At 41.2% G+C, this 71,422-nt stretch overlaps 5 protein-coding genes across 8 annotated transcripts in view; 1 reads left to right on the forward strand and 4 right to left on the reverse strand.

The window, feature by feature from the left end:
* trpv6 (transient receptor potential cation channel, subfamily V, member 6) overlaps positions 1-3,274 on the reverse strand; it is a 10,311-nt gene extending 7,037 nt beyond the window's left edge. The window contains exons 1-9 of the mRNA XM_058648466.1: positions 3,027-3,274; positions 2,682-2,829; positions 2,487-2,584; positions 2,280-2,402; positions 1,459-1,599; positions 950-1,048; positions 474-649; positions 218-364; positions 21-100 (exon numbers count right to left, since the gene is read on the reverse strand). Coding sequence (XP_058504449.1) covers positions 21-100; positions 218-364; positions 474-649; positions 950-1,048; positions 1,459-1,599; positions 2,280-2,402; positions 2,487-2,584; positions 2,682-2,812 — 995 coding nt within the window. The 5' untranslated portion in view covers positions 2,813-2,829; positions 3,027-3,274. The remainder of the gene's footprint in view (positions 1-20; positions 101-217; positions 365-473; positions 650-949; positions 1,049-1,458; positions 1,600-2,279; positions 2,403-2,486; positions 2,585-2,681; positions 2,830-3,026) is intronic.
* A 4,479-nt stretch (positions 3,275-7,753) lies between these two features.
* ephb6 (eph receptor B6) lies at positions 7,754-46,091 on the reverse strand. Its single transcript, XM_058648461.1, has 19 exons — positions 45,956-46,091; positions 36,291-36,355; positions 28,549-28,821; positions 26,171-26,340; positions 25,793-26,088; positions 16,285-16,440; positions 14,676-14,947; positions 14,165-14,246; positions 13,487-13,611; positions 13,250-13,412; positions 12,617-12,731; positions 12,458-12,513; positions 11,961-12,077; positions 11,628-11,875; positions 11,319-11,537; positions 11,079-11,228; positions 9,986-10,170; positions 9,713-9,871; positions 7,754-9,132 (listed from the first exon to the last, which is right to left on the reverse strand). The coding sequence occupies exons 1-19, from the start codon at positions 46,011-46,013 to the stop codon at positions 9,027-9,029; spliced, it is 3,015 nt and encodes a 1,004-aa protein (XP_058504444.1). The 5' UTR covers positions 46,014-46,091; the 3' UTR covers positions 7,754-9,026.
* Positions 46,092-47,857: 1,766 nt separating this feature from the next.
* On the reverse strand, positions 47,858-57,818 carry slc2a3b (solute carrier family 2 member 3b). Of its 2 annotated transcripts, none has more exons than XM_058648468.1 (11): positions 57,258-57,818; positions 56,682-56,785; positions 53,718-53,819; positions 53,359-53,519; positions 52,912-53,152; positions 52,008-52,170; positions 51,594-51,781; positions 50,565-50,669; positions 50,365-50,466; positions 50,054-50,257; positions 47,858-49,963 (listed from the first exon to the last, which is right to left on the reverse strand). In XM_058648468.1, exons 2-11 carry the CDS (start codon positions 56,703-56,705, stop codon positions 49,706-49,708), a joined length of 1,548 nt encoding a protein of 515 aa, XP_058504451.1. In that variant the 5' UTR covers positions 56,706-56,785; positions 57,258-57,818; the 3' UTR covers positions 47,858-49,705. The 2 variants fall into 2 exon arrangements, with proteins under 2 accessions (XP_058504451.1, XP_058504452.1); XM_058648469.1 differs by lacking the exon at positions 57,258-57,818 and adding an exon at positions 56,879-56,963.
* A 4,158-nt stretch (positions 57,819-61,976) lies between these two features.
* Positions 61,977-65,829, reverse strand: LOC131471754 (cytochrome c oxidase subunit 6B1). Its single transcript, XM_058648480.1, has 4 exons — positions 65,721-65,829; positions 65,143-65,283; positions 64,024-64,124; positions 61,977-62,276 (listed from the first exon to the last, which is right to left on the reverse strand). Exons 2-4 carry the CDS (start codon positions 65,246-65,248, stop codon positions 62,223-62,225), a joined length of 261 nt encoding a protein of 86 aa, XP_058504463.1. The 5' UTR covers positions 65,249-65,283; positions 65,721-65,829; the 3' UTR covers positions 61,977-62,222.
* A 1,069-nt stretch (positions 65,830-66,898) lies between these two features.
* Positions 66,899-71,422, forward strand: part of rasip1 (Ras interacting protein 1) — a 10,400-nt gene continuing 5,876 nt past the window's right edge. The window contains exons 1-8 of one of the 3 annotated variants that reach the window (XM_058648462.1): positions 66,899-67,156; positions 67,886-68,007; positions 68,314-68,765; positions 68,942-69,190; positions 69,262-69,503; positions 69,589-69,753; positions 70,850-71,054; positions 71,213-71,422. The exon at positions 71,213-71,422 is cut by the window's right edge and continues 89 nt beyond it. In XM_058648462.1, the coding sequence (XP_058504445.1) occupies positions 67,886-68,007; positions 68,314-68,765; positions 68,942-69,190; positions 69,262-69,503; positions 69,589-69,753; positions 70,850-71,054; positions 71,213-71,422 (1,645 nt within the window). In that variant the 5' untranslated portion in view covers positions 66,899-67,156. Of the gene's footprint in view, positions 67,157-67,570; positions 67,680-67,885; positions 68,008-68,313; positions 68,766-68,941; positions 69,191-69,261; positions 69,504-69,588; positions 69,754-70,849; positions 71,055-71,212 lie in introns of those variants that run through there. The other 2 variants (XM_058648464.1, XM_058648463.1) reach the window with 2 other exon arrangements.

Genomic DNA, 71,422 nt, shown 5'->3' on the forward strand with positions numbered 1-71,422 from the left:
TTATAATTAATTCACTTTACCTGAAGTAGTGTTTTCCATACAGGTTCCACTTCAGACTGACCAGCTGTCTCACAGGTGTCACCTCCAGTATCCTTCTTGCCTGGAAAACACAAATAATTGATGCCATATTTTTCTTGCCATTAGGTCAAATGAATTTCTTACAAGACAGATTTAAAATTTTCCCCAAATACTGAACATCTGATAGAGTCTGACAAACCTCTCTCTGCGGACTGCCCACAATAAGCTCCAGTACTGACATATTGTCGGCCCATGAGTCAATCTCTGTCAGGTCATACAGGCTGGAGGTCAAAGGGCCCAGACTCCACTGAATGACACGTCTTTTATTAACCAGGTGCTGGAACGCCTGAGAGAGACAGAAGGAATCACAGCAGTGAGGATAGAATAGCGACATAATCTGCTTCACCTCTCCACGCTGGCTTTTCACCCACTGAGCCCTCACACGCTTCTCTCACCACAACATTTCCCTCTTTGGCTGCCAGTTTAAAAGGTGTGAGGCCTCGGTAGTTGGACACCATGTCGAGTGGCACTGGCTGGTCCAACTCCACATCATGTGCCATGATCAGGTCAATGGCCTGGCATGCAATCATCTTGTTAGGCTGCAGAACCAAAATGTGAATCACTGTGTTGCCTAAGGGGAAGAAAGAGAGGAATAATAATCAATATTTAAAGCAGTTACACAAACATCAGATGAATTTGTTTTTTGTCTTTTGTCTTCTCCCTCTCTGGGGGTCACCACAGCAAATGATCCACATATTAGGGACAAGGAGTGCTGGAGGTGACCCCCCTGTGGCTGGGGTCAATTTAAAGTGTCCAATTAACAATGAGCAATGGGCAGCAACCCAGGTCTCTTCCCCTATAGGCTGCCCTAATATCAAATGAAATACCACGGCATTTATTCCATCTTTGCTATTTGGTTTTTATTTTATACCCCGATAATCCTGCACCCTGGTGCTGGCCCCTGCTTCGATGACCATGGAGATAATGTCCTCATTCCCAGCACATGCAGCGAACGACAGGATGTGTTCACCTGATGACCAAATATAAATATACATATATTAAAAAATACTCATCATGTAAAAAGGGACAGATAGAGTAATATTGAGAGCTTCACATCAGTTTTCAGGTGTAATGTATCACGGTTAGCTCACTGCTAATTTATTAACTGCTAATTTCAAATGCCCGTCCCTGTAAACCCTGTAAACCATAATCACAAAGTTAAAACACAGCCTGCAGGTATACACACACACAAATAGCACACATACATATTTACCCTCCCCCACCCTTGACATGATTGATTGTTTTGATTTTATACGACTAAGTTATACATTGAGGGTTGATTGTTTTGCTAAAGAACAGCTGTGTGATTGTTTGCTGACCCACTCGACCACCTAAACACTCGCCACGACACTCACTTCAGGCTCACTAATACTAACTCACCATAGTATATGAGTCCTCCTATCCTCTTCCTGAAGTACAAGCCAGTGACTCGTGGGGTGACCACATCACCGCCTCGACTAATGAGATGATGGACCAGATTTGTGTTCTGATTCACCACAGCGATGTGGAGAGGAGTGACACCTGAGGGAGAGCACAGACACTGTGTCAGGGAAGATAACACTCCACTCAGTGTGACTTTTGCAAAAATAAAAGCTCAAAGTGGCTTATCGTGCAGACAAGGAAGAATTGATTTAACCACATAACTCTGAAGCATAAACCAATGAAGAAGAAGGAGGAAATGAGCCTAAGAGTGAAATAATATAGAGTGTTTACATCCTTTCTTGTATATGAAGGCCACAGTAGTTCCCTAACATGCTTGGGAAAGGGTGGGGTCTGTTTGTTGCACTCTGCAGTCTCAACATTACAGTAGCTATCACTAATTATTACACACTGGACCTTTAAATAGCTCTAGACAGTTATCACTGACCAAAAGTGTTTGCTCTGTGACTTAGGTGTGAGTCTGAAAGTGAATCCTTTCCAGTATCACGGCACTTCAAAAGCCAGGATTCCACTCTCTGCTTGTGAGGTGAATCCATTTGTCCATTTGAATAAATTCCACTCCTCACCATGTTTGTTACTTCTTAGACAACCTTTTCTGGCGGAAACACTGATCTTATTAGGACCACAAGTCCTCATGGTGACCACATCCTGGTTAGGTTAAGGTTAGGGATAACACTTTACAGATGTTTAGCCTGTCCAAATGAACGGAAGTCAAAGAGGTGTGGTGGAGGGAGAGAGAGGGAGAGAGTTTCTATGCCAACCTTGGAAAAGTTCAGAGGTCATGGGCTCATTGATGAGTTCAGGAGCTCCTTCCATCAGAGCTACAGCAGCCTCCATGTTGTCATTCATCACAGCGACATGAAGCGCCGTCTCCCCAAGAGCCCCTGAATGAGAGGAGCACGGCTTCACAACACATGACTGACACAATGAAGAAGACAATGATGCTGAGCTTCACGCTTCAGTCTCACCTCTCTCAAAGATGTTAGTGGCTGAAAAGCTGAGCAGCTTCGTGATGCAGCCCGCACTGTTCTTTTTAGCCGCATAGAAGAGAGGAATGTCATTTATGCTGAGGGGAGAAGGAGAGAAACGTTACACCTGCATGTCCTCAGCTTTGACACGATCTGCTTGATCCTTAGAAGCGGTATCTCAGATGAGGCTCTTACTTTTTGGTGTGGAGCAGAAAGGTCTCATCCAGCATCTCGTTCCATCCTTTCTTGTTCTGAAGGCGGAACCTCAACTGATTCCACCAGTGGTTGAGCTCGCTCGGAGCAGATCTGGCCAGAGTCGGAGACATTGACCCCTGATGTTTTACTGCAAGAAAAGAAAAAGGTGGAAGAACATTCATTATAGTGGAATAATTATAAAGAAAGAAATAATGACAAGAAGACAACGAATCATTGTATAACCTCATGATTATCATATTAGACATGTATTTTGGCATATTATTCACTTTCTACATAAAATCGAATAAAACAATGTATAGAAAAAAGGACTTTTCTCAGTCTTACCCTTAAACAGTAAACGTGCAGCTGCTCAAAGTCTCCGTCATAACACTGTCCACAGAGGAAGCACCACCTGTAAAATGTACCTGAGGAGAAGTGAAATCCCTTTGACATGACCATTATATATAACCCAGCCACGAGGGAGGAGACATGGAGGGGCTGAGTATGAATGGGTGGAGAGGGAGGATGAGTGAACAGCAGACAGGTAAGACAGTGAGAGTGAGGCAGTAATGAGCAGCTACACTTTCACCACACATGAGGAATCCCACAGGGAAAGTTGTGCTTCAAGGTTCAACTTGCTGCGCAACGAGGAAGTCCCTTATCATGCTGATCTGAAATTCTCAGCGTGATTTGGCCACCTTAAATCTGAAGTGTCAGTGGTCCAGTCCCTAATGCCAGAATGTCTGTGCTATCACCAGGCCTGTCTGCATTCCTCCACCTGCTTCCACCAAAACCTGCATGGCCACTATGAAGATTTTTGCAACTACATGACAGTCAGCACATAGCCATCCATGAACCATTCAGGAAACCTGTTTGGCGATTGCAAGCACGTATGTCTGAATACTGCTCTGAGATTTAAGCCACATGACCCTGCATGAAACTCTCTTCTTTTATTGTTTTACATGTCAAAACTCTCCAAGTGAATCTGGGCTTATTTGTTGGAGATGACGTCTGATTTTTTCCAACATGTTGCATCTTGCGCGCAGTGAAAACTACTGCCATTCACAATGATTTAACTTGTTGAGCACCATTGATGTGTCAACAGGGACGATCACAAACACGGTAATTGCCACATAACAAAGACTTTAATGATCATTCGGTGGTTGGCAACATCATGTCACTTTCCTCCGGAGGATGGAAAGCGAAGCTAAAGGTACATTTTGTTCGGTTCATTTATCCTTTTTCATGTGGAAAAAGTTGAAGATGCTTACACAGAGTCACAGCTTTGTTTTCCACCTGGCGAAACTATTTGTAAACTGCTGATTCAGTCACCTTTTAAAATATTTGTGCTCATCCTCGTTGTAGCGTACAGGTATTTTGCTGCACCATTTTTAGATCATGACTAACTGGCCGGTCAACCGCAGGATAAACAGGGTTTAGGAAGACTCTATAGGAGGCCCTGGTCATGGCTGCAGATGTGGCCGTCATTTAGTATTGTGGAGATAATAGTTGTTTACCAGACTGACTGCACCATCTTTAAGTAGTGTCTTACAGACCAGTGGTTTCCAGTCTGCTAATGTCTTTATAAAGGAACAATAACACGCCGTAAAAACAAAATGTTGCGGTTTGCGTGTCCAGTGTTTCTGAAACACATGTACCTGCATCTCTTCACAACACTGTGCTAATAGATGTCAGGACTCCACGGCAAACAATTATTACATTAATGACACATGAGGACACACAGTGACTCCACACAACAGAACTCAGTGATCATCATGAGGACAAAAGCATCATGTTCAGGAGGAAACAACAGTGGCCATCTTTTGTTTTTAACAAGCTGCTTCACTTCAGTTTGAGTTACAGTCAAGAAATTTTAAATTACGTTGTTTTTCTTATGTCAGTTTTTTTATTGGCACCTCTACAGTGATATCAAATAACAGATTCTGTGTCACAACATCTTCTATTATCTCCTACCAAACACAAACACAAATGGAAAATTCCTTTTTCCTAATCAAATTTCCACAGGCAATGTTTTGAGTAGTTCAGCATGAGTTATTTTGAACGACCAATATCCTGTTGTATTAGGTAAACTTATCTACTATACTCAAGGCTTTATGTGGATATTTCAATTTTTCAGACACTATATACTTCTACATTTTACTTCCCAGAGGGAAACATTTCACTTTTTACTCTCTGTTTATTTTACTGAACCTTTATTTTACCAGGATAATCCCATTGAGATTGCAAATCTATTTACCAGGGCCATCCTGGCTGGAGAGGCAGCAGCAACAAACACACACATATCAACAAGGACAACTCATCCAAATTTGAATAAAACAACACATTAGAGACCAATGATTTAGAGTATAAATCCTACAGAATGATTTTTAAAACGATAATCCAGATTTTTGAGTTTCTTCTAATCTGAAGGAGCACAGTAGTGGAATGGCTTTTTTCCCCCCACATTCTGTTCACACACTGGGGACGGAAAGTGTGAAAAAGTCCTGGGAGCGCAATCCGTAGTGTCCATCAGTTGTTTTTTTGGTGAAAATATGCACATAGACAATGAAGAAGCAGACTGACAGACCGTAACCCTTGTATCTGACATCCACAGTTATTGGCTGTGCACACAAAATATTACGTTTTAAATAAAGACTTATCTCGATTTTCGAGTCATATTTTGCTGGAATTGAGTAGTGACCTCAATTGTATTGCATTGCACTGACAATACTTTATTGTCTTATTGTCTACTTTTTAATATGTAAATTGTACATTATTTTCCTTGGATAAATATTTTCAAACACAAAATAAAAAGTAATTGTAGTCCTTAAAGTATTGGAAATAAAACTTCTTATTATCCACATTGTCTTATTTTGCAGCACTATTATATACAATATTATGTTTGATGATTTAAACATTAATATATAAGCAGCATTTCACTGTCGCTGGTTTAGGTGGAGCTCTTTTAAGCTCCTGTATGTACTGTTTATAATCTTAAATGATTACAGTACATAGTATTTTAAACGTGTAACCTTGTGCGTCCTGCACTCTCGCAGTGTCAGCAGTGACATTGGCCCATGTGAGGGTCAGTCACTTCACTGTAGCCTGATATTCAAATGTGAGAGTTAGTGTGAGCACTTGCAATCAGCACAGATCTGCTCTGATATCAGCGGCTCATGCGGGAAACCAGCCTCTGTTTCTGGACGGATGCTGATCCCAGCTGATCTAAAACTCTGATTTGACTTAAACCTGCTGATCTGTGGAACATGTAAAGATCTCTCTTCTTTTTTTTTATTGCAGTGAAGGTGATATTACATCATCAAGGTGAATGCATTTTCATTTATTTTGTAGCTGCATTAAATTGCTGTACAAGCAAAAAGCTTCTCATTTACTGTATGACACTTAATAAAATAGAGAATAAGGGAAAAGATATGACGGCTGAACTAAAATTGCGCATGACTAATTTAAGGCAGAGGATAAATCCTTAGCTATACGATTATGTAAATCGTATTTACATACGATTAATGTAATTAATTTACATACATTTTTATTCTTACCACTTTCTCATGTCCGATACCAATATCACAAACTTGAGTATCTGCCGATACTGATATTAGTCCGCTACAGTCATTTTCAACCTTTCAAACCATGAAGCACTTTATAGTTTGGCTTACTTGAAGCACTTACTCACTTCTTGTTTGTACCCAAATGTTGAAATGCACTTTTGTAAGTCGCTTTAGATGAAAGCGTCTGCTAAATGACATGTAATGTAATGAAGCTATGTGTGCCATTTCAAGCTATTTCAAAGACATCATTCAACAACTGTGTAACAAATATTCTTCTCCCATAACACAGAACTAACCAGCCCACAACATTACTCAGCTCAAATGATTTTGCTGATGTTTAATTAATTAACAAGTTAATTAATAATTTTTACAGTCTGTGCATAGTGAATAGGATTTTGGGATTGTATCGGATTTTATATTATTATCTCTCCGATGTCCGATCCAGTATCAGACCGATACCGAGTATCATATCTGCTCATCCATAATTATTATTTGGAAGATAACAGATAATAGATAGTGAGCAAAGCATGTACAAACACTAGTGCAAACACTCGTCATATGGGGATCCACATTTATTTTTAAATGGCAATAAAATTGTGACCAATTCCCAATACAAACTGTAATGAAAAGATGAAGTTTCTAATTATTTTTATTGCAATTTCTGTATCACTTAATATTACTTTGACTTGGTAAAGCAGCCGTGTCTAAGAGATATTATTTCTCTTAGACATTATTTCATGAAATTGAACATTTGTTGGTTGAACCAAACATATCTTTTGCCAAATCAAAATAGATTTGCTCAACTTTCAGTACTTTCTTTGTTTTTGTTTAAATTGTTGTGTGCGAGGGTCACATGGTGTCGTAGTGGTAAGAACTGTTGCCTTACAGCAAAATGACCTGGGTTCATGACCCTGTCCAACAGAGTGCGTGCTTATTAACATGTTAACATGTTCTCCCCGTGGGCGCGTGGGGTTTCTCCGGCTTCTCTGGTTCCCTCCCACAGAGGTTGCTGGACCTGCGGTGCACTGTGATTTTCACACTGATTTAATGAATGATGTGAGTTTTTTTGTTACTATCTATTGGTTCTGTAAATGGAGACTGCAGATTGAAACAAATGGTGGACTCCACTCATCACCATGTGCACCATGTACATATCAGAAAGGATTCATAAACTTTCACTGTCCACTCCTTCCTCTTTGTTGCTTTGTGCATCAGGTATTTGTTGTTTGTTTGTGTTGTGACACAGCCTCGGGTCGGTTTGTCCATTAGCGCTCCTGGAGAAACATAGCTGCACAAGACGGTGTCCTCTGTAAAGCAAGGCCAATGCCTAAAGCACATATAAAAGGTATGGCTTCCATGCAATTTCTTTTAGTAAATGATTATACAATAACAATAAATGCTTAATAGAAGAACATTCAGTTTCTGCCAATAAACCCTGGTTTTTATTTTTGTTCATTGGCAGCTAAAACACATCTGTACTGATTAGGAAAGATCACAGTAAACATCTGTTTTTAAATAAAATCATATCATTTAATTTACAATTTTTCACAATTTTGGAATAGTGAACACTCGCACCTAATAATGTGTGTAGCCTGACACACACACACACACACACATACACATACACATACACGCAAGCACACGCACATGCACACACACACACACACACACACACAGCCTCATATACAGCACGTACAGGTGACAGGCACACAGGTACGCACTTACAAAGCCTTTCACCTCCTCCCTCTTAAGTGTAAATCAGTTAAGGTTTTGTTCAACTTTCCCATTTCACACAATCACAACGCTTCAATGACTAAGTGTCTTAACTCTATCCATTAAAGAAAAAGACGTGAAGTGTGAAATGTACACGTGTAGGTGAGCGCTGTTCAGTTCTGTCCTCATCACAGATGGACTCAGTGTTTGCAGCTCTGAGGTGGTGCTTTTTAGCGTTTGACAGAATATGAGAGGCCCAACAGTGAGAAAGAGTCATACAAACAGGGCTGCTCTCAAAGCGTGGATATGTCCTTTAAAACGGAGGAAAACAACTATTTGTGGTGGATTTTGTTTCCCACATTTCACGGCAGTGATTCGTATTTACAAACCTCAGGGTTTGAGGTGCTGATTTTGAACTGGGGGCTTATTAAGCTTCTGAGGCGAACCATAGGCTGTTAGGTAGTACACTGTTTTCTGCTTTGAGCATTTGGCTTTTTAAGTTAGACTGGACATAATAACACTTTACAAACAGCTTAAAAAGTATAGAAAAAGGCTTTGATTGTCTTCACGCAATTCTTTGTGAGGAGAAATCTCCATAAGTTTTTTGACAAAATATAGATTTACACCTTACTCAACCTATAAGGGTTGGGTAAATCGGGAGGTTTGAGGGAGGGGCAGTTGGAGAAGGTGAGAGGTAGGACTGCAGATGGGTGAGGAGGGAAGGCAGACAACAGCAATGTGAAATCTTTAGTGAAAAACATTTAAGGAACCTTTAAAATCCTTGTTCTCCATAACAACTCCCTGATCTCACTTTGACCCGGACTCCAGCCGCTATAGTGCATTTCTCTTCTTTCATTTGTCTTAAGTGACAGGCAGGAAAAGCCTGATCCTCTTTTTCACCCCCTCTGGTTGTAGTGTCAGGTTAATCAGAATATTCAGCCGCAGAAGAAAGAGTTTTTGATTTCGTTTGGGCTTAAAATTTGCTCACTGGACATGAACACATCGCAGAAACCAGACACAAGAAGCAGAGGATTGTCCATGGCACGGGCTGTTCTGTGGTCGGATTTCACACCTCCACCTGCCCCTGTGTCAGATAAGCCCTGAGCTGCTGGGCCGCACTGACGATCTTCCTCTGGTGTCCCAGCAGGTTCACCCCGAGATGCTGGACATCGCTGAAGGAGAAAGCAGACGAATTGAGGGGAGATTAGTTGAACAATGAGACTTCACAGGACAATACTGGTGGATCTATAGTCCAAACATATTTTTACTAATAGTCATGTTAATCCTTCTTCTTAAGGCCAGGTCATTCTTTCAACACCCGAATGTCCAGCACACCTATGCAGTTTGAGCCTGCATGGACAGAGGATGCTCCCTGTTGCAGTGCAGTTATTAGTACACTGTTGATTTGGTCAAAACAGAAAATAAAGAAGATGGTAACCATGGAAACTTCCTTGAATTTTAGCAAGGACCTCCGCGGTAACCCACACATGTAAAACTGAGCAGTCAAGGACTACAGAAAGTGAATGTGAGGTTGAGCACACATGGAACGCTAGACTGACACAGACCATTGTTTATAACTGGAACCACAGGCAGCTCTGCATGAAGGCGGAGCTCGGTAAGTATGACCTGGCCCTTAAATCAGCAGTGTACTGTAGCCTTTTGCCTATTATCCATTTACGCTGTAGGAAAAGTGCCACATACAAAGAGCAGTAACTTCAGACTGTAACTGTAACAACCAACTACTATACTCACTCCATCGTGAGCTTGCTGACTCTGTCTAAAGTGTCCAGGTGTGCCCGATCAAACTCGTCCTGATATCTCTCCATTCTCAACGCCTTCAGCCAATCACTGACTGTCGCCACGGATGTTAAGTCTGTGGGGGTGGGGCTGAGCAACGTCTGAGAACAGCTTCTGTAAGGTGGGGAAATGTCAATAATGAGACATGAGAATCTACAAAAACAGCAGATTGTGTGTCACCTGCTGTCCCTGATTTGTTTGTTAGTTTGCCAGAAGCCGCCGTCTCACCGGGTTGGCTCCACTTTCAGGGAGGCAGGGTGCCTGATGAGTCGATCCAAGGAGGACAGGAGGGTGTTGAAGCTTGGACGGTCCCCTCGATCTGCCTGCCAGCACTGAAGCATCAGGGAGTGGAGGGCAGGGGGGCAGCTATGAGGAGCGGGCAGACGAAACTGGTCCGCCACTGCCTTCATCACCTGTGAAGAGAAAGAACGCGAGAGACTTCAGGCAGAATGTTTGTGTAATTACTTTACATAAAAGGTCACAGACCACTGGGTCTGTGAGAGTGAAAATTATGCAAATTCCCCCTGCCTGGCATTTTAAACGTGTCTGTGGAATAACAAAGTGAGGGCAGTGATAAAAATAAATCCACTTAAAGGGATAGTTCACATATATTGGCTTCCAGTGGGGACACAATGAAAAACTGATTTGACCCACTGAACAAAAGGCTGAATAAATTCGATGCCTGCTGAAGTCTGTGTTATCTAACAATACGTTTGATGCTTTATCTGTCACCATTTTCCAACTGGAACGTAAAGCATGTGGACACACGGTGTTACATCATTTGGAAGCCACACTTTCTGTGAGGGCACACATTCATGTTTCAGGCCATTCTCCTGATGATGGCAGTAAGTTGGCGGCGTGTACGTTGACGTTAGAGCCAACTAATATGTGTCAGTACTTCTTTTACTCAGTTCTTTTACACGTATGATGAATTCTGCCCTTCATGCTTGGTTGTCTATATCGAGGTGTGAGAGTGTATCTGGGTGGGTTGGGCATTTATTTTGTAAAGCTCTTTGTGTTGTGTTTTATCTGAATGATTGATTGATTGATTGATTGATTGATTGAGTACTTCATACAACTATTACTTTAAGTAGTTGTATTTGATTTTTACACACGGCTACTTTTGACTAGCTGGTCCATGTTTTAAAAAATGAACTTCTGACTTAAATATTACTTTATACCACATTGCTAATGACAATACTTCTGACACATAATTACCTATGTGTTAGAACAGATCAGAGTGTGGTTGACCTTGTGTGATAGTGGAGCCTTTGAGTGCATGTACATCATTCATAAATTATGACTTCCTCTCATCACTCACTTCTTGATTGCTCATATCCCAGTACGGGCGCTCTCCATATGACATCACTTCCCACATAAGTATGCCGAAGCTCCAGACATCGCTAGCTGAGCTGAACTTGCGATGCTGAAAAGCCTCTGGTGCCGTCCACCTCACAGGAACCTTAGTGCCCTGATGGAGGACAATGAACGAATGAATGATGCAGTGAAATCAGTGACCAAAGAGAATGGAAAAAAGTAAATAGTCCATCCCAGAACGTACCAGTGAAGCAGTGTATGTCGGTATGTTGTGGTCCAGGCCCCTCATGAGTCGGGACAGGCCAAAGTCAGACACTTTACAGACCAGGTTTGAGTTCACCAAGATGTTTCTGGCTGCCATGTCTCGATGAACAAAGTTCCTTTCAGAGAGGTAACACATGCCTGCACCGACGCCTCTGAGCATCCCGACCAGCTGGAGGATGCTGAACTGACCCTCATTCTCCTGAATCATTGAACATGCAGAAACAAGAGTCAAATTGCACATTATAACATGCAATAGATGAGGAATGTTGACCGCGTGTTGTTTTCTCACCCTCAGGAACGCGTCCAGGGGCCCGTTCTCCATAAACTCAGTTATGATCCTCTCCGGCGGGCTGTGAGTGACCACGCCCTCAAGCTTCAGCACATTGGGGTGGTCAAACTGTCCGAGGACGCCCGCTTCACTGAGGAACAACCCCCTCTCCCTGTCAGATGCCCCCCATCGAAGAGTCTTCACTGCTACCAGCACCTCCCTGCGACCCAGTGGACGGTAACGGCCTCGAGAAACCTCCCCAAACTGAGCTGGTGTAGAGAAGCAGGTACAAAAAGATTACACTGTGTCAAAAGACACTTCAAAAAGAGTTAAAAGAAAGAGTGTCAGACCTACCTGGACCTATCACCTCCTCAATCTTGAGGTGGTTGGGATCAATCTCACGGGCAAACTCTTTGACAGCCTCACTGGGGTCTTCATAAGTGGATGGGTCCACGTAATACTTTACTCCTCCTGGAAATAAAAGGCTTTTTCATCTCCTTCATTAACAACATACAACATTTATTATACATTGTATACTCTTTGTTCAGTGAATGCACCATCAAATGTTCACTGTTCAGATTATCAGAGATTAGATTAGAGTAGATTAGTCTTCTTAAAAAACAAGGCATGTTTCATTCAGTCAGAATAATGTTGTAAAATAGAGATTAGCTTCTGCTGGAAAAAGACTTTATGACACATCATAAAATATTTGGTTAAAGGAACAAATGAAACCCAAACTTGGTTAGTCATACAGCTTAGTTATGCCCTGTCGCTTAATCATTAATCATTTCTTACTTTCTTAACATTAATGATTCATTCGACTAATACATGAAATATTCCCATGCTCTCACCTCGGTTACTGATGTATCTCTGCAGCCTGTCACTGTACGGGCTCTCTCTCCTTTTACTGTCGCAAATTAAAATAAATGTATGAATATGAGCAGAATATTAAAAACCTCTGTATCCAATAAAGCTAACATCATTACATCATCGCTGTTCTTATTACTTACCTACGAAATACCACCACAACCACGATGGCTGCCACAACAAGAAGAAATGCTGCCCCACCCATGACTGACCCAACCAGCAGAGGGAGCCGATTCTGGATCTGGTGAGAATGTTCCTCTTCAGGGAGAGAAAGTGAGAATGCTATCAGCTGAAATATGTTATTTTGTTGTTCATTCTTATTTTTCTTCTTATATTTGCTTAAAAAAACCTTATATATAGAACAGTTGATCCAATACTCAGTGTCAGTATGGGACAAATACAGGTCAAAACCACTGGATCAGACACAGGATGAAGAAAAATTAAAATCTGACAAGATTACTCTAAACCCTAAACTCTAAATATCACATAAATGGTGCAACAAGCACATTCTGTAATGAGAGATGTTCCAGAACACGAGAACTGCACGCGTTGGTCAAGCTGCAGTAATCATGTCAGTTGTCTCGAGTATAATTTCATTTCTGAATAAAAGTTAAATTGTTTTGTTGTAGGCTAAATTTGGTTATGACTATAGGTTAATATAAGCATCGGCACAAATGTGTCTTCAAGAGCTTAGCTGTTGAAATGTGTTGTTTGTCAATCAATTTCAGTGATGCTGAACTGAAACACATTTCACTAGAGTTAAACGAGTGTAGTACCCAGAGGCAGAGTGGTGAAGTAGATGGTGTTGCTGTAGGGGCCGTAGCCTCGTTCATTTCGGGCTCTGATCTGGAAGCCGTAGATGGAGCCGGGAATCAGAGAGTTGATGGTGACAGTGTTGGTCTCAGTGTACACGCTCACTGCACTGTCCACATCTGAACCCTGAGGGACAGAGGAGAAGGAAGTGTGGTGACTCCTGCTGGACTGAGTTCCTGTGTGCAGCTGCTGGGATTTACCTTGTCATAGTATCTGAGTTGGTACTGCATGATGTCGCCATTCGGTCGATCTGGCTGAGGCCACGATAGAGTGATGGAGTCTGGGGCTCGGCTCAGCTGGTGCATCATGGGAACTGAACTTGGAACTGTGGGGGGGGGCAAAATATACCACTTTTTTTTCTTTTAAATATATATAATTTTCCAAGTGACAGCAACCACATGGGGGCAGCATTACAAAGTCTATTTACAGTGCATTTATATGTAGTGGGAGCAGTGACAATTTTTCAGGATTGCTTTAATTTAACTGGAATTAAAATGATATAAGTTGATTATTCAGATATTAGGTTCTAATCTGTCTTAATAAATAAGAAATACATTCAAGGAAAATTGGTGTTGGTGAAAATTGGCTTCACAAGGCTCCATTTTCCTTCACTCATGTCTCTTTCTGTCCATCTTTTGTCTTCCCGCTTCTCCTTTATCCCTCTCCTCCACCACAGTGACCATAACAGGATCTGACAGGATATTTTAACCTTGAGCAACTCCTCTCCACAAAACATGAGCAGAAAAGATGGAGCAAATGGGGACAGGGAAAGGGAGAGATGGAGAGAGAGAGAGAGAGAGAGAGAGAGAGAGGGGGAGATAAACCGCACACAAACATCATCATCCTCTTTCATCTCATCTTTGTTGTCTTGTCCTCACCTGACTGGCTTGTAGTGAAATTGATGCTTGTGTATCGAGGTGAAAAAGGACTCAACGCTGACACCTCATTCATGGCTTGCACCTGTTGATAAGAAGAACACACGGATGTGACATAAAAAGCTTTTGCCTATTATTTACGCCTCACTGTTTGAGAGGTGAAGCCTGACACATGCAGCTGTGTCACTCAAACAACGCCAGTAATATTCAACCATAATGAATAAGAAATAAGCAATAATTTAGTTGAGCTACACTTTGTTCAAATGTAATGCAATGTAATACATTAATACACACGTTTGTATTTGCTGATGTGGCCCTTATAATCCAGCATGGAGGACCTGTCACCTCCCCATATCCAAGGTAATGTTTCCGGATTCACAGATGTGGAAACATTTATTTAGCCCAAACTTTTGCCACTAATCTTATTGCAAATCAACATTCATGGAGAAAGTAGCGGAATATTTCCTGTGTGAAATGACAACAAAAAATGGTTTACGTCTTTTACAGTCAGTACCTGTATGAGATAAGTGACTCGGGTCAGCAGGTTGTTGAGAGTGACCTTGGTTTGTTTCAGGTTGGTCTGTGAGGGACTGAAAGTGACGCCCTCCCCACACCAAGAGCACGACGCTGGGTTGGTGAAGGTGGGTGAGGGGCAGATGCGGCAAACCAACCCGTACCACACTTCGTTGCGGCCTCCCATGTCCAACGGAGGGCGCCACCTTATGGACACTCCGCCATCGTCACTCTCATACTCCCAGGACAGAGAGACTGGAGCAGATGGAGGAGCTGAGGAGAAAACAGAGAGAGAGAGAGAGAGAGAAAGAGAGAGTGGGAGAGGTTTGACGAGCTTAATGTAAGCAGCTGACATTTTAATGGAACTATCTGCTAAAACATTTATGATATAAAAGAAGCTGCGTGCTGGCAAAGACATTTAATTTAGTAAAACCATTGCAGAGGATGTCATAAATGTGGCAATTTAAACGTCCATTGTAACATCTAGGGTTGATTGGCAGAAATTTAATATAGTATCCCTAAGTACATTTTTATTAGTCTATAATCTTTAAAGCATAACTTTACGCCTTGATCTGAGGCAAACTCTGCACAGTTTGAAAAATGCCAAGAAGTGGGCGAGAGCTGTGAGTGAGGAGGTGGTGAAAGAGGGATGATGGAGCCCTGCAGGGGGCGTGGTCACCTGTGCATCGTAGAGGCCTTTAGCTTCATTCATAGGTGTTTTAAGTGTGATGCCGTTCTTTCCAATAAAAGTCGCTAAAAGAGTGACGACTCCAGTCGCAGCAGCGCTGCCTGGAAGGGTGTTTGCGGTGCCACATCACAAACCCTGCTGCTGTATTTCAGTTCAGTGACTGTGTCAGATGGAGTCTGTGCTCCAGTCATGCAGGAAATACTGAACTCATCTTTTCACTGAAGTGATTCCAATCATTTAGTACACTGAAAACAACTGCTTTACAAGTCACTAGTCACCAGTTTTTGTGTGTAGCGTGTAAAATGAAGTCACGGCACTTTCATGCAGCCGTGCTGTGATGACCCTGACCACGTTGAGGAGGTACTATATTGTAATGGAAAACCAACCAAACCGTGTAGAGTCGAGCCATGCTGAGGCACATCGAGACCATGTAGTGGAAAAGCGGCAATATTTTTAACCCAATTTGCAAAATTTTAATACTTAACACTACACTGCCAAGATTGGACCTGGATCAATAAATACCATTTCTAGATATCCATTGGTATCTATACTCCTTGTATTTAATCTGAAAAATGTGGTTTAGGGGTATAGTAATGCTTTAAAATGTAGATTCTTTGGGTTTAACAGCCTTGCAATAAGAGTTTCATGCATATTTTAGGTAAGGGCCTTGCTTTATGGAGCCTGTCATATTGCGCTGTCATGTTTCTACAGCAGTCAACATGGACAAACCAGCCAGAGTGGTTGCAACGCATTTTGTGTTTTGAAGCGGAACCTCACTACGTAAATAAAGACCAACATAATGTCTGATGTGTGAAGGCTACCTAATTTCAGGTACATGTCAAAGACACCACTGATGCCACTTCAACACGTCCCAAAAATCCAAGCATAAACAAAACAAAGCAAATAATCACACAAAGCTCACTTGTGCAGGCAGAGGAGTTGGCATCATTGGCAGCCCGATAAAAGCCACTGCGACATTCACACACACTCGATCCCTTCTGGCTGGTTCTGCTGTTGGAGGGACACATCAAGCATGGAGCCGAGCCCATAATGGTCTTGAAGTAGCCCACAGGACAGGCTGCAGAGACACATGAGGAGAAACAAAGAATTATGCTCAATTAAATAAAGTGATCACTAGTGAGTGAGTGGTCCAGTACTGCACCATGTCGGAGTCAGCAGAGCTTCACAGTCATAAAACACGGTCCATCTAAAAACACACACACACACACACACACGTGTGTCACATCTACCTAATGCTATTTTCAAAGACGATTGGATTAAAAAAGTGTCATAAAAAGAATCAAAACAAAAGACTGAATCACTACTGTATCCACTACTCTGGTTTGTTCTGACATATCACAGCAGACGCAGTAAAAGCTCAACAACAAGGGAGTAAGTTGAGTTTGAGAAGAGATTGTAACTAGTCAGCTGTTCGGATTTAGATACATATAGATCTGTTGGTAAAGACATGTAAAAATGAACGGTGTGTAAAGAAGAAAAGGTTCAAAATCAATGAAGAGGAAACACAATAAGAACGTCACTAAAAAGGCCCAACAAATGTCCCTCATTATCCTTCATATAATTACAATTCCACCAATCTCTTAATCTCAGACACAAATAAATCTTTCTCATGGGATTGAACTGAATGGCAAAAATAATAATAATCATATATATATAAATAACAGTCATTTACAGTAAACAGACAATCATTGACTGTGCGTTTAGTGTTTACAGAGGAAATGGCTCACATTAGCAAATATAGAGCAGCAACACTGCCAGTCGTCACACACACACGAATGCAAATTGAAAATTACCAAAATGCTACCATTAGTACCTTGCAAAAATAGCCCTATTTGTTTTCTTGGCAACAGAAAGATGAGAACATAAATACCACTCTCACATGTGACACTACCAACAGCAGCCAGGATTCTTAACATAGCGTAGAACAATAAATGGAAACAGGTGGAAATTGAAACTAGTTTAGCCATAACCCATTATAATAACCCATTAAAATAATGTTAGGAATGAGCATTTAAACATGACTTGGGTACATTTTGTCACCTTATGTTTAATGGTAACTTCAGTTTCTGGCTGTATAACTTCTTTTTAACCACATGAATCAAACCCTCTATCACTGTCTGAGTCATTATCATAATTATGGTCAATTATTTGAGCAAGAAAGTTCACTGTTGAGAATAATAACCTAAACTCTGAGGTCTGCTTTCTAGGCTTTAAACAAGCATTTTAATGTTGTCATCTGGAGCAATAAAAAAGAAAACCTATGAGATGAATGTCACTGTTATATTGTTTTTTCTCATGTTCATGAAGGTTTAATTAAAAAAGTGTCTCCTCACTATGTTGAAAAGATACAGCCAATTTCACGATACATCAAAGAAGCACTGTTCTTCAAAAGAAAAAAAGATAACAACACACATCTTTATCGCCAATTTTCACAGAATTGTGAGTCGTTGAGTGGATTAGGGACAATATGAACACAGAGAAGATGATTAACACTGACTGAAGAGCACAAAACTACTAACACCTCCAAGTTCAGTGATACATCACTGCTTCATGATCATCAGAGCATCAGCAAACCTCACTGCATCAGACTCAATATAAGCTGTGTGTTACCAAACATCTCAGTTTCAACAAAATCAGATCAATCCATCCAGAACCGACACTCACACACACACTCACACACACACACACTCACACACACACACAATGTCATATGAACCTGCAGGCTGTTATCCTGAACTGATGTGCTTTACCAAAGAAAAGCTGTGAAATGTGCCAATTGTTAATGTCAACAGCAGGACGGCAGAGCATGAAGGTCAAAGTGACACACACTTCACTTCATCCTGTCACCTGCGAGAGCCTCAAGTTCCTGTCCTGAGCAGAACGATGAGAAAATTGTGAGTCGTTGCCTCTGGGTCTGAGTCTGCTGCCATTTTCACACTGTGTGTTTAAAGCAGTGTCAACCGAAGGTTGCATTGTTCAAAATCCGGTCCCCTTGTCTGCAAGCTAAATGTGTAGAATATGTATGTTCTATGTGCAAATGGCACACCTGATGAGTGCTCTCTCTGAGGTGGAGGATGAGAGAAGATGTGTGTCTTCGTTCTTTGTGGTCAAGGAGTGAACCCATGACTTTATTTATATATACAGTCCTGTCAAGGATTAAATTTCACCTGCCGAGAATGTGTGGAATGAATGCATCTCGGTTAGGGCGGCGTGAGAGGATGAAATAAGAAAGCGAGATGGGAAAGATGGAAAGAATACACAGGTAAAAGGCTTTTTGTGTTCTTACTTGTATCCCAGAGTGGACTTTCCTTTCAAACAAGTGTGAAGTGGTGGAAAAAAAGGAGACAGACAGTAAGAAGTAAGAAAGCCAGAGATCAGAGGGAGAATAAACTAGATAAAGAATATGAAGACGGATGCAAGATGAACAAAGAGATTATGTAAAGGAGTGCAATACGATGGGTAAAACAGAGAACAAAGCAAAGGTAGAGAAGGGAAATATTCACCTTCCTCCATCTTTAATGACAGGGCTGCACATTATCAGAGGTGTTCTCTTACAGCTCTGACACGAAACAAGACTTTACTGCAGTCTCTTAATGCTTCTTTTACGAGCTAAGGCAACAACTTAACCCCCCCCTTGTCATCCTCTCATCTTCATAACCCTGATTAAAGCGGCCATGAGAGCACAAGCCTCGGTGTTCCTGCTTCATCTACAGTACGACTCTAGATTCATTCAAGTACAGGTAGTTACAGAGCAGTTTAGTGACAAAAACATTTTATATGCTACCAATGTTTACTGTATAAATTTGCCTCCCACTGTACAACAGAGAGGACAAAGTATTTAATGAAGATCTAGTTCTTGTGACATCAATTTAAGATTGAGTCTCCACAGTTATTTACAGTGTTAAATAACAAAGTCAGACCAAAGCTTAATTAGAAATAAACACTTCAGCACACATTAGGGTGACATTAGTGTATTAACATCTGCCTACAACATTTTTGGGGAAAATGTATTTGACATAATGCATCTAATAGGCAGGGCTTGGTCGTAACATTCTATCTATATTATCATTATGTATCTATATTATCATTATGTATCTATATAGTCATTATGTATCTATATTATCATTATGTATCTATATAGTCATTATATATCTATATTATCATTATGTATCTATATAGTCATTATGTATCTATATTATCATTATGTATCTATATAGTCATTATGTATCTATATTATCATTATGTATCTATATAGTCATTATGTATCTATATTATCATTATATATCTATATAGCCATTATGTATCTATATTATCATTATGTATCTATATAGTCATTATGTATCTATATTATCATTATGTATCTATATAGTCATTATATATCTATATTATCATTATGTATCTATATAGTCATTATGTATCTATATTATCATTATGTATCTATATAGTCATTATGTATCTATATTATCATTATGTATCTATATAGTCATTATGTATCTATATTATCATTATATATCTATATAGTCATTATGTATCTATATTATCATTATGTATCTATATAGTCATTATATATCTATATTATCATTATGTATCTATATAGTCATTATGTATCTATATTATCATTATGTATCTATATAGTCATTATGTATCTATATAGTCATTATGTATCTATATTATCATTATGTATCTATATAGTCATTATGTATCTATATTGTCATTATGTATCTATATAGTCATTATGTATCTATATTATCATTATGTATCTATATTATCATTATGTATCTATATAGTCATTATGTATCTATATAGTCATTATGTATCTATATAGTCATTATGTATCTATATAGTCATTATGTATCTATATTATCATTATGTATCTATATAGTCATTATGTATCTATATAGTCATTATGTATCTATATAGCCATTATGTATCTATATAGTCATTATGTATCTATATAGCCATTATGTATCTATATAGTCATTATGCACAATGTGCACAGATGTGAGTGACGCATGTTCAGAGGAGCTGTTTATTACTGAAGAAAAGATATAAGAATACAACTATTCCAACATGACCTTGATCACTGTTTATATAAAGTCTGATGAGAAGTGTCGTTTTTAGCAATGACACTTGAAACTAGATAATAATATTAATTATGCCAGGAGTTAGACAAAGGTTACACTATCTACATTAAACTGTTAGTGAGAAATAAACCAGTACAACTGAAAACAAAAATGAATTTTTCTAGAGGAAAAAGGAAAAAAGAAGACAGCGATGTGGTGAGTAATTTGAGGTTAACTGTATGTAGATCACTGACCCAATTTTCCTCTTTCTCTCCTTCTCTCCCTCTTTCATGCACTCATTCTCTCTTTTGGCTCCCAGCATAATCTCTCTCTAACTCTCTCTCTCTCTCTCTCTCTCTCTCTCTCTCTCTCCCTCTCTCTCACTCTCTCTCTCAGATGCACACATAAGCACAGATGTGACCTCACAACAGACGAGGTGGACACACACAAGGTTCAAGCTGTAAATGCTTTTTCTATTTTTCATTTTACCAGCATTGTGTGATAAAGCACAGCCTGGAAACAGGCCGACACTGCATTACATGTGCTCTAATATTTTTTATATATATATATATATATATATATATATATATATATATATATATATATATATATATATATATACATATATATATATATATATATGTATACATAATATAATGGATGACGCAATTTAAACGGTGACAAAGATAATACATAGTTATTTCCTTTAAAGACATTTATATGAGACAAATCTCTGGTGTTTACAAAAATGTTAAACCTTTAATGTAGTAGAACAGATTCAGAGACGTTTAAGAGGAAAATATTTTGACCAGCAAGGGTTTTCATCATCCGTGAAATCAAAACTACAATATGGGGCAATTTGGATGCTTAAATAACCCTTTTCCCTACAATTAAGTCATAGAATGCGAGTTATTCTAATTATAATTGGAGGGGTACTTGTATGTGTGTATAAATGCTGTTTTTCCTTCCCATGGATGTTTGACTCAGACCTCGCATAATTAAACTTAAAAAGAGATTTTGTGATTTTCAGTGTGTGGACAGCCTATTTTTTCCTCTCGTAAGCTGATTTTGTCCTGCACCTTCACACCTGAGGTTTGATGAGCACATCCTTCACCTTTTTCAGGACAAAATGACGTCATCATCATGACACTGACAGCAGGTTCAAATCAAACTCTAGGTGCCATGATGACAATTATCATTTCCTCAGTTGTTCCTGTGAATTTTGTGAGGTGATGTGATGGATTTCAGGCTTAAATGTTGTAATGTGGAACAATAGCTTTGTTGTTTTTATGTCTGTTCAATACTCTCATCATTGGCATCTGGTTAGAATGATGTGACTGACATTAAGTTTATCCTTGACACTGAACACTAAATCTGTTCAATGTGTTTTTTGAAAAGTGCATAGACTTTTTGCGGGTTTTCTGGACGCGTTCCAGTGAAATAATCATACTGTCATACTTGTTATTACAGCTAAAACAACACATCTAACGGTGGCCTAAGACATTTGCACATCACTGTACTCTCATTAAAGTCTTAAATATCACGAGAGAAAAAAAGTCTCTTACATTTTTGTTTAGTCAAGCTCCACACGTGTACTCGGGGAACTGGGACTCATGACACCAGTATTCCCAGAAACGCAGGGTTGAAAAACCTCACGGCAAAAACAAAGCGGACTCTTTCATGACTTGCTGCGTCATAAACAGAAACTGTAATGTAATGCAGATCAGATTCGTTTGTCATCACTGCCCGACTGTGCCTCTGCAGCGAGGTCCGGCTGAAAATCAATACTGTATAATAAACACCGTTTTGATATTAGCCTGGCCTTTATTAATACAGATTTGAATGTATTTGAAATGTCATCGGTGAAAATAAGTAAAGAACTGGGACATATCATGGTGGGTGAATATTATGAAAGAAAAAAAGAAAAAAGAGAAAGAGATTAATACATGATTCAAAGGAAACTATTCATGCCGTTTGGAGAAAAGTGCCTTTTAGGCATAGAGTCAAGTCAACCATCACACTTAAAAACAATATCACACTTGCATTTGTACTTCATTTCCTCCCCAAATGTTCTTGTTTTGCACAATAATGTGCCTTGAGTCAGTCCGTGGAAGTGTGTGTGTGTGCTGAGAGTGAGCACTCTGGCTGACAAATCACAACAATCTGACATGTTAAAGATTACACTGTCAGAACACAGTCACGTACCACACACACGCACACACACACGCACACACACACACACACACACACACACACACACACAAAAACTACAGACACGAGTCCAAATTAACCCAAAGTCTGTTTGGGCTCTCTTCACTAATCCGTGTCCCAAATCCTCTACAGTGGCTTAATATTTAAGAGGAATCAATCAGAGGGATGAGGCCTGTCTGAGGCTGACGTATGGCCGGGTCAGACCGGCTAACAGAACTCAAAGGTCTGGTTCATGTTTGGCTGAACAGGTGTAATTGTGTCTCATGCTCAGCCATGTTTCTGCCTGTGCTCTTCCGCCTCACCATTCCCCATCTGCGATGCAAATGTCAAAAGAGAAAAACATTTTTCTGTAGTTTGGCAAGAAAATAAATCACTGCCATGGTTTTGTGAGTCTGAATGGCCCTGCAGATTTCTCAAAAAGCTGGAAATGATCACCCTAAAGTAGAATGTCCTTTTAGAATTGCTTGAGATAAACGCCATTATGAATAATTGAGTAATAATCTTTTTAATGCGTCTGTGCCAAAAGCTTTTCAAGCAGTGCAGAGTCTGACTTCACAGGAAAATGTCATCACACTTAGGATAGAGAAACGTGTTCTTCTCAATTGTGGAAATATCTAATGACTCATTTTCAGTTTGAGACACAGAGAAAGTCTAATCTTAAGTTTTATCTGTAAGTGGAAGAAAAACTGGGAGTGAAAAACAAAGATTATGTTGTTATTACACGTTTACTCAACATACTCACTCTACCTATTTATCATTAGCACATTTTGGGGGGTTTTTAAATGTCCTTCAGGCTCAATCCAAACTAGAACAAAATGTACAACTGATAATAATGACAAAAGTTTGGTGCTCCACTTTCTAACCAGAACAAAGAACGGCTACTGTTAATAATCCTTGACGACTGCATTGCCAGTTAACCATCTGCCTCTTTTCTCTTTATGACCAGGGAGCCACAGTGGACAACAATGTAATGAGGCCAATCCAAATCATTATTCAGTGAAGTGATCAACAAAACCTAATCAAACGAAGGCTGGAACAAAAAGCCGGAGCAGCGTGGGCAGAAATGTGTTATATCATTCAGACACAGTCAGTGCAAAGCCTGTGCTGCAGCAGCTAAGCAGTTTCGACGGGTGATTTGTCAGTAAATATCAATCAAGTGCAGACAAACACAAGTGTTTTTTTTTTTTTTTTTACAGATGTAAAGCAAAAGAGCATGAACACGTTTCACAGCTGAGTTGGCAGAATTAGAGGACTAATTGTCCTGGAGATGGTTAGAATTTGAGGGCCCACGTGTGAGGGAACCACTGAAAACTGTGGCTGACTCCAGCGGTCTACTGTAGTTGTGGGTTGTTCAGTCTTCAGACATACTATAATATGTGGACACGCTGAAAAGCATTATCAGCTCCAAAGTGAGATATTCACACATTCACACAAAGATAGTCATGTAACCACTTTTCCCTTCACACTCTCTGAATTTTTTTTTTTGCTTGCTCAGTTCTTTGAGTCATTACTTGCATCGTCCAATCTTTCAGTCTCCCTCCATCTCTCCCTATTTTCCTCCCCCCCCTCCCCCTGCGTTTTCTGTCACTTGTTCACAGACGAGTGGCCATTACATCGCCATGACCTAAATGTGTCACATCCCTCTCACTACGGCTCTCTCGCTCTCTTCCTCCTCATGCTTGCTCCCTATATCCCCTCCTGTCCATCTGGAAATCTCTCAATTTAAAAAACAACAAAAAAACAAAACAAACAAAAAAACGTTTTTCAAACAGTTGCATCCACTTTAAAAAGTGGTTTTGCAAATGCTGACCATCGTAGGCTACAGTGTTGCGTGTTAGTCGCCTCGTGATACTGACCCTAAAGCACCAGCGTCTCTTTGCATTTCCTGAAAATATTTCCATAAATCTCAGACAGCAGACAATTTGTGCAAAGTGGCATCACTGTAAATGCACTACATGAACAGAAGACAGGATCTAACGTCTCTTGCAGCGCGTCTCATCCTTGACCTGCCTGCCCTTGTTTTCCTTCCGTCTTTACATAGTTGTAGATCAGAGAGACAGCAGCTCCTTTAACTATTGATCCATGCGCTGCATGACCCATCGCACGAAATAACAAGAGAAAAATGACACAAGGTCAAGAACGGAGCCAAGAATAAAAACATTAATCACGTATTTTATTTCATCAAGTACAAAAACGTCCTCCCATGGTAAAAAAGCCAGAAAAACCCTGTATAGATCATGGTTAGATTTACTGGAGACTAAATTACACACAGGTATGAACTGGTCCCAAAGGATAAGTGGTAAAAATGGATGGAAGGATATCATCACTTCTCCTCAAGCATTTTGTCTACACTTTGCGCCTTTTAAGGGGCGATTTCAGAAATCAGATTCAGTTCACAGGAAAACAAATTTATGATGACCTGTACATGAATAAAATGTACTACAAACATGGGTTTATTCACCCAATACACAGTCCATCTGAGTCACGGCACAAACCGCGCTGAAATGTTTGTTCAGTGAGGCGGAACTCATGTCATTTCAGCTTGTGGCAAGTTTTGTGTTCATATAATAATAATAATAAAAAAATAAAATATGTGTAAATGTTAATTTCCTCAACTTCATTTGTATTTGTTCCATTATCTGCCTTAGAGTCTTTATAGTGTATAGATACATGACTGTACATGTACAGATACCAACAGTAAAGTGAAACAAAACAAATCACCACTCGTTCCTGAAAGCAGTTCTTTGTTTTCTTTGTGGATAAACAACACGAGCGCTATAGAGTAACTATTAAAACATTTAGACTGTGATAAAACTGGGAACATGGAGTGTGACAGATGCAAGTGCTCATGACCATCGTCACATTAAAAACACTATAAAAGACACTGTTAATTTCATTATGTCAAATGTGTTTAAAGGGCTTTATCCACAAGAGGCACTAAAAGTCAGGATATCCCTACAGGGACGTTAACTTCACTTTTTATTTGTCTATTGCACTATCCCTCAACTTTATGAAAGTGTAACGTGACATCTCTTCATACCATTAACAAATGGCTGATATATTGAGTTGCTGTGCATGACTGATTAACACTGCGCACACAGTGACCTGCACATTGTCGGCCGTACTCAGACTCACCCAGGCAGGCGGATCCATTCAGGTTTTGCTCATAGCCTTCATCACAGACACATCCTCCAACAGGCACCATCCATTCTCCTTCAGCATTGCAGTGCATGCGAGGGGGCGTCCCTCCCTGGGCTTTACTGTGGGGGACACACGTCCCTGTCACAGCCACCAAAGCTGTGGGCTCAGCCCCAGAGGGAGTCGCAGGGTAGGACGCCAAGTAGAGACTGGTGGCCGGACAGCGGCGGTAGAAGATAGACACACCCATGAGGGAAACACAAGCCCCACTGTCGACGACAGCCAAGACAAACCTAACAGACGTGAGGGTGGAGAGCGGTTAGGCATTTGAGAGTGAGGAAACTCAGTGTACACGTGCAGCACGGTGACACTTACCCATTGCGAATGAGTGGGGCGAAGCTGAGTGTCTTAATGTTGATGCGGCTGTATCTGTTTGGTTGGTACTGGTGAGGGGAACTGGGCTCCACTTTTGAGAAACTTTTGTCGGCTGCAATGGTGTCGATTTTCACCCAGCCCTCCCTGGTTTCCTTCTCTTTGCTGGACGGCTGCAGCGAGCACAGAGCCAAGTAAACACAGAGGAAGAGGAAGGAAAAGATAATGAGTGGTCAAGAGAGAACAAAATGATGTGGCAAGGATGTGTGGTTGACATGGAAGAGAGAAGTAACCGAGAAGTAAATTATAGACACTAAAATAAGTTGACAGATGAACATGGACTGTGTTCGGTCAAAACATCACAAGCAAGAAGGACAAACTCAAGTTTACAGGCCTGCTTTTTCCAATGAAGTGAAGCGGTTTAGTGACGAGTGTAAATGTTTACTAAGATGTGCAGATTGAGTGTCCCTGTGGGGAGCCTGCTCAAATCCCTGCTAAGATTTTGTGTAGCTCTGCAGTGCCGTGTGTTCATCTGTGACTCTCCTCCAATTCCTCATCAGGCTTGATTTGCATATGTAACAAGCATCTGACTTCCCCAGGGACAAATGCATTCATCTGTGCAAGTAATACTGCATCCCTCCCACTGTGGGACTGCAACAGCGTATGTACGTACCTCCAGCAGCAAATCAGATTCAGCAGTTTAACACATACATACACAAAGTGTCAGAAAATATGGTTACCACTTCACATGCCACGTGAGAATTTCCTGCAGTGAGTGTAAAATGGTCTCGTTTGTTTATTTTATGTCATAAAGATGTAATTAGTGGGAGTGAAGTGTCATTTCTCGAGGCCGCAGCACATTTTTGCATTTTGTAAATGCAAAGCATGTGTTTTCCACCACTGTGGACGGAGGAGCCCATCAGTCTCAGCAGCTTTCCCTGGCAAACGCAGTCATAACCGAGGTGATTATACAATTACTCCAAGTCATGGGACGATGAGACGCTTTTGCTGTATTGGTGTAACATTAGCACAACAACAATTACAATTGCATTTTACTATGGTTAATGGTTCAGTGTGGTTGTTTGCTTCAAGCAGTGACTGAACACAGCTGGGGGACAGAAATCATCTCTGTTGAATTCAGTTTAGACCACATGAGCCATAATTACAGATTAGCTGCTGAACATTTTTCATTTCAAATATATCTGTTTATATCTATTAGGAAGCAGCGACATCTTTATACACGATGATAATAAACTACAAAACATACAAATGACTGACTTAATATAAAACCTTACCATTAAAATGTAATAATAAACTCACTGATGTGTGATCCAACTTTAACATAACACCAACAATTACAGATACATTTACAAAACATGTATAAGATATTCTTTATATTATATATTATATATTATAAGTATAAGTATATAAGTATATTATACATACGTTATACTGTGTAAATACAGTACATTCAGAGCTTTAAATCAGCTGATGTGAAATCTATGTGAAATCAGCTTCTCAAATGTTGGTTGGATATTAGATATAACCACTGGAAAAGAGAAATGTTTTCCCCATGGACACAGGTGTTAGTGATGGCTTTTCATGGCTCTGTTCAGTCACAACAGTGTGACAGTGAGGAAACTGTCACCCTGAAACTAAAGAGGCTAAATGGAACCCAGCCATCATTCATTTGATTATACACGTATACTGTGTGTAGATGTTTATAATGTTTAGATGGCTATTAAAAAAAGGCCATATACATTGGTAAACTTGTACTACTTGTACTTATTTTTGACACATTTATGTCAAAACTAGAGTGAGAGCTGTCACATGTTTAATTTCAGAGATGTGTCATTAGTTGCATTTAACACGTGTTGCCTAATATGGCAGGTGGACACATGTTCACTAATGATGCATTAGATTTTAGCCACTCCACTGTCAGCTTTGAAAGGAAAAGTAATTTGACCAGCTGGGTCTATATACAGTAAATACATAGATAAAGCTTATTTGTGCAAGATATACAGTATATTCGTGTTTTTTTTAATTCTACACTTTGCACTACAATAGTGTTTGAATTATTCTCTTGTGTTATATTTTATTCTTGTTTGATCTCTTCTTGTCCTTTGGCTGCTACAACATGCGGTGGATGTTCCCTGAGTGGGATCGATAAAGTCTAATCTAATGTAATCTATAGGACATAATCAGTAAAATGTGAATGTTTTCTGGTTTCTTCTTTGTTCCTCTATGACAATGATTTCAATTATGTTCCTGCTGTGCAATTGCTGCAATTTATTCTTCTAATTATAATCATTTCCTGCAGGCTGTATTGGACATAAAGCGATGTACAGGCATTATTACACATGACACCTCCAGGGTCTCACCTCAGCGACCAGTGTCCTCTCCAGCTCTCTCTGGGAGTCGGCCTGTTTGAAGTAGAGGGTGAGCGTCTCCCTGCAGGTGGGTGATGGTGATCGCAGGCTGCCACAGTCGCGCACCGAGAAGCGCAACGTGACAAACACCCGTGGAGCTGAGTGTCGGTACAGGAAAGGTGTAGCCAACCAGTTGTCCTGCAAGCGGGGATTCTGGTTGACATTGCAGACCTCAAAGGTCCGTATGAGCTTCCCTCGGTCATCCAGGACACTGACCTCATCCCACTGAGAGACACACAAATGACATGGCTGTGTAAAGGTAACATTGTTCATAGATGACGTGATACTAGGTAGAATCAGCCTTTATAAACTGTGGTAACAATTCACAACATGTAGACGTCTGTAGTTAGCTGAAGGCGACTGGACTTGCTTGATTTAATCCAGTCCGTCACCTTCAGATAACTACAGAAGATGGATGACTGATGGAAGAAGCTTCACAGACACCATCTGAAAAGGTATGAAAGTTAGAAAATAAAATGGTTGGTCACATGGTAAATATTGCTGGTGTTTTCTAAGATCACTCCCTGTTTGAAACCTTTCTTTTGCTTTGATAAAGAACTTGCCGCTATTGAATCCACAAGGGGAAGGCTGTCCTACATTGCCAGTGATATAGGTCACCTCTATGTCCTCTGTACTCCATAGATTTTCCACTGCCTAATTACAGAAACAGTGATTATGAAACCAGGACATTAAATAAACCGTTTGAGCATTTCAATTAATTTACGACACATTTCAAACTGTTGCTGATTCTGAATGTTTGCTGCCAGTGTCCGTTGGCAGTCAGCAAGATTACCGATCCGTGAAGGATCGCCAAAGTCACTGAGTTATGTCTCTTTTAAAACCCTGTAACTATTCTTTTAGCAAATTAACTGGTGTTTGTGCCATGAAACAAAGCATTTGGGGCTCACTCACTGGGGATCATGAATGCGAGGGCGAAATTTCATAGAAATGAATCCACATTTTATTATGATTTCCCTCTGGATCGCTCTGACGGTTTTCAAAATAAAATAAAAAATGTGTGTGTTCAGGGACACATAAAAAGTCATGATGAATTTGTAATGTGTCATTCAAGGCCTTCTCAGCCACAATTCAGTTCCCCTGCACTGTAGAAGATATCAGAGACAATATAACATCCATATTTACAGCCCCATTTAAATACTTCTGTGTGATCTAATAGAGTTGGACATGTGTTGATCCCTTGTGGAGGAAAGTGCACAGCACGGCGACACAAAGCTCTGAATTAGAATCTGTCCGATGAGTCTAAATGTAAATTTGGCACCGGGTTAGGTTTCAAAAATTATACAGTGCAGTGCCTCCAAGGAAGAAAGGGCTCTGCTTTAAACTCATGTAGCTCTGAGTGACAAGCAGGGCCTTTTCTGTTGTAACACAGAGGAATTATGTATTAGGCCTCATCATCATTATTCTCCCTGCAACAAAGAGAAGAGGACAAAAGGTCCTGACACCCTATCAGAGTGCGTTTGGCTGTGTCTTTCTGTGTTAGTGCATGTTAATGTTTTTCTGCATGCTCACGTCTCTTTCTGACAGCCAGTGTGAACAAAGGTCTTTGTTGCATTGCACATGAGGGAGTGCATTCATATTTTGCCCAGTTGGAATAATGATAAGATCAGTGAGCAGATAGAAAGAGTCTGAGGAGCTGTCAGTGGATTGAAAGGACAGTTTTCTCTCGCGCTCTCTGTCAGATATGGGAACGAGGATGCAGATGGGGAGTATGGGGGAGAGAAACGAGGGAATTTACTGTAAGGAAGTTGGAATTTGTGAGACAGAATCAGGTGCAAAGCAGTCGTTCATTTTTATTCTATATCTCTGTTTTCAGACCCTAAACCCCACCTCCTGCCCTCCCTTTCCGACTTCTTCTTCTCTCTGTGTCTCTCTCCCTCGGGAGTAAAGAAAGAAAGACGCAGGGCAGATATGGGAGGAGGGGTCGACGACTTATCATTGTGATATTATTTGACCCAAAATGTCAGCGACCCACACTCTCTCATGTAACAGGGACAGGGTGTGATGTATCAGCCTCTCCTTCACTTCCTTGTTGTTGTCATTCCTTGTGTTCTTTTTGTGTAGTTGATGTTAATAGTTAACGTTGCTTTTTATTCCAGCTTAACTAGTTAGTCTCTGCTCCAGGTTCACTGCCTGTGTTCTGCACCAGCCGACGCCTCATCATCACTACAAGCCCCAGCCAGCGATTTGGTGCCGAGCCTGCTCTGTGTGTGTGGACATAATCTCTACGTCTGACATGTGAAAACAACTTGAAATGGTCTTGAATGGCCATCAAGGGGCGAGGCCACAACTCATTTGATTTATAACGTCAGTAAACATGTGGGTTTATGGTCTCCATCACTAATTTGAACTGATCATACTGTCCCACTTTTTGGCACCTCTCTGTTGGGGTAGGAAGCGAAGTGTTCCAACATCTGATGGTGGATATATAAACACTGAGGCCTGTTGATTTGTCAACAGAGATTTTGGAAACTAATATTTTAATATACTGTACATAATGTGCTGGCCAAAATACCAAACCCAAGGCTGGTTTGTAAACATTGGTGGTTGTCACTTAGTTTGTCCAATCCTCTTGTCTGGGACAAACTCTCCAGCTCTCCCAGTCTTAAGCTATGCTTCTTAAAATCTAGAATAAACAGTATTTGTTACACACACCAACTGTCTCTGTGTCTGAGTTCTACCTCAAACAGAAATATTTATATGCCATGTAGCACACAGGGAGGAGCACGTCTGTGCAAACACAAACCAACATGTACAACGAGTAGAAGCAGAGAAAGTCACGCACTTTTACCCCAGGACATATGCATGTCCACACTCACACACACACACAGAGGGAGGGAGAGGGAGAGGGAGAAAGAAAGAAAGAAAGAAAGAGAGCAAACACACAACTGAAAAAAGAGAGTAAATACAGTATGGGAAAGGAGGAATCTGCTGGTTTGACAACTGAGTTGGGAGATGAAAGACAGAATTTGAGGCATTGACTCAGTCCGGGACTGTGAAGGGCAAAGAGAGGAGAGATTAAAGGAAGGATAAAGAGAGAGAGAAAGAGAGAGAGAAGCAGAGACAAAGATGCTTGTCAGCGCGCCACTGCAACGAAAGAAAACAAAGATAGAAAGAGAGCAAAAAGAGGCAGGAACAAAGTGCACACGCAGACCCTCGAGCAAGAGCACTGCAAGAGTGAGGAAAGGGTTTAACATCACAAACAATCACACACACACACACACACACATACGCACACTGCACATACTTCCATTCATTAGCGTCATCCCTAACCATAACAAGTTAATGCCTAACTTTAACCTAACTACAATTTAAATCTAAACCTTTAACTTAATCAAATAGATTGCCTCATTAGGGCCAGGTTTTGGTCTCATGAGGACTACTGGTCCTAACAAAGAGAGTGTTTACACCAGAAAAGGTTCTGGAGGGATAACACATACACGTACATCCACCCACACACACACACACACACACTCTAAACCTCCCTCTTTCTCTCCCGTTCTCTTGATGTGTCTTTCTGCTTTTCTCAGCCTGATGCCTGAGGTCAGATAACCAGATCTCCATCTCAGAAGTCATCTCATCCAGGAACCATAAAAAAAAAAAATCCCTGACAGATTTGCTCTCTCTCTCTCTCTCTCTCTCTCTCTCTCTCTCTCTCTCTCTCTCACTCTCTCACTCTCTCCCTAACACACACACATGCACATTAGCATTTGCCGTCATGGTTCACAGATTGGTAACACACACGAGGCCCTAATTAATCCAACATCATGTACAATTATGGTCCGACACTGGAGGCCACACTGGGGTGATAATGACAGCACGTAAAGCTGAAGTTTAGTGTAAGGTGAGATAAAAGACTTGAGTGTGTGTGCCAGATGTCAGATGCTGTACTTTCATTTGGTCTTTTTTCAGAAACCACCGTGTGAAATTCGAGGAGTTTGCTCACGTGAAGCAGAGCGTGCATGAACGCAACTAGTGCATGTAGCCGAGTATGATGCTCTAAATGTATAAATCGAATGGTTAAACATATCCATATATGGGATGATATTGTTTTCAAAGACAGACAGAGGGAACTTCTTCCAGAGTTAAGTGAACATGTTGGCCACATGTGATGTCCCAAAGTTTGTGACATAGTTGGACTGTTTGTTTCAAAGATGAAGACAATGAGGGCTGTGTACAAGAGTAATTATGAGCCATATTAGAGCTGAGCCACAATCACTCACAGATGAGTGAATTTAACTGACCTGGGAGTTGACCCCAGAGAAGTCACGCAAGTGTTCTCACACACACACACACACACACGCAAACACACACACCCACACACACACACACACACACATTCATATATTTACATAGCTGAAGGCAAAGTGGCAACCATAAAAAGGGCAGCTCACAATGTGAGTAGGTTATGGTTCAATCATTTTGATCTCATCATGGATGAGGACACGCAGTAAAGACCAACACACAAAAATCTGGGGGAGTGAACATTAAAGGGGCATTAAAGCTCTTTGGCAGAGTGAAACGGTTCACTCCCAGGCTGAGTGCCACCTGCTAAAAGCTCCACCAATCCACCACTCATCTGAAAAACATTCATTACTTTATTCCTAATTTTCAAGCCAATTTCATGAGCTATTGTTCGGGAGATGCTGATGAGCATATTTTACTACTATACACAATCCTTACAGTTTCTCTTTTTTCATCTGCTATGAAGCATCTTTGCCAAACAATTGATCTCAAATGTACATATAGAGTATTTTGATGTAATATTCTGTTGTCTTATCTTAATATTTGTTCTCTTGGTGCAGATGTTGAATGGCACAATTATTTTATATTCTGCCTGTGACTGCCACTCTTCTGTCCAAACATGCAGGGGTGTAGCAAGCTTTTCAAAAGTGCGGGGGATGGATGTGGTTCGTGGGAGTACACAAGGGGTGGGGGATCACCTACAAATTGAGTGAATTAATGGCTGTGTGTTATGTTATTACATGTTTTGATTTGAATTCATTTATACAAACTCATCAACTTTGCCAACCCAATGATGTTGGCTTCACATATGCTTTCATATTTTTTGACCAAACACTAAAAAGATGAATACAATGACAGAAGGGTACAAAAGGTAGAAAATACAAGCTATAAGAAGCTTCCCATTTAAATGAGTGATACTAGAAAAGTATAAAAAGCTTGTTGATATGATATTTAAATAATGTCTTATATTTTATTATCAATATTGACAACTTCGGGCTTCCATATGTCCAAAAGTGACTGACAGTAACGGAAAATAAGTCAAAACTCTGAAGCGTATGAACTATGAACCTAGCTAGTTCCTGCCTCCTCAGCACGAGCTGCACTGTTCACTTTTTGCACATTTCACCTGCAATAACCTTTCTTGTTTTCTGTTTTGTTCATTCGTATTTCAATGTTTGCTGAGAGTCTCGGGAGGAAATTTTGTTATGCTTGCATAATGACAATAAAGAATCTTGAATCTTGAATCTTGAATCTTGAATGATAAATCTAACACACCAAGAGAGGCGGGACTTAAGGCAGAACAGCCAATCATCAGCCGGTCACACTCAAAGCTGGTGTGGAATTTGAGGCAACAACAGGAGAGGGAGGGGGAGAGGAGGCAGCCACAGAGCGGCCATAGAAACGGAGCGACTGTAGTAAGGTGTTTCTGCAAAACTGTGGAAAAACTGCAGAAAAAAGTGTTGAACCCTCTCATCGGTGTTAAAACACCCTCATCCCCCACGGGTGTGATGCCCCTGCAAACGTGTCTCCATGAAAAAACTATAAGCGTTGACATGACACTACAATCAGCTGTGCAAAGATTTTCTATGTATGTCAGCATGTTCTTTGCGGATGCATTACATTTGCCATCGTCTTGTTTTCAGAGTGTTTTAATTATTAGGTACAGCCTTTCAGCTGCTCGTCTTGCGGAAGGAAAGAAAGGTGACTGAAGTGACTTTGAACATGGCAGGGTTGTTGGTGCCAGACAGGCTGGCTCGAGTATTTAAGAAACTGCTGATCTACTGGGATTTTCACACACAACCATCGCTAAGGTTTACAGAGAATGGTCTGATAGGTTTGATAACCACACATTGCAACACAGAAGACAGTCTCTGAACGAACGACAGGTAAAACCTTGAAGCATATGGACCACAGCAGCAGAAGACCACATGATCACTTTAGTAAGTACACATAATACCTAAAAAAGAAAAATGGTCGGTGAGTGTATGACTGAAAAAATACTTTTGGATGATGGTGGTCATTGAATGCATTTTGTAGGAAAGCAATGGAAAATGATTCACAGTTTGGTCTACATCACAAGCCAGGTGGGAAAAAAAACTGCAGAGGCTTGACCACAGTACCACAACCCACTTAGTACAGCGACTGACGGCTCCATGACAGCAGCTGGAGTGTGAAGGTGTATCATATTAACGGGGCAGCCCGTGGCCAAGTTTGGACAGCCCGTGGCCAAGTGGAAAGGGAACTTGACTCGTAACCGGAAGGTCGCCGGTTCAAATCCCCACCCGGCCAAAAAGGGCTGGAGTACCCCTGAGCAAGGTACCCAACTCCCAATGCTCCCCGGGCGCTACTCAGTGTGGCAGCCCACTGCTCCTAATTCTAGGATGGGTCAAAAATGCAGGGGAATACTTTCCTTAAGGGGATTAATAAAAAATTAAACTTTAAACTTTAATAACGTAAAGCCCATTGCTTATGCTTAACCTTAACACTACCAACCTTGTGGAGGTCAAGTCGTCAACATCTACTAACCTATTAGCTAGCTAGCTTGTTTCTATTTTGATTGTCGTAACGTTTCAGTTAAACAAATAGAATATTTAAACCTCATGTGACCGCATGTGACCTCATTATATCAATTTTAAAGGACCATAATCTGTGTTTCCGCCTGGCCTTAACAGTTGTGATGACAGAATCGGAGCTAAGATGAGTGGTCAGAAAATTGCGATTTAACCAAGAGTGGACAATAAAATATTCTTTCACAAAATTTGGTTCAAAATCTGATGTGAAGAGACAATGCTCAGAATCTGTGGAGCGCTATACAAACATTCACATTAATAGCATTTACCCGTAAAAAAAACACCCAGACTTTTATTTTGAAAGTAGTCACATTTTGGTAATATTTTTATAGCATTTTTACTTCTAAAATGTAAATGTTATGCATGTTGAATGTAAATATAGGTAATATTAGATTCTTATTATTTCTATAAAACCATGTTTTTGTGGCCCTTCACTTGCTTCATTAATGTCAGTGTGGCCCCTTTGGAAAATATTATTTTAAGTGAACTTTGTAGTGTGATGTATTTCCACATTTCAGAAATTCAATATGATTTCTTACATGTTGAGTACTTTTTTGCTCAGGTGTGTTTATATAGCTGGTGAAAATGATTTTTTTTGATGATTGCCTAGGTTGTGCTGAAATAAAAGGACATAAGACACTCTATAATGCACATTCTTATAACCTCTGTATGTTTGAACATAGTAATGGAAAACAAATGCTCTGTGCTCTGAGGGTTAATAGCTCACTAAATCTTTCAAAGTACAAAAATGTAGAGCTACTCAGAAACAGAAACATAACCATGTGTAACATGTGATTAACACATGTTTTAAAAAAAAAAAATCTGGAGAACACATTGGGAGTCCTCTCTCTGCGACCTTACCCCTGTGTCTGGATAGGTGGTCCAGCCCAGCTCGGAGGTGGACTCACTTGTGTCCAGCAGCATCACTGAGAGGACAGAGAGGGAGACAAAGACATTGTTTAAGACAACAGATTTAACAGAAATTAAAACACAGTCGGAGATAGCTGCTGATTGATGAAGCTGACAAATAAAGAAACAAAACAAGAGAAAGTGACTGTGAAACTGTTTTTGTGATTATGAAATTCTCTCAAGGATTAAACACCACAGACACACAGTGTGAATCTGTGTGAAGTAGTATAGCATGTCCAGTATTTGTCCCCAGTTCACTTTGATTTTTTTTTTTGTCTCCTGTGCATTGAGGGAGGGATCCAGCTGTGTGCATCTGTCAAACACAGATTCTGGGTCCTGATGCGTGTTGGCACAAAGATTAAAGGTCACCTTTCCAAACTTTAAAAGGCCATAACACTAACTGTCACATGTTGTTGAAACTTTGTAAAGCTGATGCCTCTGGTAGTTTGGCCAAAGAGGGAAACTTTCATTACATTGTTGGGGGTGAAATATCCAGTGTTGGTTTCTGTTCTATTTCATGTTTCATCAGGCATCTGCTCATTTACACCCCATAATTTGCTTTTATGTGTAAGTGCTTTTTTTAATAAAAAAAAAAAGCAGGCTGTCAGACACACACACACACACAGACACAATGACTTTATGCTAAGTGCTGACACATGGCAGTTTCCCACTCGAAACAGAAGCCCTCCAATTTTCCATTAGTATTCGAAAACCATGGTGGCCACCATTCCTTCATTCCTTCAGTCTGCAACAGTCTGCACTCGCTGACTGAATACAAACCAAATGTTGAAGTGGAATCACAGAGGGGGGGGAAAATGTCAGATTCAGGTCTAGATGCTGGCGCAGACAACACTAATCACCTTTAAAGGCCTGTCGATGCACAGCCTTGTGTGGAGGCTGCAGCCGTCCCTCTCTGTTTACAAAATAAATGATTCTCCTCATCGTCGTCATCCAATTTTAATGCTTTGCGTTTCGATTTCATGTCACACAATCGTTCACCAGAGAAAAGGAGACTCTCTCTTCTCCTCTCGCTGACAAACAAACAAAGAGCGGCTGATGTCGGCATCATCACAGGGAAATGATGGGATTTCAAAAGGTGCTCTAAACACCACTGACTCACTGAGATCACTTTTTATATCTCAGGTACACAAGCTTGTGTGCACACACACACACACACACACACACACACACACACACACACTAAATCCCTCCTCTTCTTATTGCACCAAACAAATCAAATATAAACAGTTTCAGGCTGCCGACATTAAACACCACCTTTCTGTTCTGTGACTGTGCTGTAAACAGATTTTTGTTCTCAGGATTATACTCACAGATGGAGACCCACGCAAATCTGCCCTTCAATCCTTCATTTCCCTCCTCTTTATTTTTTTTTTTTACACCCCACCCCCCATCCTCCCCCTGTAGTCTAGTAGGTTTTTTTTCCAGCCACTGCCCTCGTCTTGATGTCAGTCTCAACAAATCTTCACGTGTTCCTTCAGGATTCAGCGTGCTACGAAATGTACCAAGAATGAAATACAAATTGACTGTGACAGCTCGAGATTATATGCAGCCACAGGCATCAGAATAAACACTTTTCTAGTGCGGCGTATGTCTGGACAGCTTGGCAGAGCCAGTCAGGATAAAGTCAGCTACGGGGATAAGACGAAATCCACCGAGCAAGCAAGGAAATTTAAAGCTTTAAAGAGAAATGACAAACTTCCATTTACTGACACACCTCTCCTGCTTTGTTTAATGACGCAGCACAAGCAGGACGGACATTGTCGTGCGCTCTTTCCCCTTCACGACATTCAAGATGTGTGTGGTGACATGGAAACTGCCGCTCCATCTGTTTCCCTGCGCTCTGTCAGGAATCATTCCTCACTTGAAAAGAATAAATCGCCACTGTATCGTCGTTTATTTAAACGTGGCATGAAAGACATGCACTCGTACACTGTGCGTTCTGACCTCATTAAGCACTATCATGTTTATGTCAAAGCAGAGGCACACACACACACACACACACACACACAAATGCAGCAAATGTGTCATTCCAAATTCAATTAACCTTCTGCTCCAGGGCAGAGTCATACATAAATAACAGATAGCAAACTACTTTGACATTAATATTTATGCCTCTACTATTTAGCGTCTTGTCACGAGGCCTCTGGGACCACAGGTCCTCACATCAGCGCCAGAACAAACCTGTACGCGAGGATTATACCAGGCGTGTTAAAAGAGCTTCTGTCTTATTGCGTGACATTAGCATTTTTGAATAATTCACGATGACATCTTAAGATCAGCGCTGAGTGCTGTGTTGCACACACCCCTTATCCGAGGATTAGCCGGAGCCGAGGCCACCAGGACTGGGTCTTGTGTGCGAGATAAGGTCGAGCAAAACAGGGGGACATTTGCTGGGAGGTTGAGGTGGTAGTAAAAGCTTCCCTGACAACACAGAGAGAGCCACTGCATCTCAAGAAGCTCAAAGTTTGTCCCTGACAGTTTCGAGAAGTGCTGAGTCTGCAATCTGGACCTGAGTGCTGCTTTAATACATGATGGTCTCTCACGTCTTCCTGCTCCACTCTTTCACTCACTTTACTCAATACTTCCCCACCGTTTTTAACCTCCATCTTGTCCCTCTCATCTGCCTCTTGCATGTGTGTATTATTCATCTAGAAAGTGACAGCAGGGCAGGCATCTCTGTATGTTAAATAAAAGGATAGTCTTTGCTCCATTATTGATGTCAGACCTGCTATTTGTTTGGTAGAAGCTTTGACAGAAAAAGAGGAGGCAGCACAAAAAAACTTATGGAACAGGCATTAGGAGGATAATGATAGGATTGTGTTTTTGTGGACAGAAATGCTTCTTTCTTTCTTTCACGCTGCTCCTCTCTCTTTGTGCGTGGTGTAGGTGTTAAATGCACTTTACTGTTGTGCCTGCATGTGCCTGCTGGAGTGTTCACTTCAGCTGAGTGACCCTCTTTCCGCTCTCTACATTCATTTCTCTGTGCCCAACACTTTCCCTCTCTGTGTGACCATGCCTGCGCCGACACACTCCAGCGCCAAGTGGAGTGCTGTCGTACATGTCACACCTTTTCAGAGGCAGATGTGTGCAACATTACTGCACTTTCCAGGTAACGGGAACACCAGGCGCACTCCCCCACAGCAAAGAATCAAGGTGTTAACATTAATGCGGACAGGAAGGGTGCGAGCGTGTGTACAAGCAACCAAAGTAAATGCACCTGCAAAGAGTACACAGTGTCGCTGAGCGCACAGGTAACAACATGTTACACACACATCACAAAAATCCCCACAAGCATGCAAGCATGCTGAGCAGCGGTCAGGTCATATTTTGTCTTTTGTCCACCCGTCTCCACCCATTCTTTATATGCTCCAGATGCTCCCACCCACAGACAGTCAGTCAAGGACATGGCCCACACCAAACCATCATGACAAACAACCACAGCGAGAGAGCGATACGCTAACACACAGCAGGAGCAAGAGCGGGAGCAACAGGAGGAGCGCGGAAGGAGGGGGATTAACGCAATTCCAGAAATAAGCATGCACATGTTAAAGGGAGTCATCAGTAACTCTCTGGTGAATGAGAGTGAATTAAAGTGCAGCTGCAACACACAGCACTTAAGCCACGTTAGATGACAGAGCAATGTCTGCGAGGAGCAGGCAGCAACACGCACAGGTAGGAGGAGCTTCCACCAAATCACTTGATGATAACACATTAACAAAAGTGAAGTCAAAAGAACCAGCAAGTGTGACCTTGTGGGAAAGTCACAAATGTTTATAGCACAGTCCAAACAGCCATAGTTTCATCTGCCGCTTGTAAATACTGGGGAACCATGACATTGTTAAATATAGACTGCAGTAAAAGTCTTCTAGACACTATGTCCTGGAAGACAACACTTGCTGGTTCACATGAAAGGTGACAGAAAACTAGGGATGCATGATATTATCAGCACAATATCAGTATTGGCAGATATAGGCTTTAAAATGTATTATAGGATTTCAGCAAACAGGCCAAGATCTAGGCTGAAAATGCAGCTACCTCCTTGACTTCTATGCTAGCGCCCCCTACAGGTTATTTTGCACAAGGATGGTATTTTATATCTACATCTGCTGCAACATGAGTATGAAAAATATGATGTTAATTTCACAGAAGAGACCAAATGACCTCTGCAGCAGGCAAAAGCAAAAAAGACATACAGTATACAGTATGTCGCTATCGGTGCCCGAGCACTCCTGGCATGTCGGCAAAATCCGTATGGGATCATTATAGAGTCAAAAATATTTTAGGAATGGGATGATACCACTTTTTTGTGGCCCGATAATGATATCACAAACTGTAAAAAAAAGTATCTACCAATATCAACAGTTATTTAAGAACAACATTTAAGATATTGTTCTCCCAAAAAGACGAAATAAACAGCCCAAACATGACTCAGCTAAAATGCTTTTGCTGATTTTTATTTACATTTTTACAGTGAAGCATGCACTATACTTGGATCCACACTTAACATTTTTATCTGTCCGGTATTTGATCCAGTGATTTTGACCAGTATCGGACCGATACCAATATTGACCGATGCATATTTTTGTCTACTTTTTAACCAGCAGCTGGTTAGCTTAGCAAAAACCAATGAAAACCATGAGGAAATCCAACTGCAGTGGAATAGTGTTTTATTTGATCATGTTCATATCATGTTTTTATCATAATTCATCATTATTGGGAGCAGGTAAGACATGTTTCGGTTGTCATTAAGACCTAGAAAGGTTCTGGTTTGGCAAGAAGAAAAAAAATCACAATGATTCTGAATGACACCAAAAAAAAGACCCAACAATTGTGTCACAGCAGAGAAGTTAGTCCTTTCTTCTGCCTAAAATGTTGTTGGTAATGGATGAACAAATATTTTCGTCACCATCTCACCACCAGCAGTAAGAAGGAATGTAAATTTGAGATCAGATTAAACTGTAATCTGTGTAATTTCAGCCTTCAGCATTAAAACTTCACTCTCCCTCCTTTTGGGCAGTGCCAACACGCAAACTGCCAAATGCAGCTTTAAAGTGAAACTCCAAACTACAATCTACATTCCAGTGTCACATCAGTCCATACCACATGTGCATCCTTCAGTCATAAACTTGTAGGCCGTGTTCACACAGGTGTTTTATCTGTGATGTCATCTGCCACGATCCTCCACACTCACACTCACAAGAGTCATGGTTGGCAGCTGCCTCGGGTCTTCAACATTTCATATCTCAAATGGCAGATGTGTGATGGATGAGTCGCCTAATGTCACTGCAGCACTGTCAATGACCGCAGAGAATAATGTTGCTTTTATTTAAATTACATGAAAAATAACCCCGCCTGGCGCCTGATCACAGTTAATTGTAGCAGTGTCAAAAATGGGCACGCAGCCTCGTCCATCCACTTCCCCGCAGCAAATGATTTCTCTCTGCAGATCAGAGCAGAGTGCAGGCCAGATGATCGAGAGCAGGAAGCTTTTCAGGGCTGTTAGTGGCATCCATCCTGCTGCACTCCCACTGTGACAAGCGTGACATTAATTTATTTTTGAATCACACTTCCTCTAATTTATCACATCCTAAACAAGAAATTGTTTATGACACACGGATAAGGGTGGAAAGCTGCCTAATTAACACCCAATTACAGCCAGAAACACGGCCCTGTCTTTTTACTTCATATGTACAGATCACTAGCGGTGGGAGAGGTATTTAATATTTATATCTACAGTATCACTACAGACTCAACGTTTTTCATTTCATGAAATCATACGGATGCATCAGTGTGTGAAAGCGTTACACCTTTAGTGTGGCAGCTTTGCGCTTCATTCATTATGTAAGAAAGAAGGATAAACGTTCAGCCACACAAACTGTAATTAGCAACTTGAATTTAAATAGTAATTTAAAGATTTTGTTGTATCCATGTTTGAATCTGAATATTGCAGCTTAACAAACATGGTGGAGGATCAGATCTATTATTAAGATGTATATCACATATCAATATATAATATCAAATAAAATTTCATTTTTGTTTATAAATATGTTCATTGAATCCAAGAGGGATCCACATAGACATAGATGTTTCTGGTCACATATCGATTTTATTGATTTTGAAAGGTAAAGCTAGCTGTCAAATACTGTGGTGCAAAATAAACGCAATACACTCATCAGAGATTTTAGAAATTGGTTTAAAAGGGAAAAAAACATAAGCATGTAAACTGAATTGTACTCAAGTACAAGACTGGACTCGAAAGACCACTTTCCCGTTATTGCTTTTTCAAATATTTGGAAAACTGCTGTGGCAACCTGTTGCCTTTTGCTCAAAATCAGGAGAGTTCTCCTTCTCGGGGTAAGACCAAAGCATATTTCATTAATAATAGGTTCATTTCTGGACATTCATAGCTGGCTGAGCATCACTGCAGCTCTGCTGATCCGTGAAGAGCTGCAGGGGCATCAGGTGTTTCCTCCCATGCACAGGCCTCCCGTTCAGCATAGTGCGTTAATCCAATGTGAATATGCAATCCTCAACTCAGATCCATCCATTTACAAGCCAACCAAGTGGCTCCACATCCACACGTCACATCAACAATGCTTGATGTGAGGCTGAACAGGCAGCATGTGGGAGTGAAAAAAAAAACTGAATGTCACTCACTCACTCACTCACTCACTCACTCACTCACTCACTCACACACACACACACACACACACACACAAAACAGAAAATTTGCTTTTAAATTCTAAACTGCAAGAGATTACGTCTAAAAATGACACTTCTCTGTGGTTTGTGGTGTGAAAACAGACAAGAGTGCTGCATACACTGATTTATGTGACAGGCAATAAACAACAGAAAGACACTAAACATAGAATATCAGTTCACAGCTAAGTAGAGTAAGAAGAACATACTCGTTTACTGCAATCAGAGCTGAGGCAGACACCAAATCCCCCCCCTGTGACATAACTGGATGCCTCCATTTATGTGGAATTATGAAGATGTGCATACTATTGGGTTAATACTGTATTATGGAGTGATCTATTTCAATTATTACACAGTCAGTAGGCCAGTAACACAGTGAAGCCTCTCTCCCTCTCTGTCATTCTGTCTCATCTTAGTGCAGGCCATCTGTTACAGACACAGCTCAAATCTGTGGCATGAGGCAGACATGTAGCAGTCACGTCGAGGTGCGTGCCATGGCTGACGTACACGTCACTGTAAACTAAAGCCAGAGGAGGGAGACGAGCGTGAACAGGTGCAGCTCTTTCCTCTAATAGTGCTGGTATGCTGACTGACTGACTGCTGAAAGTCCCTTGAGTGCTGGGGACATTAGGTGGGAGCGGGAGTTATGCGTTGGCAGAGGCTAAACGCACGCAAGCACCTGCAACAAGACAAACACGCACACACACACATACTGTGTAAGGCAGTTTGAGTCATCAAATTGACATCAACAGAGCACTTAAAGGATGGCGTCACACTTAACAATCAGCATCTCCTTACAGACTGTCACATTTATATAAACTACTCATGAGCAGTCATGATTCTCAGGATCAGTCCAATACTGGCTAAAATGTATATATATACTGTATGTACATATATACATATATATGTATATATATATATATACATATACATATATATACACATATACACACATATATAGCTATGTATATATATATATGTATATATATATATATATATATATATATATATATATATATATATATATATATATATATATACATATATATATATATACACATACAGAGAGAGAGAAAACAAATGTCGATATAATCCGGTACATTTTGAAGCTCCACTGCGGAACTTCTACTGCCCCCTGTGGACGTCTAAGTAACTATGAAAACATAGCATGACACTGCAGTGATGACACTGACACTGACACTGACACACACACACACACACACACACACACACATGTTTATATAGCATTCATAGTGAGGACATTCATAAACATAATACATTCCCTAACACCTTACTTTGTCCTTAACCATCACAACTGCACATCACAAGTGCCTAACCCTCACCCTTACCTAAACCTTATTCTAACCCTAGCCCTAAAACCAGGTCTTAACCCTGAAAAAAGCCATTGTTAGGGGTGTCAGAATGTGAGGACCAGACCACAGCGTCCTCGCTTTCCAAAAGTGTCCTCGCTTTCCAAAAGTGTCCTAGCTCTCCAAAAGTGTCCTCGCTTTCCAAAAGTGTCCTCACTTCCTTAGGTATATAAATGTGGTCCTCACAAAGACACCCATACAAGAACACCGTCACACACACACACACACACGCACACACACACACACACACACACACACACACACACACACACACACATATTAAGTATTGCTGATCTATCTATTAACAATTGTCAATTGTCCAGACAGCATTAAAGCAGCTCAGAGCTGAGTGATTCAAGAACAGAAGCAGCTGTAATTGAAAATGCAGGCAGTTGTTGAGGGAGCGCTAAATTTGCTTAGCATTCCTTTGGTGGAGAATACATTTTCACACTCATGAGAAGCCAAATTGTGATCATGATTAAAATATGACAGTGAAGTCTGGGTTTATTTTTACCAGTGGAATTCTCTTCTGAAGGTTTCCGAATGTAGTCCACCTATATGCGGCCGTCTCGCTTTACGAGCGATGTGTAGCTGTTGTCGCGGGAGACACGGCGATAAAACGCTGCTACATGGAGAGACTCGTGTGGAGCTGAACTCATTTGGCAACGGTTTGAATGTCGCGGTCGAACATGTAAAAGTTACGCACTACATCTTTAAACATAACTTAAATGCAACACTAAACATAGGCAACGCGCTGTAAAGGGACAAGGGCGTGAGTGAGGGCTGCAAAAGCCAGTGTTATAGTGCTCATATACATGTTAAATGTCTGGTTATATAGCTCGGTGTGAAATGCATCTTCACAAAATTATTAACAGCTACGTTGTTGAAGATGTGAAACTATTTTTTTAAAGACAAATCATAGCGAGTTACAAGTAGAGAAGATGAGACGCATCCATAGAAATAAATGGCCACTAATAACTACACTGAAGGAGGGCAGTAGGGGTCTGTTAGCTGCTAAACCCATGAGATTATGAGTGACAGGAGGGCTAGGGGTGAGGTCTGCAGACCCTGCAGTCAAAGAGAAAAAATATTATTATTCATTTGTCTTCCACCTTATTTCCATATTCTTTTATTACAGGAGCTTGATAGGCCCCCGGCCGACACGCACCTGGCACTTCCATGCCAACAAAGTCTTGCCTAATGTGCTGCCACTGTGGCTCACACCAGCATTTGCATGCATATTCACTCACTCAGTCACATGCACAGGGCTGTGTGTGTGAGCAGGGGAGAAAGGTGATAATAAGCTTGTGGTGCTGTGCCGCCGCCCCCCCACCTGACCACAGTGCCACACTTTCTCACATTGTCAAAGTAACCAGAATTCCCAGAGAGACACAGCACAAGTGTCCATCTCTCACTGTCAGACTCAGGATGAGAGGGATGTGCACCCTCTCCACACACATGCAAGTACATGCAAGCACAGATTTAATGTGAATACATTCAAATAAAAAAGTTTAGTTTAGTCCCTACCTTCCTCTGCTGAATCAGGCTGGAAAAACAGACAGAGAGAGAGAAAGATCTTCCACATTTCCACTACAGAATCACACTGACACACAGAGAGAGGGAGAGAGGGGGAGAGGGAGAGAAAGAGAGAGATAGAGTAAGTGAGTGTGTGACAGACAGAGGCAGTGAGCGGGAGAGGGGGAGAGGGGGTGGAGTCTGTTTGCTCTTTATCTGGAGGAGAGAGAAAGAAAGAGAGAGAGAGAGGGAGAGGGAGGGGGTGATGAGGGGATGGATGATGTATAAATGGATGAGGGAAGGGGACAAATATTTACAGAGCAACACACACAATAAATCGACTGTCAGGTACAGGAAAACACCGGTGTCAGAGGGTCAGGGAGACAGAACAGAAGAAGAAGAAGAAGAAGAAGAACAGATCCACCCTTTTTTTAATCTCTTATAAACAATGACAATGAGAAAGCAAGAGTCAACACGAGGGAGTGACAGAGAAAGAGCGAGTAAGAGCGAGGACGTGGAAAAAATGAATAGACAAGTTTGTCTGCTCTCTGCAACAACTGTCTAGACACGTCGAGCGACATCCGCTCCAGCTCTTCTCTCTCTCACTCTCTCTCTCTCACTCTCTCTCGTGCCTCCAACAGATTTGTACAAGGCTTCCTGGCAGACTGTGGCATCCCCTCACATGTCTGGACACTGTGCTCACTTGGATTTTTTTTTTTGATTTCTTTTTTCAAGCTGTGGCATTTGAGAAGCATCCAAATTCTCCCTTCCCACCCTTTTTCCTCCCCCTTTCTCACTTTTACTTTGTGTGGAAAATGTATGCAATTACACACATTTCACATGGATATTCATCCCTCATCCTTCATATGATGCACCCCCCCTCCCCCTGCCTCTCAGACACACTCATAGCTCATCCATGTTGTGATCTAGACACTGACTCATGCACACACTTACATGCTAGCACACGGAGAGGAACAACCCTCTTGTGTGTGCACGCCACTTGCTGGTCAGACCGCAGCACTGCAGCTTGTTGATGGGGTTTTTATGCCCCAGTTCACTGCAATGAATTAAACTTGTAGTCCTTTGCAGGGAGATGTTGCCTGTTGGCCTGACACAGTTAGATGGCCCCATTCCCAGGCAGCCGGGGGCCCGAGTCCCCTCAGTTCTTTTGCTCCGAGTGGCTGAGAGACAGAAGACAGAAGAGGGACATGAATAAAGGTCCTCAAGTCGTTAAGCAGGGAATTATCTAATTAATCACTAAATGTTATTTTATATTAAAGAAAAAAAATCTATTTTATGGAACTGAGGGTGAGCATTGTCATTATTATTTTTAATAAACTATTACAAACCATTTTAAAACAGACCAGAAAATGAAGATTCATTAGTTTATGCTCTAAAAAACATCTTAACAACAACCTGTGGATTTGCATTTTAACATTATTTACTGTGAGAGCAATTACACTTGTAAAACACATTGTGTGGCAAATTGATAATTATTGTTTCTTCAAAGAGGTAAATATTTCCTTGCATCTTCACATGAACATGCTCTGGTTTGGCTTTTGCAGCTGTGCAACATCTAACCTCAAGACTCCTCACACACTCCTTTGACTTTTCAACACAGCTGCACATTAATCATTTCAATAACAACAGCCATGGGGTAAACAACAAGCCCTGGTTTTTAACTCATGGCTTTACTTCAGTGATTCAGCGTGGGTTTGCTTCACAGAATATGACCGAGCAGCAAACCGAGGCTCTGTTGTGGTGCAGTAAAGGAAATGGGAGTTACCGACACGATGCAGCAAAGGCTCCCCCACCAAACACCAAACACACGTCTCACTCTCAGTCTCAGTAACATCAACTCGTTTAGTAACATCAAAGATTCATATCGACAGAGACTGATTATGCACACAAGTCACTTGTCTCCATACAAGATAGATCATTTTATTTTTTGCTTTTAGTTACTTACAGCAGAACAGACATTATTAAAGGAAAACAGTAAAAGTCATCGTTTATCAGACTCACACAAACACTCAACTGTCCTGTTGTCATCACCTATTTCTGTTTTCCCACAAAAAAAAGCAACGAAAGAGCAAAAATATACATATTAAAGCTTGTGGTACTGTGTCCCCCCCCCCCCTCTATAGAGACCTGCAAGACAACATCATGGTTACAGTCATTCCAAACAGTGTGTGTATTATGAAGAGTAGACAAATTGGAACTCACAAAAGCAAACTCATGTGTGTCTAAAGACTATGACGTCTAACGTGTACACAAACGAAACACTGCCGATGTTGAACAATGCTTGTTTATGAGTGTGTGCACATCCAGGAGTGCAAACACAACAGTTGCAATCAAGTATACTGTGGTGGTCAGAACAGAACATATACACACAGTGGACACAAATCCATATGACAGGAGCATAAACTACTGAAATAAATACAATTCATTTAGTGTTTTTATTCAGTATCACTATCGCACACGACCGGTGTCTTATTTAAACTGAGATACAGTATGTGTTGATATTTAATAATCAGTAGACTTGAATGTGTTCTAATACATACCCCAAATTATTTAATACTGCTATATAGTTTTCAAGTAGAGGTAGACTTTAATTTAGTCATCAACATCAGCCAATTATTATTTAATAAATCGCTTATTACTCATTTATGTAAGTTTACAAATGTTTGCTCGAAAAAAAAACTTGACAAATGCTGCACATCGGAAACATATATCAGTCCATCTGATGCTCTGATTTCTAAAGATCTGCATTAGGCATAAAGAAATCCAGAGTACCATAAGTACAGTGATGATTGAACGCATCACTGTTTTTGCCACCTGAGTTTTCGTATGCTGTGATGTAAAAAAGCTGCACTTGCAACAACGCTTCTGTCAAACTGCTTGTGCCGTGCAGTGACACCCGCGTTAAAGTTTGACAGTGCTCGACTCCACCTGGTACCCTCCTGCACACAATGTGAGTGACGCAGACGCGACTCAACGACAGAGCTGTCCCTGCTTTATCAGCACAAACGTTCCCGTTCTCTCTGATGACATCGACATACAATACATGTCTTGGTTGAACGCATTTAAATATATTATTAAAATCTACATTAAATCTACATGTTCAGACAGTGTTTTGTGTCCAAACAGAGAGGACAGGGATGACTGCTGCTGCTGCTGCTGCTGCACCTCCTCCAACCGTCCCCTCAAGACAACATGGTTCCCACATCAGGCGAGCAGCCAGGACACAAAGTCAGTCCTTTTTACATATGCGTATCAAACTGCTGCTCTTCAAATCCTGCTTTTCAGGTTTGACCTTAATACATAAAGCCCCCCCGTAAACCCTGTAACCTTTTAATACTGGGGGTAGCAGAGGACCTGCGCATTGAACATGTGCTGATCCTCTTATACAGATCAATATGCACAGAGCTGGCACTAGGAATGTCAACAAATATTAAGTACTATTAATTCAGTTAGGTTTGGCCCACGTTTCAAACAGGATTACAGGGGATTCTGTCATTTGTTTTTAGCTTTTTGTAACTATCAAAACTTTAAAAACACAGTATTTCATTTGTCAAAGGCCACACTAAAAACATACATTAAAAAGGAAATTCTCTGCATGTCTGCATTAGTACACTCTTTTTCTGAACACACCCTCTCTGCTCTTTTATCAGTAAGTTATTAAATATAACTCGTTATAATATCTATGTGAAACCTGTGTGCATGCGCTGTGCGCTAAGGCTTCCTCATTTCATCTAAAGATGCTCATGGAATCTTTGTGGCAAGATCCACCATGGGAACCTTTTCTGTGGGGGATGTGGGCGGAGCTCCGATGTTGACTGGCACACTGTTGGACACTGGAGGCACAGGAGAGTGGGTAGGTTTTCCCGCACTGGTGGCAAAACCCTGAGCAATATCATCAAAGGTTCTTCCTTTGGTCTCAGGTACTCGCAGGTAGGTGAAGATGAAGAAAAAGATGAGGAAGATCGTGAAGATGATAAAGACGTAAGGGCCACACAGCTCCTGAGAGAAGAGAGGCGAGAAGATCGTTACGAGCTAAGCTCACAACACCTCTTCATGAAACTTATTCAGGTGCAGCAAGTGTATCCGTACCTCCAGTTTGCGGAACGTTAGCCCCACGAGGAAGTTGGCAGTCCAGTTTGACAAACCAGAGACAGCCATGGCCGCAGGTCGCGGCCCCTGGGAGAAAAGCTCGGCCACAATGAACCAGGGAATGGGACCTGGACCCATCTCAAAACTGGCAACAAAGGCAAACACAGCCACGATAGCCATGTAGCTTAGAGACGGATAAGTCGTCTGTTCGGAGAGATAAACATTTATACGTTTCAAAATCATGTCAATGAATTAAACATTGAGGACAACTCCGGTCACAGGACATGAGGAATCCAGCAGCAGACACTTACCCCTAATGCGAGTGAGAGTGTCATGAACAGGGCTGAAATGGCCATTCCAGCCAATCCAATCAGGTGTAATGTCCTTCGCCCCGCCCTCTCAACCAGGAAGAGCTGGACCAGAAAAAGTTGATTGGTTTAAAATTCTCAGATATATTGACAATAAAAAGGCGGCATGTTGTTGAAGCACAAACCAGGAGTCAGATACGTACAGAGACAACGGTAAACACAGTATTGACGACTCCAGCTCCAATAGTAGCGTAGATGGGTTGACTCACACCAGCACTTTCAAATATGCCTGTGGAGTAATAAAAGACCTGCGAGAAGAGGAAGAGGGGCGGTTACTTCTGATGTCAGTAAATAAAATGACAGGAAAACAAGAGTTGAAAATGCTTGCACACAATCTCCAACTGATTATTGCAGCCCTTGATATTACAGAATTGTGGAGGATAAAGGGGTAGAAGAGCGAGTGAGCGAGTGAGCAGTGTTGTTGCAGTAACAAAGTACAAATACTGTGTTACTGTACTTAAGTACAAAATTCACATATCTGTACTTTACTTTGTTATTTACATTTCTAGCAACTTTTACTTTTACTCCACTACATTTCCTCTAACTATCATTGTTACTCATTACTACCAAATACAATCAGAAGAAGAAGAGTTGGTATTATGGTCTGTATTTATATAGAGCTTTTCTAGTCTTTTTGAGCTGCTTTACACTACAGTTTTTTGCCATTCACCCACTTTTACTCAAGTAATATTATAAAAAGTGACTTCAACTTCTACCAAAGTCCTTTTATGGTAAGATACTAAGTGAGTGAGTGAGTGAGTGAGTGAGTGTCAGGGTGTGATGGATGTTGCAGCCTCTTGCCGCAGGCTGCAGGAGCTTTAGTGTGATTGTCAGGTCAGACATAACATTTCGTCGCCCTAATTACAAAACCTCATGCACAAAACACCTTTTAAATGCCACTGTCTTCCCCCGACTCTCAGAGGCTGAAATGATTCTACTCCATCAAACACGATCACGACTGCTTATTAATTAGCTGCTGTTTGCAGTGTGTTCTGCTGACAAAGCTCTCCCTGTAAGCCACGAACACACAGGGGAACTAAACAAGACAAGCCCCATAATCCCACGCCGCTTCAGTCATTTAATCTTGGTCTTTTATTATTATTTTGACTGAGAGACCCCTAGTGGCAGAAATGGCACTTGTTGATAGATCTAATAAAACTCGGTCTACTCACCGCGTTGATTCCAGACAACTGCTGAGACAACTGCAGGACAATGGCGATGATGATAGGTTGACGGTACAATGGGGAGCGGAAGAGTTCCAGGATGGTCACTTTCTTTTCCATGGACATCTTCATCCCTTCCTCCCTCATCTCTTGCATGTCCTCTTCCACATCTTCAGTGCCACGCAGGCGCACCAGTGCTACAGTGACAAGAAAAGGATGTGATGAGAAGAAGAAACGTCAGTCCATTACTATGAAAATACAATGTCAAGTAATGAGTTGGCTGCAAGGGTCTTAAGACGACATGCTTATTAATAATTAATAGTACTTCTACAGGACATGTTTCAATCCACAGATCATTAAAAACACATGAATCATTCTAAACTCAATCTCATTAAATCCTGATGTTGTTATGTTGTGACTGACCTTTTCTTGCCTCCTCTTCCTGTTTGAGTACGATGAGCAGGTAGCGGGGGCTTTCAGGGCAGAAGGGCAACATGATGGTCTGCAGCACAGCGGGCAGCGTGGTCAGAGCCAACAGCAGAGGCCACAACTCAGCAGAGCCCAGCAGAGACTCCAGACCAAAGATCTGACATAAACAGACAGGAGGGGAAACATTAGTATCAGGGAGATATGAAAGATGATTTATTTATTTATATGACTTAAAGCCCAAAACTTGAGTCATACAATCAATCAAGTTAAACAGCTGTGTTTAAGTACACTGTATGTATTGCATGTCTATGGCAAAGACATGGAATAGAAAGTGAGAAAAAAAGAATTTAAAATATTTGGGTATAATAAGTTTTTACCAACTGATTGGTTAAAATCAACTTTATATTTGCTGAATATCTTTTTGTATGTATGGCTATGGGCAGCCCATGGACAAGTGGGTGGATATTGGGCTTGTTACTGGAGGGTCCCTGGTTTAACTCCCTGTACCTGCTCCTGCATTCAGTCTGTGTGTGTTGGTGTAGTGTCAATTTTAGGAATGTTTATTGGCAGAAATTGAATATACCACCCAACTGTATAATCACAAAGAAATTAAAACCTTTTGTGTTGTAATACGTCTTTCCCATGTATTTTAGGCCATGCTTTTTGGACGCTGCCATTTGTGTTGGTTTACTACACAAACTGAGAAGATTGTGTGTGAAGGCCACGGTAGATCGGAAAGGGAGTATTGAATGGAGAAGTCCTCTGTTTTTTATAATCTGCAGTCTGACTGATAGTCTGACCCGAATTATTTACAATGTGAATAAAGCACTATTGGAGATCAAGATAAAATTTTGCCCCTTTTTTTTTTCCAAAATCACCAACATTGAACGGTTCATACCTGTGCCACCAGGATGCCAATAACTACACCCAGCTGGTGCAGAGTGCCAAAAGCCCCCCGGACAGTGGTAGGAGTGATCTCACCCACATACATGGGTGTCAGTCCTGTGCACAAACCGCAAAACACGCCGATGACAAAGCGGCCGATAATGACCATCTCAAAAGATCGACTCAAGGCTGACAGTCCCATCAGAACGCCACCAATAACAGCCAGGATGTTAGACAGCAGCATGGATTTACGCCTGATGAAGAGAGGAAGACAGCGTTACAGAGAATAAAGGGGGAAAAAAGGTGGAGATTGTGCAGATTCTGTTCAAATACCAGTCTGAAACCACATATATTACATAAGAAAAAAAAGACAAACTCTTCATATTTGATGTTTGACATATTGGCCATGGTTTTCCACTTCTATTCACATATCAATAAACTCTGAAGGGTTTGTTCTCACCTGCCAAATCTGTTGACCATGGCTCCAACACAGAAGGACCCAATCATGCCTCCTACACTGAAGATGGCCACAGAGAAACTAAACACCATGGTGTTGGTTCCTTGGCTGAACGGTTCGTTGTAGCGCTCGACTGACACATTATGAAAAAAGTTGCGCAGTTTCTGTCAAACCACAGGAAAAGAATGGCAAGGTTAGAAACCGACCAATTGTCTTTCATTGTTTCTGATCATAACAGTTCAGATTATTTGACATATCCACGCTTTTGTATTGGACAATACAATAATCTAGATCTAATCGAAGCTAATCTTAAACAAAAGTAGACATTCAGACTACCGAACACACACATACACATACTGTACCTGCTCTGGTGCATTGATGACCCCGGTGTTGTAGCCAAACTGCAGCGAGCCAATGACTGCTGTGGCAACACAGTAGATAAGGTACAAGGTCACCTTCTTTGGCTGTTGAGGGAGGAAAAAGGGACAAATTAACACGGACAAGTCAAGACTGACTAAAACAATGAGTAGGTGCCGCTCATGCACAACGCTCCCCTCAGTCTGTGTGTGGTGAACATGGCCTGTTCCGGGCTCTACAAAGCTCTTGTTGTTTATGGTAACAATCATAATGCACACAATGAGCCTTTCTGCATCTTCTCTCCTACCCCATTTTCTGCTCGCTGCATTAGAGACAGCAGCCTCACAGCAGCAGTGCTGTGAACGTTGCATTTGTCAGCTATAAACACATCCTGAGAGAATAAGACTGAATCCTATTGTGTTGCACAGTGTTGTTTTCCTGCTGGTTTCAGAATTAAAGTGGGTTTAGCTCACAAGCTAATACACCTGACATTAATCCCTTACATGGCAGGGGAGAGAAATCTGCACTTTGTAAAAGTATCAGACGAAGCAGAAATGAAAGGAGTAATTGGTTTGAGTACCAAAAAAAAATGGACATTCCCAATGTCAGTTTCAGACTGAGTAGGAACTTAGTGAAGAGCTACATCTCACTTACATGTGTTATAATGTCGAAACTTTACAGGAATGATTACAAAGGTTATTTCATTCCAGAGTCTCATGGCATCAGGCTAATGTCCAAACAGGCTCCTTAAAGAGAGGAAATCCATTTTAATCCACCTCCTTTCAAAATCTGCTTCGGTTTCAACATTCACAGATTCTACCAGCAAATGACCACATAGTTTCATATCACGTTCGATGCAAAAGGCAACAAATGTGCACAAAGGCGCACACGGCGAGCTGTGTACCGAGAATTTACCGTACATGATATCACTATCTGCAGAGATAAAATAAATGAAAACGCTATTGTAACGAGTGACCTAAAAGAAACTGTCTGTTCCTAATCTGCACAACAACCTCCCTTTTTTTAAAAAATATATTTAATGAGTTTCTACAGAGAACTTCAGGTTCCTTGTTTGCTTGTGTCAGCCTCACTTAAGTTACCACAACCCTCAATTTGAGGAAAACATGACTAAGCTCACAGGAGGAGAAAAAAGATGAACAGACCATCTTGAACAGAGAGGAAATGCTGCATACGTGATAAAGCGGAAATGTGACATGTAAGGAGAAAAAAAACAAACGCAGAGAGAGAGGAAACACGTATAACAATACACAAAAAGGGTGATTTTACATCCGTGAAAACTTATTCGAGTCATATTTTACTCTGTCCCGAGATCAAATCATATCACCTAATAAGGCAATAAAGGAAGTAACAGTCAGAGGCGTGTGTGTGTGTGTGTGTGTGTGTATAATACTCATATGAGATGCATCTGCAGGGACATGCTGGTGTTGAGTAATTCTGCAGAGTAAAATTATCCTCTAGTTACAACAGTGTTATTAATCAGGGAGTGGGCGACTGAGTAAAGGAGCATCATGGATATAAAGGCAACAAGCTGATATGCATGTAACCTCTCAGTGTTTGTTTGCTTGTTATGTGTTTGTAAATAAGTGACTTGTGAATTTAGCAGCTGAGCTTATAAGGTTGCAGTTCAATATTTTTTCCAAACTCTAAAAAGTAGGACTCTTGTGTCTGTTCACGGAGATTATGTCATATGTTTTGAAATCTTCGCGACAGTTACTAAATGGAGCTTGTACTCCTGTTTCCAAGAGCATGAGGTAACTTTGAAGGTCAGTTACTGCAGCATTACTGTCTTGATTTGGAAACTTCCTGTTTTATGAAGAATTTTACGAGTAGTTCACACAAGTAGATGTTGCAATTCAACGGTGTCAAGATTTCACTATTTCATCATCACTCCCACTATTTGGACAAAAGATGCCTGACTGACGCCTGCCGCCTCTTGGACGTCCAACGTCCACATTCATGTCGTATTGTGGTCTCCCATCTCTTTGTGTGTGTCTGTTGTCATAATCCCCTTCGCACATGTTCCGCTTCACTCGAGTACATCTGAAATATGTTAAGTATTAAGCTTAATTTGAAACAAAGATTAATTAGCTTCATGTTTGCAGTGCATGCTAATAGTTACGTGACTTGTGGTTTGGTTGTTACATGAACACAGTTGAATGTTAAGTAACAATCTTTTAGCACAGACGCCGCAAGGTTAAGCTTCTTTTTTTTTTAAACATGACTTATTAGTGTAGATGCTGCTCCAAAATTTAGCACCAGATTTTTACTCACTCGTGCATCAAAAGGTTTGACGTGTCCAGGACATCTATGTTGGTATGCAGCTTTTTTCCCTCTTTGAAAATAAATAAAGATGTGCTGCATTTGATCTGTACGTGGTTTGCCTTCGATCTGTGCAAGTAGGGGGGGATTCGGGAATTGTATTTAACGTTTTCGACCCATCCACCCATTCTCTTCTGAATCCAAACTGTCCTCCAGACCTTTGTCAGTCACTAACTCCTATAGCTATAGCAACCAAATTCACCCATTTGAGGACATCTGTGCTTGTTGACGACATTTTGATTTTCTGTGCAGGATGGATCACAACAATTCTTTCTTCAAATCTCAATTCAAATCTCCTCCCAATGCAGAAAAACAACAGGGAAAAAAAATTAAAACACTCAAGTTCCAACTTGTCACTCCACAGCTTTCCTCTTTAGTCATACCCTGAAATCACATGCCCAGGTAGTGGCTCTTGCCAGAAAGGAAAAATCCATTAACCCTCCGAGAGAACAACACATTTATCTTATATATGCTGTTATAACCAGTGGGTAATAACAGCATATATAAGATAAATGAAATACACAAACAGGAGAGATGACATAAGTCTACAAAAACAACGCAGCAACAGTATGAGCAGAAAGTGACTGAGAGTAGAGGAAACAAACACCAGCACACACAGTTATATTCACCTTCTCGTCTTCTATCCGCTCCATCTTTGATGTTGGTTTGATTTTCAGAGGAAGCCTTTATCACAAACTAAGAACTTTCACCTCACAGAGGTGCAGCACAAAACCTGAAAACAAATTTGTATCAATGTTACTTCAATATTTGTGTAAAGAAAAATACATATACACATATGAAACGTTCTCCTGTAAAGTCTACACACCTAATGGACTTTTCTGGACTCCAGAATGAGCATAAAGCCCTGCCTCTGTGCCTCTGTGCCTCCGCTCTCCCTCCTCTGCTCTTTCTAATCTCTAATTGTGAAATCAATGATGTAACTCCCTCTCTTGAAATGGAATGACTGCCTGTCACTTGTGTCGCTTATTTTGTTTCGTCTGTACAGAGACTACAATCATCAGCATCAGGGTGAATGAACTCTACATACTATAATCCAAAGGGAGGCACAGGTGATGCTGCTGCTGTCATCTAATCACGTCAACTTCGGTCATACATAATGTGACACTGACACTGAGTTAAGCAGCTAAAATTAACAAGTGACACAAATTCACAAGTATGTAAATGAAAAATAAACATTTCTTTACCGGAATGTGACGAGAGTCTTTAATTTATCCAGTCCACAGTCCAGTCCAGACGAAAAGTTCACTCCTCTTCTTGTAATATGGTGTTTTAGAGTCAGTTTGTTTGTTTCTTAATGTTGAGTCAGTGACAGTCTTCGTCTCCTCCGGAGGAATAGTTGAGTCTTTATAGAAGGAGTGACAGGTTTTTACTCACTTCAACCGATTCGTCACGCGTGTGCGTAAATGCGTAAATTGCTCCTAACAGTCAGTCACGTCGGGCTGACTCGCCCGGTGTCGTAATGACGGTAAGAGCGGCGCAGATGCGTTTCCGCTCGGATGGAGAAAAAGAGACGGACGTGCTCGCGCCAGCGTACGCGTGGAGGAAAGGAGGGGGACAACAAGTGAAAGGAGTCTCTGTAATGTCTGTATCACTGGCTACTACTCTCCGCTACTACAGCCGCTACTGCGTTTGCCGCTGCTGCGTTTTGCCGCGGCTGGCCCCGTCGGCTGCCCCCGGGGGCGCGAGAACAAAAGGCTATGTCCGTGGAGCTCAGATACAAAGCCTGGTCACGCAGAAATCATGAGACCAGCTCAGTGGGTGGCAAACAAACGGGGAGCCCTCGCTCTCTAATTCCTCATCAGCCATGTCTATAATCCGCAGAGTTCACATAAGTCCCTGTCTGGAATTTGACACGTTTTCCAGATAAATTCAGTCCCAGGCCAATCCACTTGTTGAGCAGGGTGGATTCCTGCAGTTTTTGCATTAGCAGGGTTTAAATGGAGGGATATGAGTAAAATAATTAAATAATATACATACATTTGTGTATTGTAACATGTGCGCATAAAGATAGACTGAGCAGTTCTGTCTCCACCACCACAAAGGCTTGACCAAAAACCACATTAAAAAAAAACAATTTAATTTAATTTTTCACACTTCATTAAAATGTTTAACTAGCAAAGAAGAAGACTCATCATCTCGTCATACACACTGATTCTGTATAAAGCATTTCGGAATGCTGGAGGTTTCCACAGCAACCAAACCCATCAAGGATTTGACCTCTAAGGTCCCTGGTCAGAATTACATAACCTCAGCTCATTATCTGCAGAACTTAATATTGGATAGTGAGCTGTTCTCTGTTGGAAATTTGATGGTGTTAACAGCAGAAAATAACCACTTTGTAAGTGATAGGTTCACTTCAATTTCAGTATGTTTACAAATTTACTGGCAAAAAAAAGCAAATATAAGAGCACAATTGGTAGATTTATTGCATCCGAACTTAGTACAAAGTGATTATTTACTGTACATTTCTGTTTAGAAGATCAATGGGACCTCCTTTGTTGCAGTTTTTAAATAACATCTTTCACAAGACTCTTTTTCAGGTTTTCGGCAGTTTGAGCGCTATCATTTATTCTAAAGTATTTGTCACGACATTACTCAATGTCATTTACTTAAAATGTAGAAGTTCACTTTGCAGGAAAAGGAGTAATGTTGCAAAGAAGATCTAAACATGTGTTTCCAAGTTAAACCTCACAAAACCATCAGAAGCCTTTTTTTAGACAGGGCCACTCACATTATGGGATAGTGCTAATGAATGCTTTCACAGTGAATATTTGAGTAAACCACTCATTTCCTGAGACCTGACAGCAGAGCTCAGACATCATTCAATACAATTATTCTTTCCATTGTCACAGACATTGACCTGGTCCCTGTGTGAGGCTCCTCCCCCTCTTTGTGCAAGAGACTTAGCTGGAATTACAAATATTAATTCAATCTTGAAATAACCAACCACACAAGAAAAACAGGAAGTGACAAAGAAACAGGATGTGCAGATGTTCAGGTGCCTTGCAACAACAGACTTTAGAAACTACACTTTGTCCCATAGTCCCATCTGTAACCCATGGGCTGTTGCCAAGGTAACTCACCCTGCAGCCTCTCTTCCAGTGACCTATGCTGTGTGAGCAAATTTGATTATAAGACATCTGCAAAAAGCAAATGAGGCTAAATGGTGGAGGCTGGTTGCAGGAGAGAGATACAGAGCTTAACCTGAGACCATCAGTGTGAAAATGCAACTGTAAATTTTTTCTATGCACTAAACGTAACAAATTACCATTTTTTTTAAATATATTAAAATCAATCAAATCATGAAAACGGGTCACACATCACAGGCAAAAGTAAAAAGTTCACACAGACGGCAAATATTTCCCATTTGGTTACTAAAAGGTGCTGTTTGTAATACATGGTGTGACATCAGAGGTTGAAGAAATGTTAAAGGGGAATTCCAGTAGGATTACAAATGTGGGTGTGTACCTGAATAGTATACTTACAAAAAGTTTCATATTTGGTCCAGTAGACCACCTCGGGCGGCAGCCGCAACAGGCAGCGATGGCTGCAGTAAACTCTCCGGTCTCGCGAGACTACATGAGATCACGGGAGATCTGAGAGTCGTTGCAGGAATAAGAAGCTGGAAACGTGAATGAGAGTTAGAGATACAGGAGAGAGGAGTTTGTCTTGGAGTAAGGACTTTGTGTGACACTACTGTTCTGGTAGTGTTGCCAGACTCCTACAATAACAATCCGAGACATTTATTGGCAAAGACAAGCACTTCTTATGGATATTACTCACGATTGCCCTGTAAGATTACATTACATTCCCCTATAAATTCAAATACTGACTTTACTTAGAACAATGATGCAGCCATCTAATTAAAAATAATAATAATTTGAAACTCTGTTTATGTTTCAGTTTGGTGTTTTGATCTGTTGTACCACCCACTAACACTTGGGATGTCACAGACTGCACCTTTAACATTATGCAAATTCTTGTTTTCCTTAAAAGATCACTAAATGTTTTTCTTATTATTCCATAAAACAGCCTGCATAAACAACTGCCAGCATGTATTTAAGGAATAATAATGACGTGCAAATGAAAGATGAGCAGATTGCCGTTTAAACCTCATCAGGGTATAAACACAAAAGCTTATAAAAAAGCGTATGTTACGGTAGTAAAGCAGTCCCAAAAGTCTATTTGGAAAGAACTATATTTGCAAAAGGTATAAATGGAAACACCTTTGGCAAAGCCAACAAGTAAAGCCAGTTCCGACTGTAGCTTTGTTTGCTCGCAGAGATTAATGAGAGAAGGTTAAAATCCTCCAGCACGAATTATCTCCCACTGAAAATAACCTGCGAAGAAGGCTAAATGTTAACGTTAATACTTATACTTTGATCTTTTCTACAAATCAATGAAAATAAAATTAGTACTGTGCAAAAAAAATGCAGCCAAGTCTGGTAGATTAACACATAGTTTAACACAAGTTGAGAAAGTATTGCATCTTGTGTGGATAATTTTAACAGCGGAAGTAAAGGATGTGCAACAGCACCACCCTGTGTTTATATATGGCACTGACTCATGTTAGCACACACTCACTCTGACCACGTTTGCACCCACAAAGCCATCCACAGTTCTCCGGAAGTCTCACTCACTTCTGGTTTGTGAGGATGCGTCTGTTTCTGTGTCAGTAATAAAAATTCTGATAAGTTTATTTGGTCTACAAATGAACACAGAGGAGGAAGGACACATACCCCTTGTGGCATGTCAGGACATATCGGGGCATAGCTGAGGTAAAGTGGTGCCAATGGGAGGAGGAAAAATTACAGCCACACCACAAAAACATCCAGTTTTAACCTATGACACTACACTACACAACACAATATATATATATATATATATATATATATATATATATATATATATATATACACATATACATATATATATACATATATATGTGTGTGTGTGTACTTTACATTTTCAATATATGAACATGCTAAGAGCAAATGGGGATGCATGTATGCAGAGATCAGAGGGCTACATCATCACAGCCTCTTATCTTCATGCAACTCATGCAGGGACATGTTAGTCCCTGTCAACTGGTGCCACGGTGTGGTTAAATAACTAAATAAACTGGTAAGTTCAAAAACACTGCCACCTTTTGGACAATATTATAGTTGCCTTCAGATTCCACATCTGACAAACCTGAGTAATTATTTCAACTTAGAATAAAACTTAATTTCAGCCTGCTTGCATTAAGAAAGAAGCCTACTTATTTTTCCGACAAATGTCATTTTTTTAAATTAAATATTTAAAATTTAAATTGATTTAAAAGTGATCAGCTTGTCTGTCACTTACTCACATACACGCGGTATGACCATACTAGATATGAATTTCTGTGTTAAATGTAACATTTTTAGATAGATATAGAAGATCCGGTATTTTATATTTAAGTGGAAATTTACTACACAGAGAACATCTTTCCTGGTATGTGAAGGCCACCAAAGTTCCCTGATGTGCTTGGGGAAAAAGGAGGGGTGACTGCAGGAGTCCTCCATTTGTTGTAATCTGCAGTCTAACCATTAAATGTTGGCCCTTTAACATGACATAAGCAATAGATTACTTACCATCAGCTGTGCAGCTTTGCCACTCCTCCACACATCTGTCACAAATATGACAACTGTTCTCCAGTCCTTGTAGCAGACGGTCAAGAACCCCTGGACATGAATGCTGTCATTTCTCTCAAGAACTTCACGGTGTTACTTGGTTCACCTTTAAAACAGCCAAGATGAACAACAACGGAAGACCTTTTCATTTCATCTACCCCTCATAATTACCAGGACTGCAATAAGAAATTAAAATGTTGCTGGAACTGTTACACATGTCAGGCCAAGAAAAATGCAGAAGAAATCAAGTACATGAACACAACTGTTTTAATTGTTTCTCTACTACATTATACAATGTTCAAGAGTAAAGACTGAGAACAAACTTCAGATTTCAACAAGTAGTAGAAATTTGTGCGTATTTGCAATTTTAGTGACATCAGTAATGATGATCTGATAGTGAAATAGCTGTGTGAATACGACATTAGCTACAGGGGTTAGGTAAGTAACAAGAGTGTCCTGCAGTCAAATCTCCTGGTTCATAGTGGTTGGGAGTTGTCAGATCTTCCCTGCGAATGTTCCATTTTCTATCTGCTCATCCCATCTACCAACCTGCAAAAGACCAGAGGAAAATATCAGTACAATAATTCAGTGATTTCATATCAAATATTATAACCTTAAAAATTGACATTTGAGCATGGAAGTTCACACTTGATTGACATAGTTGTGTCGCATCTGTTAAATGCGCTGCATGCAGATAACCTTAAAACAAATCCCAACTGAAAGGTTTTGGGCCCAGTCCCAATGCACACTAACTCTAACTCTTTGTCAAGTGCGTGAAGGCCATCTCTGGGCTATTTTGAGCATTTTACGGCCACTTTCCGCAAGTTGACATTTCTGCAGACTTTGCCTACAGGAATTATCCACAGTTCAAAGCAAGTGAATAACAAACCAACTGACAACCTCTGACTGCAAGAGTAACAAGAAGCATAGAAGGAGCAACCAACCCAGATTGTGACATTACAAGAAATTGAGGATAATCAGAGGAATCTAAGAATGTCATTAAGTTTACTGATCAACTGAATTACTTATCTAACAAAAAACAACACAAAAACTCTTGCACTCAGGGTTCAGGACTTGAGGGTAGCTGTGTTACAACTGATGTAGAACCTCAAACTCCAAGACACCACTTGAAGATATCCAATCAATAATTGGCCACAGAACACATCAAAGTAGGAACTAAAAAAATAAGGCAAAAGAAAAACAATCAAGGGGCTAGGTCTGCACGATAAACCGTTATAAAATCGCGATCTCGATGCACCCCTGTGCACGATTTACTTTTGAAATGACTTTGATTCTCAATTAATTTTACGGCCGACTGCATCACAAACGCTTTCTTATGTGACCGCTCCCAAGCACTGCAGGTTAACGTTAGGTTCTCACAAAGCTCAGGGTTTCACCCTCAGCCAATGACAACGCGCCTTTTAGTCACGCGTTTCCCTTGCGGAGCGAGCACGGTAGTTCGGAAAGTCTGCAGCATCATTGAACTAGACTAGTGCGACAGGACTAAAAATGGATCTCGTTCCGAAAAAAGGCTCGCATTCGGTGGTGTGGAAGTATTTCGGGTTCAAGCAAGACGACGAGGGTCAGTCTAATGTGATTTGCAAGGCATACTTTGCCATCGTTGCAGCAACGCAAGGTAATACCAAAAATCTTTACCAGCACCTCAAACGTCACCACAAAGCGCAATATGATGAAACTGTACAAGGCAAGAGATCCGAAAGTGGTACTGTCAATTTGTTTTGTTTTGTCATGGTTCATGTGTGCAATAAACCTTACACTTCGTGAGGGAAAAAAATCGTGCCAGAGAATCGTGATATCAATTCTAAGCTTAAAAAAAATTGTGATTCATATTTTTCCCCCGAATCGTGCAGGCCTACAAGGGGCCCAGCAATACAAAGGTATGAGTGCTGTCTGGACTTCAAACACCTCTACAATACAGCTCCAGCATCAGAGAGCACAATAAATGTAGCAAAGTTTAGAGAGTGGAGCACAGGTTCTAATCTCAGGAAGAGAAGTGCATTTCATGCATCCAGTGTGAACCTAGACAGTCAGAATCAGAAAAACCTTGATGGTCATCTTTGATGTGGCTCAAAACACAGCATATGGTGCAATTTCAAAATAAACCCATCAGTAAAACTACACTGCATAAAAATAAGTGAGTGTAGCATGCACTCATGTTCATAACTGCTTATTGTTTATTAAAAATGTTTATGACAGTGGGAATAAAAGAACAGAGATAAATGTATTCTTAGCCAGGGGGAATTTATAGTGGCGGCCTGATGATGCTACATCTTACCCAGCTATTGGGACAGAGGCTCTTGTAAACCCTCATGTACCACTGACAGGGGGTCAGATCCTGGCCTTTGGCTTCCAGAGCCTTGTTGCACCTGTGGTAGTCTGGAGTGAATGATAAAAATAAAAAATAAAGACGTGAATCACACAACAGCAACAACATAGATAAAAAGTTGTTAAGACCAAAAGATAGCAGTATGACAAAAATCAGGCATGGAAAAAAATTACTCTGACAGACATTTGATGAGTGAGATATTAAAGCTGAATGTAAAGTTTACTGATTTTCCAATTCTGGGTTTTTATATAAGCTACCCTCACTGTAATAGCAATGATAAAGGCTTTTGCACACTGGATACTTAAGACACTTCAAACGGGTGTTGCAACAGTCACATCGGCCACGTAACGAGTGCTGTTGATGATGAAAAATTTCACAAGGTGGTGGGTCGCTTCATTGTGTTTGTTTTACAAAAGAACAAACAAGAAAGAAAACCCCCCAAAAACAATTACAAGACATGTGGAGTGGGGTTGCAATGGAGCTTCAGTGAGATAGTGTTTGTAAATCAAGCTTCAAAATCGTTTTCAGCGGTGTTTGCTCTGAACTGCCGTCTCCACAACAGCTGCATGCGAGTCCTGCTCTGGACGCAGACAGGCCCGTGATGGGACTTATTTCTCCTAGTCTTCATAATTTATTTGTTTCTTCGCATCGTGCTTGAGAGTGTGCGTTATAATTTGCATCCAAATTATTTGCACTTTCATACCATATATTCACAACGTGCCCAGTGAGCAAAGACGTTCAGGCTGCAAGATAAAAACCTGCCATTTGTCATCATATGGGTCAACACAGGTCATTATTACACTGTGATTAGCATAAGTGTTACATTACCAATAGTGTCATGACTGAAGCATAAGCCTACAGTTGCAGTCATGCATCTTTGCTATACTATGTTTGAAGTCTGAGTGAACAAAACAATTTGATATACCAATCACAATCTTGCTGACATGTGACAATTTAATCTATGGATCACATATACATTTAAAATACAACATGTTACAGTTTGTAGGTATGTAATATAATAAGTACAATACGTGAACAACTGTGCATTTACACTCTTACTGCACTTACCAATGTAATTCTGATAACAGTTGCGGGTCTGGTTGGTGTTTGGGAATCGTGCGTCAAAGGGAGCAGTCTTGTAGTTGTCCAGCTTCTCTTGAATAGTTTCAGACATTTTTGATTCGGGGTCAAGCACAAGTCTTCACGAGTCTGGAACAAGGGCACACATTTAATTAATAATAGAGCTGCAAAAGTACACGACAATCGTGTAAAGAAACCAGCCTATCAAGGCCCGGCATTAGCTGGCTAAGCTAATAACATCGAAGATATTTAAGTTTGACCTTAGCTTCGAAAGTAATGCTTCTCAGCTGTAATTCTTTAGCCAACATAACTGTAAACAAGTGCCGACACAAACACATTAAAACGCGTTAGAGACACATTATTAGCTATAAACACAGGTTAGCTGCTGCTGCTGCTGCTGCTGCTTGCTAATAACGTTGACAGTTGGTTGTTGGCCAACACGTTTTGAAAAGACATAACGTTCCCATAGGTTTTAGTCGATTTAAGCAGCAGAAATGCTGGGAGACCTGGAAAAGTGTCATAAACACGAACATTTGCAGCAAATATCTAAGTAACGGAGAGCTAACCTTGGGAGGATTGTAGCCGTGTCCTCTTCGGAAATGTCCTTACTCGGTGCGCGAAGGATGCTGGGATGCCGTATCTTTCTTTGCTTTGCTTCTGTGTGGTTCTGTGCAGTGCAGACACGCAGTGAGGGTCTTACTGCCCCCTACAGGCGAAACTTCAACTTACACATGTCAATAATTCTCATTTTGACCCAGGAAATGTTCAGGCTAATATTGTGATTATATAGTTACAGTGATTGGAATCAGTGTTATTTATTTTTTATCTATAAACATATATTATATTGTAACACACTTAACATATTTTCTCTGCGTGTATATGTTTTTCTTGTGTGTTTTTATTCTTATAAGTGTGTATTTTTGAATTGCCATACAATACATGTGATTTGATTTACTATTTTGTATTCTACTGTGAGCAGTACAGCAGTACATTATATCCTACATTGCAATATGTCATATGATTAACTGAGCTCTGGCTTGCCTCAGGTATTTCATTCCTAGTGTAGTCAAGTTCTCAAAGTCAAAGTGCAAGCTTCAGTGATCATCTGTTCTCTCTTTCCGTGTGAATACAAAACTCTCTGAAATAATGGCGAAGCCTTTGAAGTGGATTTTTGATATATTCACTCTGGTACTTTAGAGGATCAAGCCACCAAAGTGGGACACAGGGACTCTCTCCCTTCTCCTTCCATCATGATTTTCCTGTTGAAGACCAGGTCAAAGATCACAGGTGTCTGTGTCTCTCCCTCTAGTTTCCTGTTGTGCATTTCCTTTATCCTCTTTCCAGCAAAATATCACATTAGGTCACTATTTGTGCATTAAGTCACACATTGAGATTTTAAAACCGCGACAAAGTGCATGATTTAAATGACCATGTTACTCGTGCATAGACTGAAATAATTATACATGATTATGCAAAGAGTGACACCACATTTGAATTTATCCAACCAAACCATAACAAGATATATGGATTGCTTTGTGGTGTCCAGTAAAGTGAATAACTTTTCCCGTGTATGTCTAAATTCACCTTTCTCTTGCTTTCTACCAATCTACCCCTCTCTATTTCTCTCTCTCTCTCTCTTACTCTCTCAGTCAGGATATAGGTGTTGTCCAGTGCAAAGGAAGGAAATTCTGTCACTTAGAACAATGGGCCTGTTTCTCTATCTATAGACCCAGAGCTGCTGAGAACCAGGGAGAGAAGGGCAGCATAACTTGTCCACTTTAAACGAGGACAACAAGAAGAAAAGGGCACTTTGTTTAAGAAAAATGGACAACTAGAAACAGAGATGTGCATGTAGATGTGTGACAAGTTCAGGTCCTCAGAAAATGGAATTTCGAGGAGAAGGAAACATATAAGGGTGTTGGATTACTTTGAGCTGCGTAATAGGATTAAAGTGGTGAAGGACAATCATAACGCACGATAGAAGGATCAGAAGGATCTGTGGGTAAGTTTTTTGGTTTTTGGTAATCTGACACCTAAAAGCACTTTTGTTTCTTTTTTTGTACGGTTGTGATTTAATGTTTTTTTTCACCACAACATCAAGGACAGGGTTCTTCTCTTGTCTTGAATGACAACAGTAAGGTTTAAGGTGTGGACATACGTGCCAGCATATGACGTGATTTTTATAAATCTTTTTCGATTAGGTTGAAAAAGGGGGTAGTTTACCAAAGGACTATAATAACTACCTTTTGATCTCTAAATTCCACATCTTAAAGGAAAAAAAGCAAGTGTGATGCTCAAAGTTTGGTGATACTTTCCATAGAAGTCAGACTGAGAAAGGGACAGGCAGTGACCTTTGGAGTGGGTTTTTCCCTGTCACTGCGACAGCTGGACTTGAGTCCAACTAAACATGCTTCCTGTTTGAGAATGGGGAATACACACCAGGGTTTTCAGGGGCCGGTGGGAGGTGGGGAGATTCTTTTTTTCTTTTTCTTGTTTGCTTTCACCATGTTGACAACCTGTTGCAGGTATCCTGTTATTATTTTTTGATGGTGACATCATCCTATTGTTATATTGTTCATTCCTGGCGTTGCTGCAACACATTCGTCACTAAAGTGTGTGTGTGTGTGTGTGGGGGGGGGGATTGAAGGCAAAATGTCATTCACAGTGTGTTGACATACAGCAAATAATTGAATTGAAAAGCCACATTTCTCCTTATGTCTTTGTGTGACAGATGGAGGGGTCTGGCAGTCCTCGTTTCAGAAAGCTCCATTTCCCTGTGGGTCTGTGGATCAACTCGCCCAGGAAACACTTTGCCAAGCTTGGTGGTCGCTGGCCGAGTGCTCTTTCTGTCAAGTCAGTGTGAAGTTGTCAAATATTCATTCCTCGTTTGCTTCCATATCATGCATATTCAGTCCCAGGTTAAGCACCTCTCATGCTAGCTATTGTTTGGTTGCCTGATAAGTATTGTTGAATGAACAGTTTATGTTCTGATGTCATCTTATCTCATTTCCACTGTCATTTGTATCCTTTCAACCTCGTAATCTTTCGGTGTTTTATTTTAGTCCTTGTTGTTTGTCAACCATAATTCACAGCTGACTGCTCGCTTCCTTTCTCCTTCCTCTCTCCTCCATCTGTCTTCCCCTCCTCTGTTGTTACCAGGTCGACCACCAGCTCTGACGCAGCTTCTCTCCACGAGGCCCCCTCTGCTCCTTCCTCTTCCCTTTCTAACTCCACCCACTCGCTGGCTTCCCCTACCCCATCCCCGTCTCCCTCCCCGGCCTTCCTCAGGCCCCGGCCTGCTGCTCCCCAGTCCCGCACAAAGCGCCTTTCCCATCTCTTTCTGCGGGGGCGCTCCAACAGTGATCGAGACAGGGCAGTGGGTGAGAGGGAGAGAGAAGTTTGGGCACATTCAGCTGCTCCCTCCTCCCACCATTACTTGCCCCCTGCCTCCTCTTCAGCCCCAGGCCTGATCAAGATCTATGGGGATGCCTTGTCTAGTGGAGCCAACTATCGCTCTCTGCTGGCCAACATCCACTCCACAGCCAGGCAGCTCATCGTCCAGGTCATCACTCGCTACACAGAGAGAGAGAGGGAGGAAACGGATGACGCAGGTATGACAGGGGAAAACCTCTTTTTCATCTGGACCTCTGATGTAATCCATTACTTGGAATTGTTTGCTGATATTTTTTTTGGGCAATTGAAAATGACTTAATGTAATCATAAACAGCAGTGTTACAGAAAAATAATTACCCCTTCCCTCTTCCTCACTTCCTCCATTACCTTCTAGTTGTCCAAAAACACAGCCCTGAGGACTTCCTATTGTGTGATGTCATTGGAAAGCCCATCCAGCAGCCAGATGGAGCTTTCAAATGGGAGACAGAGTGCCGGAGAAGTGTTGCCCCATGGGAATGTCCCTTGCTGTTAGTGGACATGTGGCGGCCTAAGGATGGATTTGAGCGGCGCTTTGAAATCCAAAGGAGAGACGACTATGAGAGAGAAGAAAGAGAGAGAGAGAGGGAGGGAGAGAATTACCAAGGTATGTGCAAAACTCAGCACACAGGTATGTGACTGTGGGTCAAAGTGACTGATTGTCTGCCTGGGCAACAGGTGTGCGCTGGCGGCGGAGCAGGATGTCGTCAGGGAGCGGACCAGAGGAGAGCGAGCGCGGTCACCGCGGAAGGAACACAGAGCTCAGGAGGAGCATCAGTGACATGAACCTGAGTCTGCGGCGTCGCCAGGGCAACCATGTCAGCAATGAGGCACGTGGCTCTGGCAGCCAGGCCAATAACAATGGTGGAGTACAGGACAGGAAGAACATTGTGAGCATGATCAGCCCACAGCCAGGAGAGGTAAAGATGAAGACGTGGTGAGGAAGAACTGAATGAATGGTGCTTTTCTTTCCTCTAATCATCATGTCTCAACCTGCTATTTCAGAACAGAGCGTCAAAGGTTCAAGCAAAGGTCGGCTGGACGAACCAGCCAGGAGAGGATGAGAGAGATTACTCCACCTGCGACCTGGAAGTGATGTCACAAAGTCTGATTCTCCCGCCAACAGACCGGCCATACTTCCTGTTGCTGCAGGGTTATGACCAGACCAAGGTATGACATGCTGACAGATTATATCTCACACACACACAAATGCACCAAAACAACGCCCACACACACGTACGCTATGTAAACACATGAACACAGTGACACACACGTATACATGGATGTGCATATATGTACCACATTATGCAATCTGACAGGCAAGTTGTAGAGCAATAATTCCCAAAGAGCGGGCCGCAGCCCCCTTGTGGATAATGAAGGTACTGGAGATTGGATTGGTCGAGAAAGGCCTTTGTTTCAGTAGGAATAGCTCAATACTGCTTTTTCATGTCCAATACTGATACTAATATTGCTTTTTTTCCCCTCTATCTCCAAAATATGTCCACATAGCTCACATGATCACTGCAGCTTGGCAAACATCCCTCACATCCTGGTCACATGACATTAGTGGTGCACATCTCTTTACAGCCCAAGCTTGGTGTTTGGGGATAGTATCAGATTTTCTGCCTTTCTTTTCACAACATCCAGGGATTTTGAGCAATAGTGGACCGATATCATATGACATGTAATGTAATGTAATGTAATATCAATACTCCCTAATTTTCAGTTTTGTTATTACTGTCACCAGATGTGTTGACCCCTCACAGTGACCCTGGAACATATTTCTTGTAATTAGTGGGGGGTCATGTGATTAAAGGTTTGTCCACCAATGATTTCATATTCTAAATTGGGTGGCTTCATCTGTTAGTTTGGGAATGGCTGTTTGTGGGGGATCTGTGAAGAGGTCCATGCACGCACACACTGTATACATGACATCATACCTGCATGTCTGTAATCGCCACATACCATCGGGGTTTCCATCGCTCGCCGAGCCTCTCCCATTCAGCATCCAGCACAAAAACAGCGTCAGAGCAGCACAATGCCTCAACCTTTTCTCCATCCAAGGCACAAACCCCTCTGTGTGCAGCACTCCATCCCGCACAATGACCTCACACAGGTTTCCATTGTAGCAAACTGTGACACACTTCATACCTTATCAGCTTCTGTTGAACCTAACATCTGTTAGAAGATTGATATAAACCATAACATGGTAAAGATAACAGACCTCCCGGACTTTCTGCTACTCTCCACTGTGTGTTTTGTTTAGGACTTTGTTTTGTACATCATGGCGGGACATACACATGTGTTTGGACGAAAGTCCACAATGAGAGAGAGGGAGAAGGACAGAGAGAGGGAGAGGAAAGGGAAGAGGCCGCTGAAGGTGGACACGTTCCTCTCTGCTCCTGATCTTTTGGCTCGACATTTACTGGTGAGGAGAGATGCAGCTGTTCCTGAGACGCCCACTGGACAAGGTAACGGCACTGTCTCAGAGGTCCATGGTACATCCAGTAGGATGTCCAACAAATGTCAAAATGGTTTCCATGTACTGTGTACAACCAAAACTGAGGATAATTCCTGTAGTGTTTGATGTATTTTATAAACGTTATAAACTTATATCATTTTATCTCAGCTCTAATGCGGCCCTTCAGGGGAGGTGCAGTGACACACAATGGCGTGGCCCTTTATCGAGAGACTGTCTTAAAGCCTGGGGATGTGATTGGTCTTGGGAACCATTTCCTTTTCCTGTACCGTGACCCCCGCGTCACCCCAGCTCCACCACTGGCTCTGACTCTGCCATGGCAGGCTGATGCCTCCACCACCTGCTGCCCCTCAGGACTGG

This window comes from Solea solea, chromosome 13 (genome assembly GCF_958295425.1).
Source record: "Solea solea chromosome 13, fSolSol10.1, whole genome shotgun sequence".
Lineage (NCBI taxonomy): Eukaryota > Metazoa > Chordata > Actinopteri > Pleuronectiformes > Soleidae > Solea > Solea solea.

Bases quoted from the DNA above. Each gene is read 5' to 3' on its own strand.
- ephb6 (XM_058648461.1), bottom strand. From the start codon at position 46,013: ATGTGGAAGATCTTTCTCTCTCTCTGTCTGTTTTTCCAGCCTGATTCA. The intron at 14,948-16,284 runs GTGAGCTTTGTG...TTTTCTCCTCAG, and splicing joins CAACTCCTCTGCCTGCACAA to CTCCTCCATCTGCTCCAGTC. The intron at 9,133-9,712 runs GTGAGTATAGTA...TTTCTCCTTCAG, and splicing joins GTCAGCAAGCTCACGATGGA to CGATGTCCAGCATCTCGGGG.
- slc2a3b (XM_058648468.1), bottom strand. From the start codon at position 56,705: ATGGAGCGGATAGAAGACGAGAAG. The intron at 53,153-53,358 runs GTGAGAACAAAC...TCTCTTCATCAG, and splicing joins ATGGTCAACAGATTTGGCAG to GCGTAAATCCATGCTGCTGT. The intron at 52,171-52,911 runs GTATGAACCGTT...TGTTTATGTCAG, and splicing joins TTGGCATCCTGGTGGCACAG to ATCTTTGGTCTGGAGTCTCT.
- LOC131471754 (XM_058648480.1), bottom strand. From the start codon at position 65,248: ATGTCTGAAACTATTCAAGAGAAGCTGGACAACTACAAGACTGCTCCC. The intron at 64,125-65,142 runs GTAAGTGCAGTA...CATTCACTCCAG, and splicing joins CTGTTATCAGAATTACATTG to ACTACCACAGGTGCAACAAG. The intron at 62,277-64,023 runs GTAAGATGTAGC...GGTCTTTTGCAG, and splicing joins GCCTCTGTCCCAATAGCTGG to GTTGGTAGATGGGATGAGCA.